This window comes from Cucumis melo, chromosome 6 (genome assembly GCF_025177605.1).
Source record: "Cucumis melo cultivar AY chromosome 6, USDA_Cmelo_AY_1.0, whole genome shotgun sequence".
Taxonomy (NCBI): Eukaryota; Viridiplantae; Streptophyta; class Magnoliopsida; order Cucurbitales; family Cucurbitaceae; genus Cucumis; species Cucumis melo.
The window spans coordinates 16344702-16416790 of NC_066862.1; the positions used below are offsets into that span (position 1 = coordinate 16344702).

The 72089-nt window shown below is 36.4% G+C and overlaps 3 protein-coding genes across 4 annotated transcripts; 1 reads left to right on the top strand and 2 right to left on the bottom strand.

Moving 5' to 3' along the window:
• Nucleotides 1-4360: 4360 nt before the first annotated feature.
• LOC103496803 (uncharacterized) lies at nt 4361-8978 on the top strand. Of its 2 annotated transcripts, none has more exons than XM_008458800.3 (5): nt 4361-5375; nt 6047-6105; nt 6229-6357; nt 7026-7161; nt 8344-8978. In XM_008458800.3, exons 1-5 carry the CDS (start codon nt 4677-4679, stop codon nt 8689-8691), a joined length of 1371 nt encoding a protein of 456 aa, XP_008457022.1. In that variant the 5' UTR covers nt 4361-4676; the 3' UTR covers nt 8692-8978. The 2 variants fall into 2 exon arrangements, with proteins under 2 accessions (XP_008457022.1, XP_050941492.1); XM_051085535.1 differs by having other exon boundaries at nt 8390-8978.
• A 367-nt stretch (nt 8979-9345) lies between these two features.
• On the bottom strand, nt 9346-20052 carry LOC103496802 (THO complex subunit 4D). Its single transcript, XM_008458798.3, has 7 exons — nt 19782-20052; nt 18112-18357; nt 17633-17776; nt 17472-17540; nt 16387-16574; nt 11097-11147; nt 9346-9920 (listed from the first exon to the last, which is right to left on the bottom strand). The coding sequence occupies exons 2-7, from the start codon at nt 18307-18309 to the stop codon at nt 9713-9715; spliced, it is 858 nt and encodes a 285-aa protein (XP_008457020.1). The 5' UTR covers nt 18310-18357; nt 19782-20052; the 3' UTR covers nt 9346-9712.
• Nucleotides 20053-63629: 43577 nt separating this feature from the next.
• LOC103496801 (mannose-6-phosphate isomerase 1-like) lies at nt 63630-66831 on the bottom strand. The gene is made up of 5 exons (XM_008458796.3): nt 66290-66831; nt 66026-66193; nt 65042-65254; nt 64244-64510; nt 63630-64108 (listed from the first exon to the last, which is right to left on the bottom strand). The coding sequence occupies exons 1-5, from the start codon at nt 66629-66631 to the stop codon at nt 63773-63775; spliced, it is 1326 nt and encodes a 441-aa protein (XP_008457018.1). The 5' UTR covers nt 66632-66831; the 3' UTR covers nt 63630-63772.
• Nucleotides 66832-72089: the final 5258 nt, after the last annotated feature.

Here is a 72089-nt window from a genome sequence, read left to right on the forward strand (position 1 = left end):
ATGGATGTTAAAACTGTTTTCCTAAATGGTGAGTTAGAAGAAGAGATTTATATAGAACAACCTGAATGTTTCATAGTTCATGGGCAAGAATCCAAAGTTTGTAAACTTGATAAATCTCTCTATGGCCTAAAACAAGCTCCTAAGCAATTGCATGAAAAGTTTGACAACTTACCCATGTCAAAAGGATTCAAAGTAAATGAAAGTGACAGATGTATCTACTATAAGACTGAAGGTAAGCTATGTATTATCATATGCCTATACGTAGATGAAATGTTAATCTTTGGATCAAACTTGCACGTCATAAATGATGTAAAATCTATGTTGAACGCAAATTTTAACATGAAAGACCTAGGTTGATGTAATCTTAGGCATCAAAATTACAAGAACTGAAAATGAAATTTTCTTAGATCAATCTCATTACATAGAAAAGATTCTAAAGAAGTACAGTTACTTCGAAAGTAAACCAGCTTGTACACCTTATGACTCTAGTGTAAAATTATTCAAGAACACTGGTGATAGTGTTAACCAATCCGAGTACGCTAGTATCATAGGTAGTTTGAGGTATGCTGCTAACTACACTAGACTAGACATACCTTACACCGTAGGATTACTATATAGGTTTACCAGCAGACCTAGTCTAGAACACTAGAATATAGTAAAGAGAGTAATGAAATACCTTAAGAAAACTCAAAACCTATGATTACATTATAATAATTTTCCCGTTATACTTGAAGGTTACAGCGATGTTGATTGGAACTCCCTCTCAGATGACTCAAAGGCTACAAGTGGCTATATTTTTAATATTGCAAGAGGAGTTGTTGCTTGGAAATCCAAGAAACAGACAATCTTAGCCCAGGCAACGATGAAGTCAGAGATGATAGCAATAGCTACTACTATTGAAGAAGCAAGCTGACTTTGAAGTTTGCTATCAGAGATTCCCACATGGAAAAAACTGATACCAGCCATACTAATCCATTGTGATAGTAGTGAAGCTATTGCAAAAGTTCAAAACCGTTATTATAACGGTAAGAGACGACAGATACGTCGTAAGCACAGTACCATTAGAGAATTGCTCACTACTGGTATAGTGATATTGGATTATGTACGGCCTAACGGTAACTTGGTTGATCCTTTGACGAAAAGACTTGCTAGAGAAAAGATTTTTAAAACCTCAGAAAGAATAGGACTCAAGCCTATTAAAGCTTGAATTACTGTGAAGTAAACCCAACTTGAAAAACTGGAGATCCCAAGAAACAAGTTCAATGGGTAATAACTGATCACAAGTAATATAACGAGAATCATGCTAAATAATTACAAGTTCCATTCTTATGATTTAGTGATTAGCATGACATCCTGAAGCTTATGATGAGGCTGAACTTTGTTCTTAATGAAATCAATACTTGATATCAAGTAGGGTACCTAGCTACAAGAGTACTCTTGATAGATTCACCTTTGTGAATGTGAAAGCGAGGGCCACTTCTTATAGAATTATAGGCAAATTCCTAGAGCATTCACTAAACTAGGATATACGTGCAAGGTCATAAAGCACGGGCTATATTAAAACTTCACTCAAATAATGTTGTGTGTGCGACCGCGTTAGAAGTAAAGTTCAAAACTTCGAGTTACTTTACAATACTCTAAACTATTTTCACTACATAAAGGTTCAAGTCATTAGACACCTTTACTTATGATGGAAACAAAACAAGTACAACGAATAAAAGGATCGAATTTTATTCTAATTGCATCTAAACACTAAGAGATTAACATGCATTAAACACAATCCTAATTACACTAGTTAGGGTTCAAAGAAAACAAACCTTTGAAGCTTTTTCTGACTTATCTAAATCTTCTCCCGAACTCGAACCAGACCTCCACTAGAGTTGACCCACTAATCTCTAGACTAAGAACGGGTTGTAGGACCCGTTAATTGAAGGAATTAGAGAGAGATGTGGAAAATTTTTGAAGGAATTAGGTTGAGATAAGTTTTATTTTGAAGAGAGGAAAAAAATTTTGAAAATCAAAATGGCCAAAAAGTCTTTTTCAATTTGAAGAGATGACTATTTATAAATTTCATGTAATTAGTTGGCTAAAATCTCAACACCTTACATTCCACTAACATTTAGTGGAATTAATCATCATTTCATTTTCTCTTAATGGGCTTGACGTCATTACCATAAGCTTTCACATAGCTTACTAAGAGTTAGTGGAATTATCCAAAAAAATGTTGGATTTTCTCAATAACTTTGGTCAAGGGGCAAGATTGGTCATTTGACCATTCTAATCAAAGTTAGACTGACTTTTTAAAAATCAAAAGTCAACATTTTGACTTTTTACCATTTTGTCCATTTTGACTAATTCCAAACTCCTGAGCATGAATCCGCATTCATTTTTTTCAAATTCAAATCAGATTTGAATAGAAAAGCCGGTCAAAGTTTGACTTTTCAAAAAGTCAAAAGTCAACATTTTGACTTTTTACAACTTTGACAATTTCCATTAATTTCGAGCTTTCGAATATGAATTCCTATTCATATTTTTAATATTTAAATCACATTTAAACATAAAGCTCTTGTTCAAAGCTATAACCGACGACTATATTACATGTAGTTGTCGGTTTCTTTCTCTTTACATAATTCGAACAATTCGAATAATTCCAACATGTTGTTCTAAGTTAATTCCGTATAAGCTAGCAGGGGAACCTAATGGATCTATAGATCATGGACTCCAACGATCCAAGATTAACTGGCTAAACCCTTTTAGACCAAACTAATCAACATTTGTTAACTAATGAGTCATTCCACTAAAGTCTCGTAGTTGCACTCCCCTCACTGTAGATATATTTTTGTCCATCTGATATGACCATGATCAGTAAGTTATTCCTTCATAGGTTGTTCGTAATTTCGGCTGAGTCAAAATATCGTTTTACTTCCGAGACTACATCTTGTTCCTTAAGTCCCACTGATCCACTATTGAACAATTGGTTTTAGGTCCAACCTATAAACTGAATCTCTCTCGGGCAAATGAAAGGGTGGGACCCCTTGTTCAAGACTTGGATTCAGTTCTTAAGGGAACAACCTATCTAGTAACCCTAAAACGGGTAAAAGTAAATTCCGTCTTACACCCTATGTCTCTAGCCATCCACTCGGTCTTACCCCTGAAATGAGAGGCTTATTAGGCCAGCACCATTGACCTGCCCTCACCTATGCAAATCTAAGAATAACACCGTTTGAATAGAAGTTCATAGTTAGCTCATGATTAAGATTAAGTTACCCAGGTCATCATAATCGAAATAGTTAGTTTATATACTCAACGGTGTTATAACTTAAAAGTGACTATTTCTTAATTCCATCTTATGTAAACTCTTTACATAGGATGCCCCACTTTCATGTCTCTACATGAACGATTTAGATCACTTCGTTTGTACTAACTACAAAGTGGGCCGCATTCATAGCGTTTCCAGAATAAGGCACCCAGCCTTATTCATACACTATAGATCATTTGGCTATAAATTTTAACATGATCCACATTTATGTCTCTACATAATGTTCAAGTCTACACTAGATAGCCTTGGGACCTTAGTTTATTGGATTCAAAATTATAGTATTCTATTTTCATTAATAAGTCCTCAATAACCATTTATTGAATAGAATATAATTTAACTACAAATTACGAGTTTCAGAACATCAATTCCAACAACTTAAGCACAACACTATAGAGATAGACACTACTCGATGAAAATATTCTTAAAAATTTTCAAGTGAGGGACTAATATCAGAAAAATTTCAAGTGAAAGATTATTGGATGAAAAATTTGTAAAAAGAGAAAATATATTATTTTTTTATTCTCCAAAGCTTTCCCACGTTGATAAATTTAGAATGTGGAATGAAGGAGGAGATAGGCAAATGCCCTTGAGCAAGAGGTCGGTTTGGACGCACAATTCACCTGCACTTTTTTCCTTTTTTTGAACTATTAAATTTGCTTGCAGCAAATGTTTGATTCAAAATCTAATTTTTAAGACTTATCTTTTCGACCTTGAACTTATATGTTCTTTTCATTTCTGAAACTTTAAAATATTGATTTTCGGTTAGTCAAGTTCTAAATCATACCTGCATTCTATTGCTAACTCCACCTTTTAAAACACTCTAAACTTATTATTAAACATTTTTGTTTTTCCTTTTTAAGTTTAACATGGGCAGGAGAATCAAATGTTTCATATATTTATTTATTTTTATTAGGGGATTGAAATTTGGCCTCATCCTCACTTTGTTAATTCAACAATAATAACAATGATACCCTAAGACAATGGGAGTTGACATAAAAAATGGAGTGTTTCACATGATATCATAATATGTGAACACCAAAAACAACACACAATTAAAATCCCATCTGTTTTCTTTCAACTTTTTCAGTATTAAAATGGAGAGATGCCATGAAGAAAGAGAGAAGAGAAGAAGACGGCTCTCTCTATAAACAAAAACCAAAACAACAAAGCAAAGCAAAGAAAAGAAGAAAAAGAAAAACACAAATCCAAAGTTTCCACTAAAGTTAACCCAAATCACTGTCTGTCTCTTTGTCTCTAAGCTCGGTTTCACCATTTCCTTCCTTCCTCTGATTCTTTGTGTTTCTTCAATACCCATTTTCGATTCAACCAAAACCCCACGTTCCATTTTTCTCTAAAAATGTCATTCTCCTGCGGAATCGAGTGTGTTGTGGTTTTGGGTTGCTTAAGATGGGCTTGGAAGCGATGTACCTACATCGGCTCTTACGACAGCGCCACTTGGCCGCCGGCCACTTGTGACGACTTTGAGCCAGTCCCTCGAGTCTGCCGTTTAATCCTGGCCGTTTACGAGTCCGATCTCAATAACCCTCAATTTCTTCCTTCTGGGGGTTACCGTCCCAACCCCGAATGGCTAATCAAACGCGTCACTTACGAGCAGACAAATGGTCGGGCTCCGCCGTACATAATCTACGTCGACCACGACCATCGAGAAATTGTTCTTGCCATTCGGGGTCTTAATTTAGTGAAAGAGAGTGATTACAAGCTGTTGTTGGATAATCGATTGGGGATGCAAATGTTTGATGGTGGGTTTGTTCATCATGGTCTTCTAAAATCCGCGACTTGGTTACTGAATCAGGAATCTGAGACGCTTAAACGTCTTTGGCTTGAGAATGGGTCGGATTACAATATGGTGTTTGCGGGTCATTCTTTGGGTTCTGGTGTGGCGGCCTTGTTGACTGTCATTGTGGTGAATCATCGGGACCTGTTGGGTGGTATTCCGAGGAGTAAAGTCCGGTGCTATGCGGTGGCGCCGGCCAGATGTATGTCGCTTAATTTGGCTGTGAAATATGCGGATGTGATTAATTCTGTCATTTTGCAGGTAATAGATTAGTTTTGGTCAAACCCCATTTAATGATTAACGAGTTTTGATTAAGTCTGTTGCAGCTCCTTTCTAAACCCTGTATTGAATTTCTTCATATTCTGTGGTATTTAGCTCAAAATGGCGTTGAAGGATTCTGAGTACTCTTTCATTTTTTCGATTTTCTCATTTTAGTTCTTACTCACCTTGGTTTCTCCCTTTCCCACCATTTGACTGGAGATTTGTTTGTTATTTCTTAAGGACTTGCTTGCTGTTCTCGAATCAATGCACAGCCATTTTTTGCATCATGAAGGGATAAATTCAGTTGTTATAGATAAAGTTATGTTAGTTTCTTTGTTCGTTTGTTTTTTAAATTGACGTGGTCTGGAGTATTTAGTTTGGTTTGAAAGAAATCAGATGTTTTTGAAGAATAAAAGGGTTTCTTGGGAGGAAAGCTAAGTTGCCTGTGGCCTTTTGAGTTCTTTCTAAAGCTTATTGCTATTCAGTTTTTTAGTTTGATTCCTGTTGTGTAATTGGCTTGTTTTGTATGTAATTCCTAGTTTTGGTTTTGGGGCTTCCTAGTTTCTGGTTACTGCTACCAATAGTTGTCCTTAGATTGTAAATTTAATTATCGAAAAGAACTTTTTTTTTTTTCTCTCTCTTTTCTACATTGTTTGGTTGTTCTTGTTCAGGATGATTTCTTGCCAAGAACTGCCACACCCTTGGAAGATATATTCAAGTCAATCTTTTGGTATGTCTCACTTTTGAGCTGACTTTTTTTGGATCTATGACAATGAAAACGTCTTCTTCCTAGAACTAGTGCAATAAAATTGCTATTAATATCTCTTAAACCAGGCATTGATGCTTTGGACAGTTTGCCTTGCCTGTTATTTCTGGTTTGCTTGAGGGACACCTTCATACCCGAGGGTCGAAAACTGCGGGATCAAAGAAGACTTTACGCACCCGGAAGAATGTATCATATTGTTGAAAGAAAATTTTGCAGGTATAGGCCACTTATTTTATTGTCCTTGATTCATGAAGATTTGTTTTTTAATTTCTTTGGTTGAATATTGAATGTTCGCTTGTACCGTCTGTCAGCACATTTTAGTTGTCTTCTAAAGTGAACATGTTTATGCCGCTTTCCAAACATCAATCATTTACCTGTCTTCAACTACAGCTGTCTTCATAAATTAAGTTCTTGTCCTTTGTATGTAACTTAATTCTTAATTCCAAATTTGCAACAGACAGTGTTTGGACGTCACACGACAAACCCAGCTAATTTTCACTGTGTAGCTCCCTCTTGTTCAACTAAGCAGTTTGGTGTATGGTTTCCACAAACTTTTTTCTGTTTTCTTTTGGTGAAACATTGGTCATGATTTGTAAATAGAAGAGGGTTTAGGAGCCCATTGGTATATTTTACCAGATTAAATTTTAGTAAGTACTCCTATAATACGAGTTCCCATTGATTTACTCTTATCTGTTTTTCAACTTCAATTTGCTTGCATCGAAAAAAGAATTATAAAGAGACTTCATAAATTTGCAGAGATTTGCAAATGATCCCCGTCATTCAAATGTTTTGTTGGAATCAATTGTGATCCGTTATCATCTATCTGATTGTAACTAATAACAAATCATTTAGTTGTACTTATGCTTTCACTTCTTGCTTTCCAGATGTGGGAGGTTTCCTCCTGAAATTAGAACTGCTATTCCTGTTGATGGAAGATTTGAACATATTGTCTTGTCATGTCATGCCACATCTGATCATGGTATAATATGGATAGAAAAGGAAGCAAGGAAGGCCTTGGAAGTAAGTATAATCTCAATAATAATTCAGTGTACCTCATTTATCTGCTCCAATATCTCAAAGTGTTATCCTCCCTGTGATGGGATAAGGAGAAGAATGTTTTTTTACTACAAAAATTCTTTAGTATTATCATACTTGTGCAAAAATTTATTAGGGGTGCTGCATGAGAAATCTTTACTCAAAAAATATCTCTCAAATGAATATCACTCCCGAAGCTTTAACTCCCCATGTGCGGTAGCTATATCTACATCATACCCCAAGATTACCAAAAGATCCTTGATCCTTGTTTTGGCTCAAAAGGGGTAACTACAAAATTTTGTGGAAGCATTCCTTGATCATCTTGATTCTTCATTGTATACCAAAACGCTCCATGATTTTATGACAACAATTTGGAGCAAATGGGGAAGGGAAAAAGGACGAAGTTTTCTTCCAAGTTTCCTGAAAATATATTTAGCACCAACCCAGAGAAAGCTAGATTAAGATTTCTTCACTCGTTCATTCAACAGTATTCTTAGCTCCACGGAGAAATGGGCAAAGATAATGACCATCCTTTTGGGTATCTAATTCTTTCATATATATCTCACATTGCTTAACTACTTCTTTCCACATAGTGGATTAGTCTGTAGTTATATGTTCAAGAATAGGGAGTGGCTTTCAGGATCGAATCTTTTATCTCCTCTTCAAGTCTTATATTAGCTCTGCCTCTGACCATGTTTCTGTTTCTCTATGAAACATACCCTGCAGAAATCTGAAGCCTCTCATTTCTATCATGATTCCAAGTTTCCACCAGCCATGGACACATTTCCAGAGCTACTTACATAGCTAATTACTAATATCCCCCAATAATACTCTTAACTCTACGTCCAAAGTATAAATGTTTTCTCGATGTGTGGTGTTGGTTGCTATCACTTAAATTATTCCAATACAGTGCCTAAGACCCTACCATTGGATGGACATGAGTTTTGGGTAAGGCACAATCAACGTAGCGAGACCCTTATCCGTTTTACTTTTTCCCTTGGGAGAAAGTTTCAACAGATGCTATTGCCACAAAATAGATGTAAAGTCACCTAATTATAATTTTACTGAACCATACTTAGGCCAACATCATCTGTTTAGGATTTGTAGTAGCCTATGATACTTAGGCAAATAATTTCATAAATTAACAAAGTACTTCACACTTCTCAGTTAATGAAAGAAACTGCTGACAGTACAATTACAACTGCGCCAACAGTACAGAAATTTGAGAGGAAGCGGACCCTTGATAAAGAACACAAAGATGCTTTGGATAGAGCTGTTAGTCTGAATGTACCTCACGCTGTTTCAGTGGACGATGAGGCTTCTCGTGAAGACGACGAAACACAAGAGCCTCCTACCGAAAATGAAGAATTCTCAACGAAGACGAAACCTGTTTCTGGCAGGACAAACTGGGACGAAGTAGTTGAAAAGCTATTTCATCGAAATGAATCAGGAGGCCTTCTTCTTAGAAAAGATGTAGCAACAGCAACAAGTGAAGCTCCCCATCAGTCTCAATAGCATCATTTACTACATTCTTCCTTTTAGTCATTTTGAGGTCAGATTTCCTTGTGCATTTTTGAGTCGGTTGTGAGTACAAAGGTCAGGATACATCTTAATTCTTTGTATTTGTGAATTTTTTTTACTGTAAAGTAGCATGATTTTTACAATTGGGCAGTTTGCCTTCAAGAGTAACAACAATTATACAGATGAGAAGGGAAGAATGTTCTTCCGTGTCAAAGAACATTCATTAAACTGTGATTGATGATGTTGTGTATTTACTTTGCTTGTGGATTTTGGTGATTAAATGATGGAGTGAGTTTTCCCCCCTTTTTTCCCTCTCTTTTGTATGCATCTCTGACCAACGTAGGACAGCTTGGTGGCAAGTTCGTTGAAAAATAGACTCCAACCAACCACAGCACAACCCTAGCATCTACTCAACGCACTTAACGACCGCTGAGTTTGAATTTTGCCATCCAAATGCATTGGATGCATCGAATTAGTGTTACTATTTATATCAACCAAAAGACGAAAATCCTGAATATTTCGGTAAAATTTTGATAAATTGTCAATAGTTCATATGAGAAAATGAAACAATCAATCCAACTGATCAAATTGCAGTCGAGCATTAAAGCAAAATATAAAGTTCAATCAGCCAAAAATATATGAACTTGATTAAGTACAAGTTTGCAACATCTTTGATTCGAGATAAGGAAATAAAAGAGAACGGGAAGTTCACAGAAATAACTTAACCCTTTATACATAAAGAAATTTACCTATTTGAGAGGTCGATGATCCCAAGCTCGATTCATTCAGGATCAACCATAAAGATAGTTTTGATAATAGAGGGTCAAACAGTATCATCTCCTTTAACAGGAAAAATACATATCTAGTCTACCGATGTAAAAAAAAAAAAAAAAAAAAAACATGTAAACTAATAATAACAAAATAATCACAACCGAGAATGCGATATATATTCTTACTAACACAAGTTAATCGGATCATGCTTCAACTTTTGCACATTCGACAAAGGTTCCTCTCCTCAGGTTTGCATGGCTTCTGCATGGTAGTTTTCAAGCTCCTTGTCAAGTTCATCTGAGGACTTCTCCACAGGTTTTTTCCTTCCCTGCCCACGGCCACGACCACGCCCTCGGCCACGACCTCCTCCACTTCCTCCTAGACCTACACCACGGGTCCAAGCACCTCGCCCGCGGCCACGAGCATTCCTCAGACCTCCCCGATGACTTGGACTATACAAAACCCAAAAGTTTCAATAAACCCAGACAGCAATAAGAACAAGTTTTACCAATTTAACCAAAGTTGATTCATCTCACTCCATTTCCCACTCATGACATACACTTTTATAAACCTTTCAAAGGATACTTTCAGTGACTACTATCAAGAATGGCCTCAAACTCATCCAGTTTCCAAGAGATCGAATATCCTACACTGATTGGTTTCTTTGAAATTTCAACAATTTTATGTGCTTAGAATAATCAATTTTTTAAAGAAAGTTTATGTTCTATTAGATATAGTTAATTTCAATTTAATAGAATCCAAAACTTTCAATTTTGTATTCTAGTAGATCCATGAATTTTAAAGAAAATATTGAATAAGTCAACAACTTGTTATACATAATAGTTGAAAGACGAGGACTTGACGACAATAGATGAAAACGTACAACTTACGGTGGCCCCCACGTGGTGCACTTTCCACAATTCTTCTTAAAATAAACATTAGAGGACAATTAAGGCTTAGGGACCTCTCATCCCATGGGCCTATAGGTTACGTTCTCTTTTCATTAACATGTTTTATTTCACCTTGTTTCTCATTAATAAATAAAAATAATAATAAAAGACTTATTCTGACACTTTTTAAAGTTTAGTAATAGAAACCAAAAAGTTAAGACTGAATGTAAATTTGACCTTATAAAGAACTAGAAGAAAAGTTCTGTTTTTTAATTTTCATATTTTTATTCATATTAATTTTCAAAATTAATTGGGGCATATATTTAAATAGTTGATTTATAAAAATTTAGGAAACACACACAAAAGTATTACACTACTATCACGAACCTCTGTTATCAGTTCTTTCTTTTTCATTCTAAAAATGTATTAAACATTATCGTACCAAATCATTTTCTAACATAAAGAAAAAATTAGAAAAGGAAAGCAAAAAGGTGGCAATAGTTCATTAGCTTGTCTCCCACACTCCCAAACAGGTAGAAAAAATATAACTCTCAATTCTAACACCCCTAAGAAAATCAAAGATACGAGTAACCAAGAATCAAAGACTTCAAAACCAATCCTACTATCAGGCAGTAAAAGAATCCCAGAACAAAATAATAATAGTAATAATAAAACCCAGCTACTCCGAAATTGAATATAAAAATCTCATGCCAAAAGCAATGTCCAGTTAAAACTTACCCAGGAAAAGGGTTGACCACGTTGAAAGTAGCATTGCGACCAGATTCAGGCCTGCATATACCCAACAAATCTTAATATTACTAATCAAGGCAGATTATGTTTCTTTTCATCAAACATGTTAGAAGTACAATTTTCAAAGGACAGCACGAAAACTATATCAAACTACTACAAAATTTATCATAGACCAATCTAAACAATACGTAACTTTTTACCTTGTTCCTTTTCTCTTCCTTTCATTTTTTCCTTTTTGTTTAAGACCAATTTCCATTGAAAAAAATGAAAGAGTATAAGGGCAAACAAAAATACGGCCCAAAAAAAAAAAAAGAGCTCAACATGAAGTATAGAAGGGACTCCATTCCAAAAGAAATAGTTTGATATCATAATTACAAAATGGTCTTGCGACCGACACACTAACAGATTTCTCCATGCCCCCAAGAATTCTGTTCATTCATTGACGAAATAGGTTACAAGAGAATTACTATATGTGACTGTAATTACAATAAGTTCCTCCAACGTAACATGAGGATTGAAATGCTGTAGTTGCATCTAATAGCTACAAAGAGGTAGAGAAAGTTCACTCCAAGTTAAAAGCAAGAAAAGCTATCCGATGCATTTCGAAAACTAAAGTAAATCTAGAGGAAGTGTATTTTAAGAAGGAACTTAACAGCAATCAGCAAAAGCTAGTTTAGGGCAGTAGCAAGAATTTGTGCGTCTAGTATAGTTACATTATATTGGAAGTGGGTATTAGAAAGCATACGCACAATGAAACTTTTTTGTAGTGATTTTACATACGATGGAACTAAAAATACAATCTAGAAGAAAAAAGGTGTTTATTACATATCTTTAAAGTGCTAAAGATTAAACTAAAAGTACATTTTTTTTGTTATATCCATGAGTGTCTAGGTCAACATACAAGCACCACGACTAATCTCACAAAACACATTACAAAACTTGGGTATCAAGTAAACTCATAGGATATCGATGCCTAGGTAGGGATTGAACCCATGACCTCTTAGCCATATATAGAGACTGTCTCCATTTTAGCCACTAGGTCAACCCATAATGATCGGTAGGAATACTACACTATTTTGTCTTTAATTAACACTATTTCGAATACTCCGAAATACTGTTTTCTGTCTAGGGTTAGTATTATCTCCAAGGTGATCTCAATGAGGCCTTTCCCCATTATCTAAAGACAAAGAAAACCACTCATACTGTTTTCTGTCTAGGGTTAGTATTATCTCCAAGGTGATCTCAATGAGGCCTTTCCCCATTATCTAAAGACAGAGAAAACCACTCAAAGTTGGATGTTCTTCCCCCAAGAGCGGTTGATTTAAGTTCTTCTATTGGTACTTCAAAACATGTAGTTTTCATTTCAATGGTAACAGTAACATCGACTAGATGAAGTATTTAAAAGATGTTAAATAAGATGGGAGGTCTTGTTCCCTATCTATGAAGGTACTAGAATTGCATTCCAACCAGACCACAAGAGATCCCAAACGACGTTTAGACAAAGGATCTTCTTCTCCTTGAAGAAGTCTCCACTGAAACAAGAGGGAGAATGTCCCAACATCAAAAGAAAAGGAAATCTGCCACCTAAACTTTTGACAAATGAAGTTCGAAGATTTTGGCTTGTTTGCACCAGAATAAGAGATGACTAAACAAATCCCTTGTGACTTTGCACAAAATGCAGCAGTTAGGAGAGATGGATATCCAAGGAGATTGCATTAGAAGGTTGTTGTAAGTATTAAAACATGAGTGACTTGACTTTCCTATAAAGAACTTCACCCTTTCCAGTATAATTCTTTCTAAATGCTTAACAAATCTTTACCGCCCAATTGTCCAATCAAAGCTAACAACTTGGAAAGAGATTTTGACAAGGAAAAAAAGAAACCAATCCATCTCTAAATTCCAGCACCAAATGTCAGACGATTCATTGAGATTCACATCAACTGACAACAGCTTATGAAGGCTGGCCCAATCCTAGTTTCTCCATACGTCCAATCTCTCCTAGGGAAGAAATCCGAAGAAGCCAAAGATTTGTTCCACATTTTAGCTACAAGATGCCCTTTGTAATAGCAACCAAGGAAAGATATATTTCAGAGCCTCAATAAGAATCCATAAATTAGGAGCGTCTTAACATTACCAACTTTGAGGGTCAGGTAAACTGTCCCATAAAATTAGTCGAGGTGCACATAAGCTGAATTGGACACTTACAAATATAAAAAAAAATCCATAAATAAACATCGTCGCCAACTTTGCAAGTGATGAGTGAAACTGCCTCAACAGGGTGGATTTCTCTTTATAAAATCTTCAAATCCATTTAGCCAGCAAGGATAAATCATTCGATTTTAGGTTAACAATCCGTAAAACTCCTTCCAAAGTTAACTTACTCCATCCCATCTAAGATTAAGAAACACCCCTTTAGTTGTTGCCCATCCACCAAGTTAATGGGAAGGTTGGAACAATGTACCTTGAATGAGAATTCTGGCTAAATTATTCCCGTTTTAGGTTAACAATTCGTAAAAACTCCTTCCGAAGTTAACTTACTTCATCCATCGAAGATTGCAACCAACCCCTTTACTTGTTGCTCATCCACAAAGTTGAAGGGAAGGTTGGAACAATGTAGCTTGAATGAGAATCTATCAACCTCCTTTAGAGATGCATGAGAAGAGCCTTTCCTAAATTTTCTAAATGATGGAAACCAAAAAATGACAAGGTTTTACGCTCACCATTAAGAGGCCAATCACCAACCTTGCAATCCAAATTCACCACTAATGAAGCGAACATATGGATCAAGGTCGATCCCAAAAATTCCAACTTTTGACAATTCATGTTCAAGCTCGATACATCCTCAAAACACGTTCAGTTGTTATGGGGGTTAGTTACCAAAAGAGGTCCAACCTTTTTCTCATGGTACTACTAATAAAACCAAGTAGTTTATATAAGTGCATTTGAGAAGTTTTAAAATTTTAGACCATGAATAAAATCAAGTAGTTTATATAAGTAATTTGAGAATTTTTTAAATTTTAGAGGCCCATTGATAGTGTGAGCGCCTTCAATGCAAAACTTTCAACTTCTATTCATTTATAAAAAAATTCTTCTAGTGACCTTCCTATCCAAGCAGATCCAAGCAAAGGAAAACTTCTACTTTCTAAAGCTTATCATATTTCCAGATAAGCCTAATCAAAGCTGAGTTTATACTACTGCGCTTGTAAGCAAGGGTCATAAAGGCAGACTTAAAAGAGTAAGAACAGACTTTTTAAGAGACCAAACAATGCTATTGAAGAGTCTTCCCTCTGTATTAACCAAAACATCGCAACAAGAGCCACCTTGCAGGTTAATTCTCTATCAAAAAGGCCTTTTCTCAAGCCCAAGGTCCAAGTTTGATTTTCCATCCCAGCAATCAGCAACAGAAGCTTACATTTTGCTAGACTCAAGAAAAATATTTGGTAAATGGATATCTAAATGGGTGTTTTCAAAGTGCAAGGTGCAACTCAAGGTGACAAGTCCTTCGATCGCCTCAGGGCAACAAAACAGCAACGCGTGAGCGAAGCAAGCACAATAAATAAATAATATATGTAAAACATAAGATCATATTCATATGTAAAAGCCTCAAAGATAAATAATAATAAATTGTAAAGAATCCCAATGTTATATAATAACATATAAATTATAAGATCAACTTATTGAAAAGAAAATTAAGATAATATTTCAAACCTCACTCCACTGAATATAAAAGAATGTAACATGCAAATATTAAGATTATTATTACTTATTAGAAAACAATGCAAGGCGCCAAAAGAAATATTTCAACCCACCCACTAAAAATGAATATAAAAATATATAATAATAAATACAGATATTATGGCTCAAGAATTCATAATCCAACCTCACTAGGACTGGTATTTTACTAAAAATTTTGCTCAAGGTTAGAGAAATCAACAGAAAAAAATTGTAATATTATACAACACAGTGTTTTAAAAGGCTCGAGGTGCACTACGGCGCAATGACCCTCAGGAGCCTAGATGCAAGGTGCACAAAAAGGCGCGGGCTTTTTTTCATGAGGCACACTATATATTGAGTATATATATATATATATATATGAATGTATTGTACGTATGTATGTATCTACAAAATTGAAAAGAGCAACAATGTATAAAAATATAAAAATATAACCAAGATGGAAATGAGACTTGACCAAGGTGGATTGTTGAAGTTGCTCAGTTTAAAACGTAGAGTTGGGATGTTTCTTAGCTTAAAAAACACTTAATTAGGTTTAAAAAATCTATTATAATATATATATTTTAAAAGCCCAGCCCACAGCTGAGTGAAAAGCCTGCACCTAATGCACAGCGCCTCGCCTGTTCAATGAGAAGCCCAAGCCGTGTGACTTGGGCCTAGGCTCACACCTTGCCGCGCCTTTCAAAACACTGATACGACATATAATATTTTTTTTCTTTTGATATCCGTACAATGAAGGAGTACAATGAACAAGGGTGAAATTCCTCTTTATTCAGTTCCATAAGACTTTATTCGCAAATTCTTTGCTCCTAGCCTCATCAGAGATTTTCCCTATTTATCAAGCTTTAGTGTCCGGGTCAGGTTACATGCACCTCGAATTAATTCCTAGATAGGTGGCCACTATAAATCGAACTTATGACTCTTAAGTTAGTTATTAAGACTATGTCTCTTTTTTTACCACTAGGCCAACCCATGATGGTTTAATATTAATATACCTTAACATAAAACTCAGAACTTCAATCAATCAAAACCCACAATTGAAACCCAAAATCAAAACCCATAAGGAGCAATCATAAAAAGCAAGATGACAGGATTGATGAGGAACTTCGAGCCTCAAGGAAACAATGAAGTTTCTTTGCAAATGGTGTTTTTCAAAGAGAATAAGCAAAATCGTGAAGGAGTAAAGAGAGTTGGATTGTCGTTCAAGGAAGAATGTGATATCAAAGAGTTTAAAAGGAAGAAACCAAAGCAAAGTTGAAGGAAGTGGCTGAATTCAAAAGATTGAGTAATCGATTTCATGGGTTGTTAATCAATTAAAAAAAGAAAGAAAACACGAATATTCGAAGAGGCACTCGCCTTCTTCATCAGCAAAGGTGCAACAAGGTGTTGCGGGGCGATCACCTATTTGAAGAGGCGCCCCTAGACAACACAAGAGGCGCGCCAACCCCACTAGCAGTACCACTCACCTTTGGAAAGGTACACAGTAAACATTGTAGTAAAAAGGGATTTGAAATAGTAATATTGACAATTATAGAATACTACATACGTTAGAACAACGGTCCTCCTGTTTCTTCCATTCGTTCCAGTAACATTTATACGTGCAGAAACCGGCATTTCAGCATTATCACCAAGCATTTCAATCTTCATTGGCTTCCCATCCAATAACACATTGTTATAGCGCTTCAGAGCAGCAAATGCATCACTTCGCCGAGTATATACCACCTCTGCTGAGCCCTTCAATAAATAATAGGAAGTTTATCAGCCAACTAAGCCTTGATAAGGAAGCTAACCTTTATATACATATCTAGAACAGAAATACGATAACTATCATATTTTCTTACAAATCTCATGCTAACTTAAAGAAGCCAAATATGAATAACAATGATAAGCAAAGACAATAAGACGAGCGAGAACTAAAGAATACATGGTCAAGGAACCATTGGCACTAAAGAATGAAACTATGCCACCACATACAAAAGTGAAATCACAAGCTCATATATTGGTTTGCAAATAGGTCGAGTCCTTAAGAAAGGAGAAAAAAAACTCAACCTTGAAAACCTTAATAGGTTGGATTAGAGTAACAAGTTTTGACATATCTAGACTAAAATGAACTGAATGTATTAAATTAGTTACGTTCAAACTTCTTAAAAATGAAGCATGTTGAGCCTAGCTGGCAAAGTTAGTTAACTAAAAATACAACATATCTTTTTCACTCGAAATAAGATTGCATCTATTCTAATCCATCCATACTTTATAGGAGTCTTTTGCACCACATGTTACTAACAATCAATTAATTACATTGGAGACTTGGTGTAATTTTCTTTATGAAATAGAATAGTAAACCATTAGAAAGATAATATAAAAACATGCAATAGATATAATTTATCATTAACTCAAAGTTGTTACATGTACTCTGGTCAAAAGTTCCTTATACTAGCTTTTTCTAGCACTGTCCAACTTCTAAAGTAAAGATTCTGTACTGCATACGGATAAAGTAGAATCCACCAAAAGGAAATATTGATTCAATTAACACAGTTGTGACTACCAAAACAATATTGATACTTGATTCTAAAGAAATTCAAATAGCAACACATTACTGCATAATTTTATAAAGACAGTGGCTGAACTTACACTTGGACGACCATTTTTGTCATAATGAATTGCAAATCTTTTCAGGTCTCCAATTTCAGAGAACAACTCCTGAGTTCACCATCAGGTTCCAAGTGAATAATAATAAATAAATAAATGAAGAGAAAGCATCTTTAGTCAAATATATATGGCTTGAGTTGTACCCTTATATCTTCTTTGGTCACCCCATAATCCAAGTTGGAAACGTACAACTTTGTGCCAATTTGAATTCCAGAAATCCCTGAAGCTCTAAGACTATCTTCGAATAAATCATGCTGCCATTGAACATTCTTCATTCTGTGTGGGGGCTGATGAAAGCATGCAGATAAGAATCCAGATGGGGAAAACACATATCAGCTTATAAATCGACAAGAATATAATGCTCCACCCTTGAAAGTCCTTTGAAAATAACCCAGATAACCCACACGCATTCAATATTTGCAAAGATAATGGTACAAATACACCAGAAGACAATTCGGATCAGAGGGTGACCCACAATGAGATTCTCCACAGAACAACATTACTGATCCACTTCTGTTAAGAGTTACTATAGTGTTGTTATTTGAGACCCCCATGAGCATGTATTTTCAAGGAATATCAGGTTCTCAAGCATATGCATTAAACATCACAGTTTGAAGCTTGCCTTGCGAATTGAGTAAGCAGATGCCCGTGCATTTATGCCGAGAGGACCTCTACGAACTGATCCTATCACTACTCCTCTTCCACCATTAAAAGACCCACCTGCTCCACGCCCACGACGGGCCCTACCTCGTGCTCTAAGCTTTTCACGATTATTCTTCTTTATCACATCCTCTAGTGACATATCCAAAGGAGTAGTCATCGATGTGGTAGGAGGAAACAGATTTCAAGGAATTATAGAAAAGAAGTCCTGCAGAATGGTAAGAAAAACATTAATCGTGATACTTGCAGGAATAGCAAGTAATAGCAAGCCATGCATAAACATCGAGACATTATGAGGTATAAGCCTGAATTTAATGTTTAAAAAATTATCACATAACATAATGATTGTCAAAGACAATAAAGAAAGCTTCATCTTAATTTACATATCACAACTATGGGTACACTAATGGAGTAAAACATAGAAAAAGTCCTATTTAGTTATTGCTTGGTTGGACCTCTAAAGTGTAATTATGAAGATTGTTTTTATGATATCTTGGGCTCCTTGTAGTTAAAAGAATTAAATTATTCAATCACTGTTTGTCTTTTGTACATTATCCATTATTTTCTTCGTCTAATCGTATGATTATTCATTAATAATATCAAATACATGTGTATTAATCAATGATTTACATTTTATGTCACTTGATTTTGTAAAAATTGAATAAACAACTGTTTTTTCTTGCACCTCATACTTTATGCTCCCCAAGTTTGTTACATTTCGTTTCACCTACCATAAATAAATAAAACTATTCCGTAAAACAACCCCATCCTAAGCTTATAGGTCTGTTTCTTTTCCAAATAAACTCCACCGTGACCTTTAAGGTTCTTTTACGTGGACCATAATGATGATTTTATAATTAAAAGAAAACAATATAGTTTTGATGATAAAAGAGTACAAGCATAAAACAAACGTAATTATAGTTTCTTATGTTGTTTAAGATTATCCCCCACCCTGCAAAACCTTAGGCTTTGGAAGTCATGCGATAAAAAAGTATAGTCGTAAGCAGATTTTTCAAATAAAATTTGTTTTAAAAAAGAAAACGTAAGTCCGTGGCTGCAGCATCCATACCCAAATACAATATATTTGGTTCCAAACCTCCAAAGTCAATGAGATTACAATACAGGCACTCAAGACAGTCAGTTTCCAGATCAAAAACCAGAAGCAGGAAATATACGCATGAGAAAAAGAAAATAAGCATCCAAGGGTTGAAAATGATATCTACACTCACCACCAGTTGTTATAAGGAAAAAATATTTATACAAGAATGTAACTGATACTAGAAATAAAGTTTAAAAAGAAAAAAAACAAACAAACAAATAGAACGATAGATATTAATGAACATTTTATGCAAAGAAAAAACAACAATAATTCATTATCCAAAAGAGCCAAACGTCCTCGCTCGATTTAAACTTCGAAAACACTTTAAAGATCTATAATCACAGAATAACAACCATATTCTTACAAATATAACAAAAGAGATAATACTGATCGCATCTTCTCAAAAAACAAAACAAAAATATCTCCATACAAAACTCCGATTGATAAAAACAACCTAACAGAATTACGACAAAATATATTCACGTAATAACCAGAGTTTATAAAAAGAAAAGAAAGAGATGAGAAGAAGTTACCTGAAGATTATCCCTTGAAAAAGTCGAAGGACTTCCGAGAGAGAGATAGAGAGGGAAGATAAAAAGTTTAACAAGATGAAAGAGAGGATTCCGAAGGGACAGCGATGGAAAATGATCGTGTGGGTTGGAATTTTAGGGCGTCGAAGAGAGATGCTGAGATTCTTCCGGCGGGAGGCGGCGGCGGCGACCTGAGAGAGACTTTTCCTTCGGGACTAAGAAGATGAGTTCTTCCCTTTTGTCCTTACAACCTTTTGTTCTTACAATTGCGTTCTCGTAAACAAAAATAGTCCATTTTGTTCATAAACTATTGAATTTTAACCTTGTTTTCCTGATTTTATAAATATAATCTTTTTTAATATTTTACCTGTAAATAATACCTTATAATTTACCCTTTAACTACACTATAAATTTATAACACGCGTGGCACGTGAGAACCTTGAAACTTAATTAATCTTTTTTAAAAAAAAAAAAATCCATTGAGTATGTGGGTGGAAAAGATAAGATTGTGTTTTTTCTTTAAAGGGAATGGGTAAATATAATCCTCTAGAACAAACTAATATAAATTTACAAAATTCAAGACTTCAGTGGACTTGACTTCATTATTGATAATATATTCTACTCTCTTCCATACAAAAATCAATGATTCTAATCATTTACTACAAATAAAAAAAGAGAAAACTAAAAGTATTATCGGACTTGATTTCATAAAATTGACATTGCATCTTTTTTTTTCTTTTTTTTGTTCCACTACATGCATATCTTTGAGTCTTTCCTAACATTGCAAAGTATTAATAATACTATAACATAAAATTAAGGCAACGAGTGAGTAATAAGAAAAAAATTAAATAAAGCCTAAGTAGATCAAGTGAAAATTTAAATATTTGCAAGAAAAATGGTCGAAGAGAGGTATTTATATTGTTGACAAAAATAGAAGTTACTAACCTTATATGAATTGTTCTAAAAATTTAATCATTGAAATAAAGAGATAGTTTTTTTCATGTTTTAACCTCTTTTATCTCTTAAAATCTTACAACTAAGTTAAGAAAGTTTGTGAGAATGTAACTAAAAGATAATAAATAATTTATTTATTTATTTATTTATTTATTTATTTATTTTATTTTTAATAATAATAATACTTAAATTATTTTAACTTTAATGTGTTATAAGTAATGTTTTTTATTTTATTTTTAATAATTAATAACAATTATATCATTTTGATCTTAATACGTGGATAAGTAATGTTTTCTTATTTGTTTTAAAAAAAGACTCATTGCATTGTGTACATGAGTGATTTTATTTAAATTACCAACCTACCCTAAAATATTCAATAACAACATGTTTAAAAACAAATGCTACTATTGTAAATTTAAGATTAAATGTTTTAAGAAACACATAATTAATTAATTCTAAAACTTTTTAATCAATAAGAATATAAAATGTTAACATAAGCAAGAATGATTTGGCAAAATTGTTCAAAAATGATTCTCCATGTTAGGTAGTAATAAGATGTGATAAGATAGATAAGATAAATTGGTACAAAAGTAATCCTAAAAATGCATGTGTTTTTGTAATAATTTTCTTTACGAATAAAAACCTTTTTATACAACAAATTCATATCATAAAACTGAAAAAAAAAAAAAAAAAAAAAAAAAAAAAAAAAAAGACATTTTCTTAAGCTGACTTTCAACTTGATACATAAATATATTAAAAAAAAAGAAATTGAATATAAGATTGAGATATGCGTTGGATCAATGCCATTTGATCCAATTCTTCTTTACTTAGCAATAAAACTCTTAGAAATATGTGAAATTATTTATAGGAATGGAAGAGAAAAATGTGACCTTTTCAATTTGTTGTAGAATTTGAAAGTTAAGAGAATTTAAGAGGGTTTATAATGTGAAAAGATTTCATTCATTACATATAGACATAATTATCATATAATAATAGTAAGTCTTTTCAATTGGCTTCAATGGTTAGTGGAGAATGCATCAATTAAAGTGTAACCTTTTCAATTGCTTATTATTAAGTCATAGAGTGGATCAACATTAATTGAAACCCCCCACTTTCAAAATGTAACCTACACAGACATGTTTGATCATGGGTGTGATTAAAATTTTCAATATATAAAAGGGACAATGAAAAGGCAAAAAATGATTCTCGCTCTGGATCCCTCCTTTTAATATAGTAAAAATTCTTAAAAACTCAAGAATTAAAATGACATAAAATATGAGGGACCAAACACTTGTTAGTTAAAATTCAAAGACTAATGAGGTGTTGAAATTTCTGTTTTAAAACTTGTAGTTTGTAGTTTAAAATTATATTCTATCCAATAAAGTGGTTATTGAGAACTTATTAGTGAAAATAGAATACTATAATCTTGAATCAAATTAACTAAGGTCCCGAGGCTATCTAGTGTAGACTTGAACTTAATTAAGTTTGAGTTTATAACCCAAACGATCTATAGTGTATGAATAAGGTTGGGCACCTTATTCCGAGAACACTATGGATGCGACCTACTCTGTAGTTAGTACAAACGAAGTGATCCTAAATTTTTCATGTAAAGACATGGAAGTGGGGGCGTCATATATAAAAAGTTTGCATAAGACTGGAACCATCAAATAGTCACTTTTAAGTTATAACACCATTGACTACATAAACTGACTATTTCATTTATGATGACCTAGGTAACTTAATCTTAATCCTAAGCTAATTATGAAAATTTGTTCAAACAATATTATCCTTAGATCTGCATAGGTGAGGGCAGCTCAACGATGCTGGCTCAATAAGCCTCCCATTTCAAGGGTAAGACCGAATGGATGGCTAGAAACATAGGGTGCAAAACAGAATTCACTTCTACCCATTTTAGGGTTAGTAGATAGGTTGTTTCCTTAAGGATTGAATCCAAGTCTTGAACAAGAGATCTCGCCCTCTCATTGGTCCAAGAGGGATTCAGTTTATAGGTTGGACCTTAAACTAAATGTTCAATAGTGGATCAGTGGGACTTAAGGAACAAGATGTAGTCTCAGAGGTAAAACGGTATTTTGACACAGCCGAGGTTACGAACAACTTGTGAAGGATTAACTTACTGATCATGGTTATATCAAATGGACACAAATATATCTATAGTGAGAGGTGTGCAACTATGGGACTTTAGTGAAATGACCCGTTAGTTAACGAATGTTGATTAGCTCGGTCTAAAAGCGTTTAGCCAATTAATCTCAAATCGTTGGAGCCCATGATCTATAGGTTCATTAGGTTCCCCTACTAGCTTATATGAAATTAACTTAGATCAATATGTTGGAATAATTCAAATTGTTCGAATTACGTAGAGAGAGAGAAACTGACGAATATATGTGATATAGGCATTGGTTATAGAGCTTTATAGTTTAAATGTGATCTAAATATTAAAAATAAAAATATGGATTCATATTTGGAAGCTCGGAGTTGATGGAAAAGGTCAAAGTTGTAAAAAGTCAAAGTGTTGATTTTTAGTTTGAAAAATCAAACTTTGACCGGCTTTATATTCAAATGTGATTTGAATTTCAGAAAAATGAATGCGAATTCATGCTCGAGAAGTTGAAATTAGTCAAGACAAACAAAATGATAGAAAGTCAAAATGTTGACTTTTGACTTGAAAAAGTCAAAGTTTGACTTTGACTTTAATGATTAAATGACCAAAATGCCCTTGGACTAAGTTAGTGGGAAAATCCAACATTTTGTTGGATAATCCCACTAGCACTTAGTGGGATAGGTGGCTACATGAGATGTAAACACCTAGCCCATTATGTTCCACTAATTGTTAGTGGATTATTAGGTGTTAAGATTTAACAAACTAATTACATGCAATTTTGCGTGTAATTAGTCTATAAATAGGGTATTTTTCATATTAAAGAATTTTTTTTACCAATTTTGTAATTTTGAATTACAAAATAAACCATTTTCTCTAAAACTCAACCTAATCTCCTCCTCAATTTTCATCACTTTCTCAAATTTCTTCACTTAACAGGTCCCGCAACCCGATTCTAAGTCCGAAGAATAGCGGATCAACACTAATGGTTGTCCCGGTTCGTGATCGTGAGAACTTTTGGAGAAGTCGAGAAAAGTTTTAAAGGTAAGAATTTATTTTAACCCTAATTAGTGTAATTAGGGCAGTCTTAAGCATGTTAATCACTGAAGTGTTTAGTTGCATATAGAATAATTTCTTCGATCTTGTTTTTTGCTGCATTCGTATGCTATCCATCACGAGGTACTCTTTCCTTATATCTTTATATTTACTATATTAAAAGGAGGGATCCGAGATAATCATTTTTTGCCTTCTTTGTCTCTTCTACATATTGAAAATTCTAATCATACCCATAATCAAACATGTCTATGTAGGTTACATTTTGAAAGTGGAGGTTTCGATTAATATCGGTCCACTTTATGACTTAATAGTAACCAATTGAAAAGGTTAATTTATGCTTTCTCCAGTAACCATTAAAGCCAATTGAAAAGACTTGTTATTATTATATTATAATTATGTCTATAAGTAATGAATGAAATCTCTCCACATTTTAAACCCTTAAAAATTTTCTCTTAATTTTTCAAATTCTACAACAAATTGAATAGGGCACATTTTTCTCTTCCATCCCTGTAAATAGTTTCACATATTTCAAAGAGTTTTATTGCTAAGAAAAGAAAAATTGTATCAAATGGTATGATTCAAGGTTTATCTTAATCTTATATTCAATTTCTTTTTTTTAAAAAAATATTTATGTATTAACTTGAAAATCAGCTTAAGAAAATGTCATATTTTTTTTTGTTAGGTTTATGATATGAATTTGTTGTATAAAAAGGTTTTTATTTGTAAAGGAAATTATTACAAAACACACCCATTATTACTTTTGTACCAATTTATCTTATCTATCTTATCTCATCTTATTACCCAACATAGAGAATCATTTTTGAACTACTTTGTCCAAATGATAATTCTCTAGTTTCAATTATGTTCTTTACTTCATTCTTGCTTATGTTAACATTTTATATTCTTATTGATTAAAAAGTTTTAGAATTAATTAATTATGTGTTTCTTAAAACATTTAGTCTTAACTTTACAATAGTAGCATTTGTTTTTATGGTAGGTTGGTAATTTAAAACAAAAAAAATCATTCACACGTACACAATGCAATGAGTCTTCTTGTAAACAAATAAAAAAACATTACTTATGACATATTAAAGTTAAAATGATTTAATTATTTTTAATTCTTACAAATAAAATAAAAAGCATTATTTACAACAGATTAAAGTTAAAAGGAAAACTTACATAAATGTAACAAAAATGTAAACTATTTACGATCCGTGTAACAAGCCCATTAAGGTAAAATATTTTTTCAGAATTCCTTATTTGCCCTTAATCTTTCAAATCTGATTTTCTTCTTCTTCTCGATTTTTTCACGATCGTCGTTCCCGAGTTATTCATCTCTGTCTTTTATATATCTTTCATCTTTATCTTAATTTTGATCATTTGAGCTATTCTGAGTTATTTTTCGTAATTTTTTACAACATTCGCTCTAATATCCATTATCTTCGATTACATCGTTTCTCTTCTTGTCATCTTGGACAATCAAGATCGTGTATACTGCTCTGTTGATATCGTCTCAAATTTTCTGATTTCGGTGAATTTTCTAAATATCGTTTTTCTTTGAACTATTTAGTTGATTATAAAATTTATGAATTATATATTTCGGCATGAAGATAGAATGTTTAGTATATGTTTGTATTACTGTAAGACATCCTATATTTGGTTATGAAGATCGTTGAAGGTTTTGATTACTTTTTACGATGATTTAAGAATTTATATTTCAGTATGAATGTCGTTTGAGTCTTTAAGAATCACTGTAAGATGTGTAAATCATTACAAGATCGATAGTTTGGAGTTTTTTCAGGATAATTTTCATTGAAATACTTGATCGTTTACCTCTATCAACATGATCGTTTAACAATATACAGGCAATCGTTTTGTTATATGAACACATCGTTCATCTTTATAAACACGAAAATTTTCAATATTTTGTATGATCAACATCTTTAAATGTATCAAATTCAATACGATTGTTTAAACGATGAGCGTCTAAAAACAATTGTGTATCAATTTCGATTTTAAATGAATAGTATCTTTAAATGATCGTGTATCAAAATAGATATGATGGTTTACACATAAACGATCATTTAATTTATTATATATGATCGTGTATTTGTGTTAAACGATCGTTTAATTTATTATATATGATCGTGTATTTGTGTTAAACAATCGTTTAATTTATTATATACGATCGTGTATTTGTGTTAAACTATCGTTTAGTATTTATTAACTTATTTGCACGATGGTTTAAATGATCAGCGTCTTTAAACGATCGTTTGTTGGTGTTAAACGATCAAGTATTAATTAACTTCTTTGCACGATGGTTTAAACGATTAGTGTCTTTAAACGATTGTTTAGTATTTATTAACTTCTTTGCACGATCGTTTAGTATTATCTTATTACATCTAAATACTTAATTATATTTTTTTTTCAGATTAGAATGTCAATTCCTATTGTTGTTTATTATGGAGGTCAATGGAATGGCTGCAATGTTTATGAGAACTACTCAGTGTCTGGAATTTTGGTAGATATGCGAGTGAGCTTTAATTCTTTGGTTTCTTTGATACGTGAACAACTTGAATTGGATGAATCAGTAGAATCATCTGTTTTACTTGATTTTGGTAAAAGTAATGTTCAAACTGCGGTGCTGACAAAGAAGAACAATGATGTTGCTTGGTATTTAGTGTAACGCCCCAAATTTCGAGGTAAATTTTATCATTTTTATGTTAATTTTCGGGAATTTAAAATTTTTGGTGTTAATTTTGGTTGGATTTGAAGAGGAAAGAAAAAAGAAATTTAAGGGTATGATTTTTTTTTATATAATATAGTATAAATTAATATAATAATAATATAATATAAATTATATTATTATTATTATTAATTATATTATTATTACTATTATTTTATTATTTTTATTATATATATACAAAATATTTTTTTTTAAAAATCAAAATCCTAATCCCTCCCGCGCACCGCCCCCCTCCCCCACTGTGTTTTTTTTACTTCTCCTTCTCCTTCCTTCTTCCGCAGCCGACGACGCCTCCCCTTCATCCATTTCTCTTCACGCCTCTGTCCCATCTTCGTCTCCGTCTCCGTCCCCGTCTCCGACTCCGACTCCGTCTCTACCTCGTACGCCGTCAGCCGCACATCACCGACGTGAAAACATCCAACGGCAGATCTTCTCCGACCGTCCTCCTTCTTGGTTCCACCCGCACGGCTAACCAGCGCCCGTCTCTACCTCGGTTGAGCAGCGTCGGCCGCCGTGCATCTCACATCGACGTAGGTAACAGGGCAAATCTTCCCTGTCGCTGTCGCAGTGTGCTCATTGCCGTGTGGAAACCAAATCGGGTCCAAGTCGGCTGAGTTGAGCTGAGCTAGCCGAGCCGCCATCTGTACCTGAGTCGAGCTGTGAGCCGAGCCGAGCCGAGGACTGAGCCGAACCTCAAGCTGTGAGCTGCGAGCCGAGAGTCAAGCTGAGCTGAGCCGCGAGTCGCGAGCCGAGCGTCGAGCCGAGCTGAGCCAAGCCACCTAAGCCATTTTCTTTCCACATCGTGTCCCGGTGAATCTTCGGTAAGGATTATTTTAATGAGTTTCCTAATGTTACTATAGTCGATTCGAGTTTAGGTATTGGAATAAGACATGGTACTACCTTTCGTTCTTTGAAGGTATTAGAGAGTTGACACTCAAGTTCTCGGGTTTCACGGTAGGCTTAATTGGAGATAGCTCTCTTTTACTCGGGTAAGTCGATGGATGATGTTTAAAAAGACTTAAAAGTGACTTCTTCTAGTGTCATCGATTAAATCCTTGTGATTTCGTAGGTGGATTCGTTGGACGCGGACTCGATCAAGGAGTATAGCCAAATTTCAGGTAAGGGATTTCTTACTACTAGACCTCGGATCGAGGCTGAAAACGTAGTAACCCACGTGGGAATTATACGTCAGTAAAGGTATTTAATGGATTGACACACGTTTGACTAATACATATCACTTATATGCTCTTGACTGATTAAAGGTAACGTGACCGTTAGTTGTAGCTTATGTGCTATCATACGTAATGAGTTGTTTACGGATAGACACCGATGCTCGGATGTTCTGTGTATTGTAGTTATGTTGGTAGGCTACGTTGTGAACTGGAATAGTATGTTGATGGACTATAAAGTCTTAATTTTATGTAAGTTGAAGTCTGTTGTCGGGATATTGGTTATGGAGTTATGACGTGGAAGGATTAAGAGTCCGAGAACCTCTCTGTACCTTGAGTATACGTCGTTGAACTGTGCTATAAACTGAATATGATTGTCAGGTATAATGTGGGCGTTACGCATAACATAGATTACCTGGGGATACACTAGGGTTTGAACTAAGTCGAAGCATCGTTAGGTAACTTTACAAAGTGAGGATTTGACTAGTTGACTGGATTTAAAGAAATGTCACAATGATGTGTGAATTGGATATGCATATAGCAACTGAGGAGATAGTTGTTTAAACCTATATTGCCTGACTGGATAAGCCTATGACGAACTGTTAGTTTGAACGTTATCGGGGTGTGACTGTTGTAGATGGTTTAGTATAGGCTGTGAGGTAACGGTTAGCTTCTTCTATGGGGTAGTGTACCTTACTGATATGTGTATCCTTCGGGATCACTAGACTGATATGTGCATCCTTCGGGATCACTAGACTAATATATGCATTCTTCGGGATCACTAGACTGATATGTGTATCCTTCGGGATCAATAGACTGATGCGTGCATCCTTCGGGATCACGAGACTGATGTGTGCGTTCTACGGAACCACTAGACTGTTTATGTAGGGTACCCCTGAATAGGAAGTTAACTGTTATTACCCTGACGGGCCCAGTAGTGGGTCCCTTACTGGGTATATTTTATACTCACCATTTTTCTCTTTAACTTTTCAGGTAAGGGCATGGCGAGGGGCAGACCGGCGAGGGACAAGAAGGATGCGTGAAGGCCATATGGATGCGTCTGGTTTTCTTTATGCTTCCGTTGATGTATTTTGTTACTTGTTATTTTCCATTTGTCAGATCGAGTCATGGTTAGAACATTTGATTTGTGGTTTTGTGTTTTGATGATTTGAGAACTATATTTTGGAACTCTTGGGAAAGTGATTTCAAATAGGGCCCGAAATTATTTTTTTGTGATATTTTAAACGTTTTTAATGAATTGTAATCGGTCTTTTATGAGCTTGTGCCTTTGACTGTCAAATCTTAGTACTACGTAGTGACCTCAGCTTAGTCCGGAAAGTTGGGTCGTTACAGTTGGTATCAGAGCCTAAGTTTTAGGGTTTGTAGACTAACTTATGATGTGAGTCTGTGTTTTTGTGTCCTTATGGCTAAAACGATCCTTGCCACTCGTCAGGTACGCTTTCATGAAATTATATGTATTCTATATGCATTTCCTTACCTAAGTTAAACTGCGAAGTTAATTGTCATATGAGACTAAAGGAATCATTGGTGGTTGTTAGGGAAATGTCGCCAAGGAGATGTGCACGTAGGGGTGGTCGAGGAGGCCGAAGAAGGGGAGCAGGACGTGTCCAGTCTGAAGTACAGCCTATAGCTCAAGCCACCGACCCTGCTGCACCAGTTACTCACACGGACCTAGCTGCTATGGAGTAGAGGTTCAGGGATTTGATTATGCAGATGCGAGAGCAGCAGCAGCCTGCCTCGCCAGCTCCTGCTCCAGCTCCAGTTGTACCCTAGGTCGTACCGGATCAGTTGTTGGCAGAGGCCAAGCACTTGAGGGATTTTAGGAAGTATAACCCCACGACATTTGATGGGTCTTTGGAGGACCCCACCAAGGCTCAGATGTGGTTATCTTCTTTGGAAACTATATTTCGGTATATGAAGTGCCCTAAGGATCAAGAAGGATGCGTGAAGGCCATATGGATGCGTATGGTTTTCTTTATGCTTCCGCTGATGTATTTTGTTACTTGTTATTTTCCATTTGTCAGATCGAGTCATGGTTAGAACATTTGATTTGTGGTTTTGTGCTTTGATGATTTGAGAACTATATTTTGGAACTCTTGGGAACGTGATTTAAAATAGGGCCCGAAATTGTTTTTTTGTGATATTTTAAATGTTTTTAATGAATTGTAACCGGTCTTTTATGAGCTTGTGCCTTTGACTGTCAAATCTTAGTACTACGTAGTGACCTCAGCTTAGTCGGGAAAGTTGGGTCGTTACATTTAGCTTTTGTTAGAGATGCAACTAGTAGACATCCATTAGTTGCGCATGTATGTGTTGATTGTGTGGGAACGTCTTCTTCATCTAGTAGTGTACGGGAGAATGGTGATATGTCATTGAATATAGGTTTTTCTTCTTCTGTTTCAAATGATGAAGTTATAAGAGACATCTTTTATTATTCTGATTTGAAGGAAAAAAGTTTATTTGAAAGTAAAGAAGTGCTTTCAAAGTGTTTTTCCATAATAGCAAAGAAGAACAACTTTCAATTCAGGACTACAGTATCAAATTTGAGGTCTCTTGAATTTAGATGTCTGCAAGAAGGCTGCAAATGGTATGTAAGTGCATCTCGTTATAAGAAGAGTGATTTGTGGATGCTACAAAAATACACTTCTGACCATGATTGTTCATTAAGTACTGCGCAAAGTTCTCACATGCAAGCTTCTTCAACAATAATCGAAAATTGTTTGATAGATGATTTTAGGTTCATGTCTAGTGATTCGTTCCATTCCTAAAGAGATTGTGCATAAGGCTAGTACAGATCTTGAAGTTAATATAAGTTACCAGAAAGCTTGGAGGGCAAAAGAACATATGGTAAAGATATTACACAATGATACAGTTGAATCGTATGTTTTGATTCCAAGATTCTTTGATAAATTGGTTGAATCTAACCCAGGTATGATCAGTTTTTTATATATAAACGATCACTTAATATTGTTTAAATATTAAACAATATTAAACGATAGCTTAAAGATATATAAACGATCGCTTGTTTGTGCTGATAGAAATGTGTTTTTAATTATTATAGGTACATGCACTGCTTTAGAAATGGATGATAATGGTCATTTCAAGTTTTGTTTTATGGCTTTTGGTGCTTCAATTGAGGGGTGGAAATATTGTAGACCTATTATTTCTGTTGATGAGACATTTTTGAAGTGTAAGTTTGGTGGCATCCTATTAACAACTTCATCACAAGATGGTAACAATCAAATCTTCCCTCTTGCTTTTGCCATTGTAGATTCTGCAAATGATGCATCATGGACATGATTCTTTTAGAAGATGCGAAGTAGTTTTTCAGAGTAGGCTAATTTAGTCATTATTTTTTATAGGCATCTTAGCATCCCCAAAGGAGTTTTAAGAGTTTTTCCTGATGTTGAGTATTGTGTGTGCACAAAACATCTTTTAAGTAACTTGAAACTCCATTTTAAGGATCCACTACTTGATAAGTATTTCTTTAGCTATGCTTATGCCTACACTGTTGAAGAATTTGCGTACCACATGAGATGCATGGAGTTTGTTTGTTCAAATTAGAGATTATCTGTAACGACCCAACTTTCCGGACTAAGCTGAGGTCACTACTAAATACCAAAACTCGACCATTCAACATAGAATTTAAAACGGACCAGTTACGATTCATTAAAAAGCATTAGAAACATTACAAAAAGACAGTTTCGGGCCCTATTTTAAATCAATCAAAAAGTCACAAATAAAAACTCAAGTCACCAGTTCAAAATCACAAGTTCTGACAAAATACATAGCGGAAGCGATAAGAAAACCAGACGCGTCCATATGGCCTTCACGCATCCTTCCTGCCTCTCGTCGGTCTGCCCCTCGCTGTGCCCTTACCTGAAAAGTTAAAGAAGAGAAAAGGGTGAGTATAAACATACCCAGTAAGGGACCCACTACTGGGCCCGTTAGGGGACAACAGTTTACTTCCTATTCGGGGGTGCCCTACATATCAGTCTAGTGGTTCCGTAGAACGCACATATCAGTCTAGTGCTCCCGAAGGATGCACAGATCAGTCTAGTGCTTCCGAAGGATGCACATATCAGTCTAGTGCTCCCGTAGGATACACACATCAGTCTAGTGCTTCCGAAGGATGCACATATCAGTCTAGTGCTCCCGTAGGATACACACATCAGTCTAGTGCTTCCGAAGGATGCACATATCAGTCTAGTGCTCCCGTAGGATACACACATCAGTCTAGTGCTTCCGAAGGATGCACATATCAGTCTAGTGCTCCCGTAGGATGCACACATCAGTCTAGTGCTCCCGAAGGATGCACATATCCGTAAGGCACACTACCCCATAGATGAAGCTAACCGTTACCCCTCAGTCCGTACTAAACCGTCTACAACAGTCACACCCCAACGGCATTCATATTATAATTCCGCCATAGGCTTCGTCAGTCGGATAGTATAGGTTTAAACAACTACACCCTCAGTTGCTATACGCATCACCAATTCGCACACCATTAGGGAAACCCTAGACCCAATCAACTAACCAACCAAAACCGGACTCACTGTCCTTCCCCGTCCAAACTCCATGATCATCATCCAGACCAATGCTTTACTACATACTGAACCGTAACTTCAAGGTCCATCAACATAAAATCTCAATCTACAATTAGCAGTCACAGTATCTTTACATCAGACAAAATATAATAACAGTGCTTAACAGTCAACACGCATACGGTTATTCAGTACAGTCACTAACGTGTAATCCCCTGTGGATTACTACGTTTTCAGCCTGGATTCGGGGTCCAGTAGTAGGAAAACCCTTACCTGATACTCGGTTATGCCCCTCGATCGAATCCACGCTCAACGGATCAACCTAAACGAAAACACAAAGGTTTTAGTTGATGACTCTAGTAGAAGTCGTTTTGAAAGGTCCGAAACGACACCCGTTGACTTACCCAAGGAAAAGAAAGCTATCTCCAAACAAGCCTGCCGCAGAGCCCGAGGGCTTAAACGTCAATTCCTTACTACCTTTAAGGGGTGAAAGATAGGATCAAAACTTATTCCAATAATCAACTCGAATCGGATATGGCAACATTAGAGAATTCATCAAAACAAATCCTTACCGACGACTCACCGTGAACCGAAGTGGAGGAAGGAAGGCTTAGGTGGCTCGGCTCGGCTCGGCTCGGCTCTCGGCTCGGCTTGGTTCTCAGCTCGGCTCAGCTCGACTCGGCTTGGTTCGGCTCGGCTTGGTTCTCGACTCGGCTTGGTTCTCGGCTCGGCTCGGCTTGGCTCGCGGCTCGGCTCGTGGCGCAGCTCAGCTCTGCCTCCGGTTCGGGTCGGCTGGGATTCGCGATTCGGGTCGGGTCCGATTGAAACCGGAGCAACCTCGCGTGACGGATTTCGGCGTTCGACGACCGGGATGATTCGCAGCTTGTCCGACGACTGGCACTACTTCCACGCGGCGGAGGGCGACGGCGGATACGGTCTGACGGAAGATGCACGGCGGCGTTTGGGTGTTTGAACCCGAGAGGAGACCCAAAATGGTAGGAAGCCGCGGCGGTGAGATTCCGACGACGGAGACGAAGGCAGACGACTACCTCACGGACGGAGACGGAGGAGAAAGAGATATGGTGGCGGAAACGTCTGGCGGAGAAGAGAATGCAGAGGAAGGGATGGCGGCGGCGCGGTGGAGAAGAAAACGGAAACGAAAAAGGGGGGGTCTGTGTCGCGCGCGTTAGGGTTCTTAAAATTTTTTTTTTATTTTATATATATATATATATACATAAATATTAAATTAAGTTATAATTATAATAATAATATTTAATAATAATAATAATATTAATAATAATATTAATTAATAATAATGAATTAATAATATTTAATAATAATAATAATATTAGTAATAATATTAATTAATAATAATGAATTAATAATATTAAATATTAATAATAATAATATTAAGTAATAGTAATAATAACAATAATGAATTCTAATCATAATAGATAATATTAATAATATAGTTAATATCACATTATTATTATAGCAATTTACAAAACATTAAGTTTAGAACAAACAAATTTTCGTATCCCCACGAAAGATAAAATTTACCTCGAAAAGATTCGGGACGTTACATTCTTCCCTCCTTAGGGAACTTTCGTCCTCGAAAGTCTAATCCCTCGAACAGCTCGGGATAACGGGACCTCATGTCATCTTCACGCTCCCATGTAGCCTCTTCTACCCGGTGATTCCGCCATAAGACTTTAACCAAAGGGATTTCTTTATTCCTCAACGTTTTCACCTCTCTAGCAAGCACCTCAACGGGTTGTTCAGCATAGCTCAAGTTTTCATCAATCTCCAGTGGCTCGTAATCAACTACATGGGATGGATCTGGCACGTACTTCCTCAACATAGAAACATGAAACACATCATGAACTGTCGAGAGTGATGGTGGCAACGCCAAGCGATAAGCCACAGGGCCAATCCGCTCCAGAATCTCAAACGGCCCAACAAAACGGGGACTCAGCTTTCCCCTCCTTTCAAATCGTAAAACACCTCTCATAGGTGCTACTTTTAAGAACACCTTGTCCCCCACCTCAAATTCAAGATCCTTCCGCCTCCCATCTGCGTAACTCTTCTGTCTACTCTGAGCGGTATGCATACGTGATCTAATCTTCTGTATCGCTTCATTGGTAGACTGAACTAACTCAGGGCCCATCAATCTTTGTTCACCTACCTCACCCCAGCAAACCGGGGATCTACAACATTTGCCGTACAAGGCCTCAAATGGTGCCATGCCAATAGTAGCCTGATAACTGTTATTATAAGTAAATTCCATCAAATGTAAGTGGGAGTCCCAGCTACCTGGAAATTCCATTGCACACGCTCGCAACATATCCTCTAAAACTTGGTTCAGACGCTCAGTCTGACCGTCAATCTGTGGATGGAAAGCTGTACTAAAGTCTAACCTCGTGCCCATAGCAGTCTGCAAACCCTTCCAGAATTTGGAAGTGAAACGGGCATCTCTATCAGAAACAATCGACACTGGCACTCCGTGCAATCTCACTATCTCAGACATGTACAACTGTGCCCACTTACTAGCAATATAGGTGGATTTACCCGGAACGAAGTGCGCTGATTTAGTAAGTTTGTCCACCACAACCCAAATCACTGTAAAACCCCTCAGAGTTCTCGGCAGCCCTGTAATGAAATCCATGGACACGTTTTCCCACTTCCATTCCGGTATGCTCAAGGGTTGTAATAAACCCGCTGGCTTCTGCCTCGGTGCCTTAACCTGCTGACACACCAAGCATCTACTAACAAATTCTGCTACTTCCCTCTTCAGGTTACGCCACCAATAAACCCGCTTCAGGTCCTGATACATCTTTGTACTACCTGGGTGCATGGAAAATGGGGAACTGTGAGCCTCAGATAATAATTCTGTCTTAACCGCACTGTCTGACGAAACACAGAGGCGTCTCTCAAACAACAGTCCACCATCAGAGGATAACGAGAACTCGACCGCTTGCCCTGCCTCTGCTAGGCCACGTTTCTCAACCAGATAAGGATCGTTACTCTGAGCATCAATGATCCTTTGCCTCAAAGTCGGCTGTACCGTCAACTGGGCTAACTGCATAGTGACTGCCCCCACTGACACTGCAATCTCAGCCCGCTCGAGATCCCGATGCAATGGGGCCTGTCGGGTAATAAGTGCTGCCGAATGTGATACCTTTCTACTAAGAGCATCAGCTACCACATTTGCCTTGCCCGGATGATACAGTATCTCACAATCGTAATCCTTCACTAACTCAAGCCACCTTCGCTGTCTCATATTCAATTCTTTCTGAGTAAAGAAGTATTCCAAGCTCTTATGATCCGTGAATATCTGTATCTTTTCACCATATAAATAATGCCTCCATTTTTTCAAAGCAAAAACCACTGCTGCCAACTCTAGATCATGTGTAGGGTAGTTCTGCTCATGACTCTTCAACTGACGAGACGCATAAGCGACCACCTTACCCTGCTGCATCAAAACACAACCCAAACCCTTCTTGGAAGCATCACTATAAATCACAAAACTGCCAGAACCATCAGGCACAGTAAGAACCGGTGCGGTAACTAGCTTCTGTTTAAGGTTCTGGAAACTGTCCTCACATGCCTTGCTCCAAACAAAAGGAGCTCCTTTTCTGGTCAACTGAGTAAGAGGAGTAGCTATACGAGAAAAGTTCTCCACAAACCGTCGATAATAGCCTGCTAAACCCAGAAAGCTACGAACCTCACTGACTGTGGAAGGTCGGGTCCAACCGGTGACTGCCTCTATCTTAGCTGGATCCACAGAGACTCCAGCCTTAGAAACCACGTGACCTAGAAAAGACACCCGCTTCAGCCAAAACTCGCATTTCGAGAACTTTGCATACAACTTATTATCCCGAAGTGTTTGTAGAACTATACGTAAATGCTCCTCATGTTCGGCCTCCGTCTTGGAGTATATCAAGATATCGTCGATAAACACGATCACAAAAGTATCTAGGAACTCCCTAAACACTCTATTCATCAAGTCCATAAACACTGCCGGAGCATTCGTCAAACCAAAAGACATCACAATAAACTCGTAGTGTCCATACCTGGAACGAAACGCTGTCTTCGGTACATCCTTATCCTTAATCCTCAGCTGATGGTATCCCGACCGAAGATCAATCTTAGAGAACACTGTGGCTCCCTGTAACTGGTCAAATAGATCGTCAATCCTGGGCAAGGGATATCTGTTCTTTACGGTTACCTTGTTCAACTCCCTATAGTCAATGCATAGACGCATCGATCCATCCTTCTTCTTAACAAATAAAACTGGCGCACCCCAAGGTGACACGCTCGGTCGAATGAATCCCTTATCAAGCAATTCCTGTAACTGTACCTTCAGTTCTTTCAGTTCTGCGGGGTCCATTCTGTAAGGGGCTCTGGATATAGGAACCGTGCCCGGCTCCAACTCTATGGCAAACTCAACCTCTCTGTGCGGAGGTAACCCCGGAAGTTCTTCAGGAAAGACATCCGGATAGTCCCTCACCACCGGTTCTGACGACAGGGATACATCGACCTCTCTAGTATCCACCACGCTCGCTAAGATACCCCAAGTACCCTGACTGAGCAGTTTACTGGCCTTGATGGCTGAGATTACCTGAGGCAACGACTTTGACCCTCCTCCCTTAAATTTAAAACTGGCCATCGAGGGAGGGTTAAACGTTACCTCCATACGTGAACAATCTATGCTGGCGTGGTTAGCGGCCAACCAATCCATACCCAGGATTACATCAAAGTCAAGCATATTCAGGACTATCAGCGTTACTTCCATCACATGGCCTGTTATCTCAATCTGGCATGCTTTCACCTTTTCCTTCGACAACATACACTCCCCGGAAGGAGTAGATACTGATAGAACATGGTGTAAGGGCTCTACCTCTAAGCGGGCATGCAACACAAATGCGGAAGAGATAAAAGAATGTGACGAACCCGAATCAAACAAAACTAAGGCGTAATGCCCCAACACTGGAAGCGTACCTGTCACTACCGTGCCTGCCTTCTCAGCCTCAGTCTTGTTGGTAGCAAAGACCCTACCCTGATGTGGAGCACCTACTCCCTGATTCTGCGCGTTTCCCGTAAGTCTCAACGGGCATCTATCAGCTGTATGACCCTCTTGCCTACACTTAAAGCAAGTCCTGGTCCCGAATAAGCAACGGCCCAGATGGTGCTTCCCACAAGTGGTACACAACGGCTTCCCTCTGGCAGCCTCCCCTGCCTCAAAAGGTTTCTGCTGGAAGCGGCGAAATTCACCACCTGATCTGAAATTCCGCTGTGGCACTGGAACAGGCTGCTGCTCAGCCTTCCTCTTCTGTCCCGATGTCGAACCTCTACCAGCGGTCTTAGACGAGTTAGCCCTCTCCTGTAAACTGAGATCCACTACCAGGCGTAGTGCATCGGCATGAATAGCGGGTCGGAAAGCTCGGACCAAACCCTGAATGTCCAGTCAGAGGCCTCTAACAAACTTATCAGCTCTGGCCGTCTCGGTCGCTATCATCTCGGGAGCGAAGCGGGATAACATGTCAAACTCCGCATCATACTGCTCCACTGTCATGTCACCCTGCTCTAAGTTCAGGAACTCCTGCCGCTTGGCGTCTCTCAAACTAGCAGAGAAGAATTTCGCATAGAAATTCTCCTTAAACTGCTGCCACGTGATCTGACTCACATCACCACCTAGCATTCTCTCTGTAGTCTCCCACCATGCAGTACCTCTGTCAGTCAACATAAAAACAGCACACTGAACTTTCTGGTCCTCAGGGCATTTCATGTAACGGAATATGGTCTCCAAGGACGATAACCACATCTGAGCCCTGGTGGGGTCCTCCAAAGACCCATCGAACGTCGTGGGATTATACTTCCTGAAATCCCTCAGGTGCTTAGCCTCTGCTGACAACTGATCTGGCACAAACTGGGGCGCAACTGGTACTGGAGCCGGAGCTGGAGCAGGAGCTGGTGCTGGAACTGGCGCCGGAGTTGGCGAGGCAGGCTTCTGCTGCTCCCGCATCTGCATAATCAAATCTCTAAACCTCTGCTCCATGGCGGCTAGGTCCGCATGAGTAACTAGCGCAGCCGGGTCAGGGGCTTGGGCTACAGGCTGCACCTCAGGCTGAACGCGTCCTGCTCCCCTTCCTCGGCCTCCTCGGCCACCCCTACGTGCACCTCTCCTTAGCGGCATTTCCCTAACAACCACCAACGATCTTTTTAGTCATAAATGGTAATTGAATTTGCAGTTTAACTTAGGTAAGGTAATGCATGTAGAGTTATACATATACTTTCATGAGAGCGTACCTGACGAGCGGGAAGGATTGTTTCAGCCATAAGGACACAAAACACAGACTTACATTATAAGCCAGTCTACAGAACCTAAAACTTAGGCTCTGATACCAACTGTAACGACCCAACTTTCCGGACTAAGCTGAGGTCACTACTAAATACCAAAACTCGACCATTCAACATAGAATTTAAAACGGACCAGTTACGATTCATTAAAAAGCATTAGAAACATTACAAAAAGACAGTTTCGGGCCCTATTTTAAATCAATCAAAAAGTCAAACAAAAACTCAAGTCACCAGTTCAAAATCACAAGTCAAAATATTCTGACAAAATACATAGCGGAAGCGATAAGAAAACCAGACGCGTCCATATGGCCTTCACGCATCCTTCCTGCCTCTCGTCTGTCTGCCCCTCGCTGTGCCCTTACCTAAAAAGTTAAAGAAGAGAAAAGGGTGAGTATAAACATACCCAGTAAGGGACCCACTACTGGGCCCGTTAGGGGACAACAGTTTACTTCCTATTCGGGGGTGCCCTACATATCAGTCTAGTGGTTCCGTAGAACGCACATATCAGTCTAGTGCTCCCGAAGGATGCACATATCAGTCTAGTGCTTCCGAAGGATGCACATATCAGTCTAGTGCTCCCGTAGGATACACACATGGTTGGATGATTTCATTTTTGTGGAACCAAATATGTTGCCCATATTTCACCTGCTGGTGGTGGTGGTTCAACCCAATGCCCTAGTATACGACTGCACAAAATTTCACAGGAACATTCAATTAGCATAACTCTCCCACCTCTTTAGGCTATCAATGCATTCAAATATTTAAATATATACAATTACGAAGGGAAAATGAACATGGAAAGCAGGAAGAAACTGTTAAGGATTATATAATTAGCACACTCGAGAAGCTATTGTAGATATTTGTGAGTAGGAATCGTATCTTACCTTCCTCCTGGTCTTATAAATGCATCTCATGATCATCTTACCTGCACACAAAACGGTAATAGTTGTGGTTCAAAAATCAAGAGTGTTTTTGGTTTCTTTTAGTAAACTGACGCAAGGGAATGTTTAAGAATCACAAAAACACTCGACTAATACGACACCATAATAAGGATATGTGTATGCCATGAACCAAGGGGGTATTGTTTTTCTAGAGAAGGAAGAGTTTCAAACTTTTGGGTTAGCTTCAAGCTAGTGTGTATACCGTTTAGCATGCAGTTGGTTAAATTTTAAATTTGCTTAACTCATACTAAAAATTTCTTAATTACATAAATTGAAATTACAAAGCTACACTAGGCTTTCACCATCTCTCACAAGTCACAAATCTCTTAGGCCTCAAGCTATTCTTTAGAAATACAAAACCCAAACTACCTGCTATAATAATTCATACTTCTAAGACTCACTACTTTGTACAATAAAAATAATCTAGGTTTTCCAAATTCGTGAATCAATATTATATTGTAATTTTTTCAGAAAAACTAATAAAAATATGCTTTTCTACAAATGCTAGAGAAGATACAATGAGATATACGAACTTCCAAACTCAACTCAACGGTGGACATAGAAAATCAGACAAATAAAGCAAGTTTTCAATATCCCAATTAAATTACCAGATAAGGAATCTTTTATTCACAAAGTAATGTCAAAAGTAATATTAGAAATATTCCATAGATGCAATCATATACAATCATTTTCCCAAATAAAAAACAGAAAAGATGTGGCAACCTATGAATTCATGTAATTGATCAACTCATAGTATTGCCAACCAAATGAATAATCAACATTTTTTGCATAACATTATGAAAACAAATATCAATCTATAAAGAAATAAGCAACATCCACACAATAAGCTGAAAAGTAGTGCAATTATATTTGTATACCTTGGATGTGGAGAACCCTTGATTTGTTTTTGACCATATTTCTTCAATGAATAATCATCATGAGGGATATCTACTAGCTTGTTACTAATCATGGGCACCTTGATCGACTGCTTCACTCTATGTTTCCTGCAAGAACATTCTCAAAATCAAATCAGAAAAACACATAAAAACATTATCAAACACATAAAAAAAACCTGACGAAGCTTATATGGATGCCAAGGATCCGATGAATAGCAGAATAATCAATGCAAAGGCCTAAGTAGGGTTCTTCGCATTACAATCGAAATAGATCTAAAAAAACAAAAAACAAACAAAATTAATCTAGTGCAATTTTCGATCCAAATCCGAAGATGAATTAGTCACACTTACCTTGTTCTCCGACTTGGCCTTTAGCCTCTTGAAAACTGTGTTCTTGTCGATGAAGCTATTAGACGCCATTGAAAAGATTAATGTGAAAGAACATAAAAGAATTGCTACCATAGATTGATCAGCTGTTGCAAGTTTGGAAACATGTATAGATTTCAATTGACCTATTCTGTGACACCTATCCATGGCTTGTAAATCCATTTGTGGGTTATGGTGTATAATTGAGTGTACATGGTGAATCAATTGCAATGCAGAAACTGGCAAAGAAAAAAAAATACATGTAGTGTATGTCGAGAAAAGTACCCAATTGCTACCATAGAGTTAATAAGTATCTTTTATAGTAAGGTTGATACCTAGACCACCAGCCTGTGTACTTAGAATAAATATTTTGTAGTTGCTGTTAACATCATTGAACTCCTGGATCTACATGTAAAAAACTTAAATTGGTTAATTACGTAATCCTTAATGCACCATCAGATCACCAACACTATCATGATGGAAATATTTGTAAAATTTCTAGTCTACCTGCAGTATGTAAAGGAAAATCCAATCAATTATTACATAAAAATGAATAGAACACATTTTCTAGCATGCAAGTTAACAAACTGGTTTTGTAAGTGCTTTTTTGTAGCATGAAATTGGCCAGTCAGATTCGCAGTTTCCTGATCTATTTGAATACAAAAAATTTTCTGTAAGTGCTTTTTTTCTGCCATATCTATCTTTGTTTCTCATTCTTCTTCTCCTCGCCTTCCGGCCAGTAAGTCTTACATTACGGAAGGGTAAAATAGAAAGAAGAAAAATAAGTGTTTTGATTTCTTTATACTCTTCTTTAAGAGTCACTATATTCTCAAAGGATGGAGCAGTGTCAATGTATTCTTGAGTTAACATTCTTCTTCCGTTTCTCTTGCTGCTTTCTCGTTGTGTTGAGACTTTTGTCTTTTTTTGCTGACAAACATTACTTTCCTTTTGCATTTCTTTAATTTCTCTATTGATTCCTTTTGTTTGAACTTGATCTTCTGGTTCTTCACTGCTATCAGTGTCACCTTCTTCTTGTGGTTCTTGACTGTTATCAGTGTCAATTTCTTCTTCAGTTTCAGTTTCATTATTATCAAATTCATCTTCATCAATCAACTTTTGTTTTCCTTTTGTTGTATCTTTTGTATTTTCTTTCCTTTTTTTTTTCTATATTTTTTCTTCAACGATTACAATATTTTTCAATTGAGTTTGGATTCGTTTTGTTCTGCCTTCTTGGCTCCTTCTATTTTCAACTTCTTCTTTTTCTGCATCTTTAAATTCAATTATCTGAATGTAAGAAGAGAATGTGCTGTCAAAATGATTGTGCAACAAAACAAAGACAGACATGCAATATAAAAATCGTTTAAATATGTATATACGAACCAAACGAACGAACAATCGTGTGAAATATATAAACGATTATTTAATATAATTAAACGATCGTGTAGTTATGTTAAACGATCATGTAGTTATGTTAAACGATCATTTAACGATCATTTAGTTATGTTAAATGATCGTTTAATTATATTAAACAATCGTTTAAGTACATTTAAACGATCGTTTAAGTACATTTAAACGATCGTTTAAGTATATTTAAACGATCGTGAAACTAGTTGTATATTAAACATATTAAGACCTGTGTCAATATGTGTGTTTTTGGTGTTGCTAAATGAATAAGCCAGTTGTTGTTTTCGTTTTCTTCATCTATCTGCAGGCACATAAAGTAAGAATGTTCAGATACATCATAAAGTAAGATTGTTCTAAACATCCAGACAGATTAATTATAACTGTCTATACAAGTTATTTTTATTGTTTGGAAAAGAGTTAAACCTGCGACAATATTTGTGTTTTGGGTGTTTCTAAATCTGTAGTTGCTATTGTTTCCAAGATACTTTGTGTTTTCAAAACTGCAGTTTCCTGTAAAAAAAAATAAATAACATAATCATGTTTTATTTTATTTGGAAAGTGAGGAACATTAAACAAAACAAAGGAGTGGAAAATAAATGAATAAGGCACTAACCATAGGGCAATTTGTTGATGCATACTTCACCATTGTATTAACTTGGTCATCATCATCAAGAAGATCAAGGTTACAAGTAGGCGATCTATTTTTCTCGACGACTTTTGTATATGCAACTTCTTTCTCATTCTGTTGTTGTTGAAGTTTGGCTGATGGTGGTGCTACATTCAAGCTTGTCATAACCATTGTCAACATGCATTTGATTTTTTTTATTCCTTGTCTTAATAATATTTGTTCTGTTTCTATTTTTTTTTATTTTTTCTGATTTCACTTATTTCATTTAAGATTTTATTTGTTTCATTGCTTTTTTTTTCATTTTTTCTCCTTTTTTTTGCTGTTGATCTGCCTTTTTCTTTTCTTTCCTGCTTGTCAATATTTTTGAAATATCTTAAAATTGTTTGAGACTCTTCTTTTGATGAGTCTAGAGGTGTCATGGAGAACTACAAATAAAATGATATTACATTATTAATGAAAAAGTAGTAGCAAAAGTATTGATAAACAATGATAGATTTATATGATCATCTATTCAAGATAGAGATGGATAGAAAATCTTTCATTGTCTATCTGGATAGACATATATATATAAATACTCTAAGTTTACTTACATTTTCAGATTAAAAATGTCGATGTTTAGAGTCTTCCAGTCACTTGTTTCTAAACATTCCCATGTTACAGTCCTCCAGTCACTTTTATTCCTTTCCAAGCTTTCTTCCAGACCCAACATCTAAATTGGAAAGTCTTGGTATTTTCTCGAAAACCCAATAGACTTTGCTAGGGGAAATCCTTGAAGGTATACAACATCTTTGTCACTGTAGGATGCTTTTTTCAAGAACTTATATGTTAGGATGTGTGATAACCTACCCCATGGATAGCCTTTGAAGATTTCTTCATTATCCAATATGTCTAGATGTAGGAGATTTATGTGGTTGTGTTGTTGTTTGGGAATTCTACTATATGTCTATTAAAGTTGAAAGTAAGGACATTATTTTTTTTGTATGGCATTGTTTTCTTAATAAAAAATTCAGGAATTGTGTTGGTATTTTGGCCATTTTAATGTTAAGGAATTGGCCAAAAGGGTTGTTTGTCAAAACTCGAGAAATAATCCTTTTGTCTATTTTTGACTTGATTTGATTCATTGTTTCTAAGTTGTAGTATACGGTAATTCTAAGGTTTTTTTGTTCATCTTCCATAATAATGTCATTTGGATAGTGTTTCACCTGTTGAATGACATAATAAATAGTATGTTTCAAACAAGGGCAAGTTTAAACAAATTTACAAATCTAAAACACTATAAAGAAAAGATACAGAAATATACAACGCTATACATACAGATATTCACATTCTAGTTTGTTACCTTTTTTTCTTTTTCTTTCTTTATTTTACTTTCTTCTGTCGTTTCTTTACATCTTTTTGTTTTGCTACACGATGCTTTGATTCTTGTTCACCATCTATTTATAAAAAAAAGAAGACTAATATAAATTATACGAACAGTATAGAAATAGACATAGATCACGATAGATATAGATTGAACGAAATGAATATAGATTAAGGCGTGTTTGTATGCGATATAAATCGTGGTACATATATGTGAATGGTGGAGATAGATTGAAATGAATATAGACTCAGACCTTTTTGTATGCAAATCAGAAATGAAAGACTAGTATAAATTATATTAAATGAAATATGTGCAATCAGTACAGAAATAGACATGTTTGTATGTGTGATAGATCGCGATAGATATAGATCGATCGAAATGAATATAGATTTTGACCTTTTTGTGTGCGATATAGATGGTGCTAGATATATGTAGATGATGGAAATAGATCGAAATGAATATAGATTCAAACCTTTTTGTATGCAAGGCAGATCGTCGATTGGGACTATTCTATTGAAGTAGTTACCAGGATGTAAACGATTAACGGTGAAGACGATGAAAGAAAAAGTCAGAGCAAATTCTTTCCCCTTTTTATAGCCTCTTTATTTGGATGACATTTTTGTAATTACGATTTATTGGAGTTTCATTAAATTTTCGTTTATAAACGATCGTTGAAATTTCTCTAAATGATTGTGTATACTTAAATTTTTTCGTTATCTTTTACTGTTTATTACCTTATCGTTTATATATATGATTATCATTTATATAATGTACACAATCGTGTATGCTTATCGTTTATATTAACAAAACGTGATCGGATGCACAATCGTTAAAGTATATTCTTATCATTTAGCGTTTATTGTTGATCGTTTATGTATTTGGTAATCTATGAGATCGTGTATCAATTATATATTATTCTACATGATGGCGTATAATAATCGTTTATTAACATTAGTCGCGCATATATCATTTATATAATGTACAGAATCGTGTATGCTTATCGTTTATATTAACAAATGTGATCGAATGTACAATCGTTAAACTATATTGTTATCGTTTAGCGTTTATTGTTGATCGTTTATGTATTTGGTAATTTATGAGATCGTGTATCAATTGTATATTATTCTACACGATGGCGTATATAATAATCGTTTATTAACATTAGTCGTGCACGCGCACGTGGATGATTAATCGCGCGTTTGTTGGGGTATTTTTGGTATTTTGCATTGTGGGCCTATGAGCTTTTTCCGTTTCTGAAATTGTTCTATAGAGTGTAAATAACTTGCCGCTTTGTTATATTATTAAAAAGACCCCAAGTTAAAATGATTTAATTACTATTATTATTAAAAATAAAATAAAAAATATCAATTATTTATTATCTTTTAATTACATTCTCACAATCCTTCTTAACCTATAGAGATTTTAAGAGATAAAAGAGGTCAAAACATGAAAATCTATCTCTTTCTTTCAATGATTCGATTTCTAGAATAATTCATATAAGCTTAAAAGGTTTTGTAACTTCTATTTTTGTTAACAATATAAAGAACTTTCTAAGGGGGATTTTTAAAAAAGTTAATTTCTCGAGTGCGTGAGGTGCACGCGCGTCTCTCTACTCAAACGATTTTGCGCTCTCGGCTTGGTGTGGGTTTTGATCGCCAGCGAATTATTTTTGGCATTTTGAGTCAAAGGCTTATTGCGGGTTATCACAGAATCAATTTACTTGGTAAGATTCAATAATTTTGTTATATGCTCTTGGTTGTAATAAGGTTTTAGATCTGAAATTTCGGCCAAAATCCAAGCTTGGTATTCTTAGCTGAGAGTGTAAGTTTGAACGACGGAGCATTATTCCGATATTTTCTTCATTGTTTTGATTTGGGTTATATTTATTTATTATCCATCGTTTCAGCTGCTAGTGGTTTGGATCCAACGACGTGGTTTTCTGGTGAATTTTAGGTGTGCTGGATCTGGGTTTTATAAAGGAAGATTGTTGGGATCTTAGGTGATGAAATCAAATTAATTCTATTGACTGGATTTAATGTTGACGTTAAAGAGTCAGTTGGTGGCCGAAGATGCAGCCTTGGTGAGGAAGCGAATGTTGACCGAAATGCAACTAATCCACGAGGAGGCAGTGTAAAGGAGAAACGAAGCTGATGGAGGGGATGACCTAAACCCGATCCGATCCACTCAACACTGGTCGGCCCATCAAACAAGCCGTGGACCACTTGAAGTTGGAGCGTTGCGGGTTGGGCCATCCAAAGGAGTTGTCGGTCATGCAGCTTATAAGATTGGGCCTATTTTAAATAGGATGCCTTTAAAGGATGGGCCGTTTTTAATTAATGGGTCAAGGGAGTCTGGTATGTTGAATGGACATTATCAAATTGGGTCAAAATTGAAGCATTTAGATGGGTAGAAGTCTGAGGAAAATTCTGATGAAATATCCTTTGGTTTGGTGAAAATTTTCAAGGGCTAGAATGCAAATGACAATGTAGGGATTGAGCCTGATGAAGGTCAAATAAAGCAAAATAAAGGGGAACCATTAACCACTAATGATATTAAATCGTCATGGGATCTTTTTTTGGGTCGTCCAGTCAAGGTTCTCTTCCATATACCCCTCAAACTGTTGGGAATAAAATTGTTGTCGTTCCTTTTGAAGAGGTTATTAATTAAGGAGTTCGAGTGTGGGAAAACTCCTTAGTAGGCCAACTAATCAACGCAAAATTGCCTTATGCTGTTATCTATAGGTTTAATGAGAAAATATGGGGTAAAATTGAAATGTCCACGATTATTATCTCAGAAAATAATCTCATTTGCTTTCAGTTCAAGCGTTCAAATTCTGTGGATTGGATACTTTCGCATGGACCATGGCATCTTGGTGGGAAACCTATGCTACTCAGAAAATGGACTCCATGTATTGCCCCTGAATCCTTTGTTTTTAATTCAGTTCCTGTATAGATTAGATTGGGTAAAATCCCTATGGAGTTCTGGATAGAAGCGGGGTTGGCTGTTGTTGCAAGTGTTGTGGATAAACTCATAACATTAGATTTGGCCACTAAAGAAAGACGTAGACTATCTTATGCCCGTGTATGTGTAGAATTAGATGTGGCTTCTCATATGCCTGTTGAAATTAATGTAAACATCAGAGGAGTCGATTTTATTATTACAGTTCATTATAAGTGGAAGCCACGCAAGTGTAGTTTATGTAGTGTTTTTGGCCACTCTAGTGGGAAATGTCTTACAAATGTAGAAGGGAGGAGGATGTAAAAAAAGATATTCCTAAAAAAAGGGATGAATTGGCAAATGTGGCATGTGGGGAAGTGGTTCTTAAGTCGTTCAAACAGCTAAAGGAAGGTGAAATTAGGAGTTCTCCAAATAGGCCTAGTCGTCAGATGGAGAAGGAGGTGGGTAAATGAGATGAGTTTACTCTTATCACTCAGAAGAATAGGAAGTTGGTCTCTGTTAGAGATTGTGGTAAAAGTGAGGAGGTGATCATGCCTAATTCTTTTGATAGTCTCTTAGAGGTGGATGAGGATGACAAGTGGGCATTAACGGTAGTGGATGGATCACATCTAGCCTTATAGGTAGATGATAATGTCATTGCTTTGAGTGGTTTGAACTCAGAAGATGGTCATGAGGGAGTTCATGTCCTTGAAAATTTTCATGATTAGTTAGTGTACGTGGAACGTGCGGGGTTTAAATAACTCGGTGAAATGTAAGGTAGTGTTTGATTTTCTAGGGTCGTCCTCTGTGGGGTTTTATTGGCTCTTGGAGACAGAGTTCGCGAAGGTAACTTTAGGTCTGTATCTAGCAGGTTCGGTAATTCTTGGGATTACTCTTGTAGTTACAGTAACAATGACGTAGGTCGTATCCGGGTGATGTGGAAGAAGAGTCAGCTTTCTTTTTCTACTCTTGTGGTGGATGGGTAGTGTGTTACTAGTACTTTAATAGATTTGTTTTCAGGTGTTACTATGAAGGTGTTTTGCGTTTATGTCTCTAATAGTAATATTGAGAGAAGATTGTTGTGGTGTCGGCTAGTTGACATTACTTCTAGATGGTCGAGACCAGGGGTCGTTATAGGAGATTTTAATGCTATTAGATTGCATTTTGAAGCTTTTGGGTGGTCTCCTATACAGGGCGATATGAAGGATTTCGATATGGCTATTTGTAATGCTGATTTAGTGAAGCCTTTGAGGCGGAGTAACTGGTTTACTTGGACTAGTAAGGTTCATGGATCTGGTGTGTTCTGTCGTCTTGATCGTATTCTTGTGAATGATGATCGGTTATCTGCATGGTCTAATTTGTTGGTTAATGTGTTACTGTGGGGTACTTTAGATCATTCCCCTATTTTATTTTATCCTTGCTTTCAGCAGAATATAAGAGTGGTGTCATTTCGTTTCTTCAACCATTGGGTGGACGAATATTCCTTTATTGATGTGGTTTTTACGGTTTGGGTTCGTCATGAGAGTGTCTTGCCGTTAATGAGTCTCATGAGGAATCTTCATTGACTCAAACTAGCCCTACATAGACAGTTTAGTAGGCATATCCGATGCCTCAGTGAGGAGGTGCACAATGCAAAGGAGGCCATGAGGCTTAGAGAGAGGTAGAGCGTAACCCTATGTCAGATGTTTTGAGTCGTCAAGCAGGCCTTACTATTGAGGCCTCACTACAAGAAATAGGGCTTTCAATAGCCCTTGAAGATAGCCCATTTTAAATTGAGCTATTGAAAAGAAAAAAAAGTGGAAAAAGAAAAGAACCATTATCCTTTCCAAATATTTTCCCTTTTGAGCTCTTTCACAATTTCTCATCTTCTTTTGCTCAAGCGGACTGCACGCGACACCTACCGTCAAAATGACGATTTCTTATCACTTTTGCTGCGATACCCTCCCTCTCACTGTTGGGTTATATGTCCTAAAACTCGTAGATAGTAAATATAATCAATTGACCGTCATTAATAAAGTATTTTATTATTTAATTTCAATAAGTGTTATTGATTATTTTATTAGTTTTGTCTTAATAACCCAAATCCAATAAACTAACATCCTAAGCTGTTTGATGAGTCTTGAACAGTATGTAGAGACATACAGGGATTAATGTTCAAGATCAGCTTAAAGAGTCTATAGTATAGGGTTAAGGTTGGGTACCTTATCCTGTTAACACTATGGATACGGCTCACTTTGTATTTGATACAGACACATTGATCAAATGCGTTCATGTATGTGACATGCGAGTGAGGGTATCCTATGCAATGAGTTTGCATAAGACTGGACCACGAAATAGTAATCACTAGATGTAACTCCGTTAACTAGTTGGATTGCTATTTCATTAGGTTGACCTAGGTAACTTAGTCTTAATCCTGAGTGTATTATGAACTCCTGTTTGCGAGGGATTGTCCTTTGATTTATACGAGTGAGAGTGGCCAGATTGCCGACTCAATATTCTTATCATTTTGGGGACAATACCGAGTGAAGAGTTGGGAACATAATCACACAAGATGGAATTCACTCCTTCCCACCTTTAGGGTAAGTAGATAAGTGTTCCCTTAAATGGTGTCTCCGAGACTTGAACAAAGGGCCCTACCCTCTCAATGGCACGAGAGGGGTTTCTGTTTAGTGGTTGGACCATAAACAGGTTGTTCATTAGAGGAGCACTGGTATTTAAGGACTAGAGGTAACCCAGGGGTAAAACGGTAATTTGATCCAGCTGGAGTTACGAATACTTGTGAAGGACTAACTTACTGGTATTGGTCTATATCCGTGGACACAGAAATATATCTACAGTGAGAAGAGTTCAGCTGTGAGTCTTTAGTGGAGTGTACACACAGTTAACGAATATTGATTAATGTGGTTAATGAGTTTAGCCAATTAATCTCATATCGTTGTAGCTTCTGATCTGTAGGTCCATTAGGTCCCCTTCCTAGCTCATAAAGAGTAATGAGATTTATTTATATTGGTTGTAATTTGAAATGTTCAAATTTACTTTGGGAATTAATATAATGTATATTGATACATTATAATATAAAGTTTATATTTTAATTAGACTTTATTATATAAATTTAACTTTGGATATGATTCAAAATTAAATTATGAGAGAATAAAATATTTGAATAAGTTCAAATATTAGTTTAATGTGAATTAGATTCATATTAAAACTATAAGTTAAAATTTAATGTGTATATGATACATATTAAAACTATAAGTTATGAGAGAAATTTATATTTGAATATGATTCAAATTATGGATTAAATTAAATATAAGATATTTAATTTAGAAATTAATTAATTGGAGAATTAATTAATAGTTTTGTTTAATTTGATTTAATTAAATTTTATTTAATTAAATTAATTAAATTAAAACTATAGGTTATGTGAGAGATATTCATTTAAATATGATTTAAATGAAATATTAATTAAATATGATTTAATTATTTAATTATTTATTTAATTAATATAATTAATTAATTAATTAATTTAATTTATATTAATTTAATATTAATTTATTAAATTAATAAGGAACGTGGGTGGTTTTCCCACGTTCCCAATTATTCTCTCTAACTTCCCTCTTCTTCCGACTGAAGAAGAGGGAATTTTATGCGTAACAATTTTTTTTTTGAACGGAAGAGAGTTCTGCGAAGAAGTCTATCCATTCTCTCTAAAAAAAAAAATTTTCTCCATTCCCTTATTCCAATTTTGGTTCCCACAAACCATCTCAATCAGAGAATAGGAAGGTTTTCAAGTGGTGGTGCCCCAAAATTTGGTGATTGGCAGAGTCGTCATCGAGCGTAAGTTTTCTTCTCTGTAATTTTTTTTTAAAGCATGTTTAACCAATATATTTTTTTTTCCAATGTATTGGTATTTTTAAGGTTCTAATTAAAATTGAGTTTCTGTATATTTTCCGCTGTAAAGGGTTTTCATCCCTTCACTCACGACGACGATGAGACTTTCATCTCTGTCCATCGTCTCTCTGTTCGTTGTCTCTCTGTTCGTTGTCTCTGTTCGTCGTCGTCTCTACAAGGCAACTCATCATCGTCCACATGGTTTCATTTCATCAAATCCTCTAAACACTTAATGTCCTACATTCCATTGCTGTGAATGAGAAGATAAGAATTGTTGATGCTCCTTGATTTCTATTGTTAGAAAATGGTAAATTTCTCCTTTTGATGGGTTAGCATTACACAATGTGTTGCATGTGCCATGAATTCCATATAAGCTTCTGTTAATAAGTAAGATTACTCGTGAATTAAACTATAAAGAAACATTCTTATTTGATTCTGTTTTTTTGGGACTTGCGCTCAAGAAGGATGATTGGCACTGCCCGACACAGTAGGGGACTTTATTTGCTTGATGATGATGTCTCCTTTAGTAGCATTTCTAGAACAAGTCATTTATCTTCCTACTTACTACTTTTGAAAAAAGATTGTATGTTGTGACATTTTCATTTAGGCCACCCCAACTTTAAATATATGAAATACCTATTTCCTCATCTTTTTTGTAAAGTTGATGTTTCTTCTTTATCTTGTGAGTGTGCAACACCAAGTCTCTTTTCCCTCATAACCCTATAAGCCAACTTGACCTTTTACTCTCGTCTATAATGATGTTTGGGGACCATCCAAGGTCACTACCTCCTCTGAGAGACAATGGTTTGTGGCCTTTATTGATAACATACTCGTCTTACTTGATAACATACTCGTCTTACTTGGGTTTTCCTGATCTCGATAAATCCAAAGTTACCTCCACATTCTGGGACTTTTATCACACCATAGAAACACAATTCAATACAAAGATTATAATCCTGTGGAGTGATAATGGTCGTGAGTTTTAAAATCACCCTCTGAACGAGTTCTTATTCTCCAAAGGAATTGTTCACCAAAGTTCTTATGCTTACACCCCCAATAAAATGGGGTTTTGAACGAAAGAACGGACACCTTTTGGAAGTTGCACATTCTCTTATGTTATCCACTTCTCTTCTTCCTATCTCTACGATGATGTTATTCTCACTACAACTCATCTCATCAACCACATGTCTTCTCGTGTCTTTCATGTCCAGACATCGCTAGATTGCCTAAAAAAATCCTATCCTTCCACTCGTCTCATCCTTGATGTTTCCCTGTGGGTGTTCGGATGCACAACCTATGTTCATAGCCGTAGCCCTAACTAAACTAAATTCACTCTTTGGGCTCATGCTTCCATATTTGTTAGGTATCCTTTGCACCAACAAGGCCATAAATGCTTCCATCCATCTTCACATAAGTTCTTTACTAACAGGGATGTCACCTTTATTGAAGATTGTCCTTTCTTTACCATTAGCCTATTTTAGAAAGAGAGTAGAGTAAAGAGTTTAACTATATGCTTTCTTTAGAATCTACTTGTCCCACTATGGTTACCTTACCCGACCCTAGCCCTCATAGTACAGTCCTACCTACAAATCAAGTTCCCTGGAACACTTACTGTACTAGAAGGAATCTTAGAAAGGGAGTTGAGTCTCCTATTGTTCAGACGACTCCAGTCCAGGATTCAGAACCAATAAGAGATTAAGATATGACTGATTCCATTAATTCACATAGTAATAACATAATGAGTAAGAATGACAGGTCCGAGACGAATTCAACTGACTCACATACTGACAGTAAGGCATGTGAGAATGACGAGTTCGAGACAACTATTCCTAAAGATATGGGTAAGCAACCAGTATTAATGGGGTCGTTTTAGACAGAGAGGACAAGATTGATGAGAATGAGGTATGTTACCCAACATACTACAAATGAAACTAAGTCAGACCATTTAGGAAATACTAGTAAGTATGGTCCATCTCTTGATCTTCCTATTATATTAAGGAAATGTACTAGTGAAGGGATAAAAGCCCTACACAGTGGAATAATTTAACAGAACTCTAAACTTAACTTAATTGAGAAATTAAAAATACCATTGCATTGGAAAAAAATAAATAAATTAAATTATTGTAAGGCTAAGCATGCTTTCTAAAAAAATAGAGAGAAGAAAAAAGGGACACTTACATTGTTGACGACTTTGTATTTGTTAATACATAAAATTAGGGAACCACCATTTGAAAACCTCCCTATTCTCTAAGAGTGAGATTTTTGGTTTTGTAGGAATCAAAATTGAAATGAGAACTTTTTTAGAGAGAAATTATTTTGAGAGAATATGTAGAGTACACAGAGTTCCCAAAAGCATCTCTCTGTATATTCTGCCGTACCTTTGCCTCCCCCTTCTTTAGACTAAAGAAGAGGGAGTTAGAAAAATATGGGATACGTGGTAAAACCACTCACGTTCTCAAAATAACTCCCTTACTTAAGGGAGTTATTAATTAAATTTAAATTAAATAATTAAATAAATTAATAATTAATTAATAATTCATTTAAATCATATTTAAATGAATATCTCTCACATAATCTATAGTTTTAATTTAACTAACTTAATTAAATCAAATTTAATAAAATAAAATAAAATAATTAATTAATTGCTAAATTAAATATCTCATATTTAATTTAATTCAAATTTGAATCATATTCAAATATAAATTTCTATCATAGCCTATAGTTTTAATATGAATCTAATTCACATTAAATTAATATTTGAACTCATTCACATATTTTATTCTCTCATAAACTAATTTTGGACCTTATCCAAAATTAAATTTATATAATAAAGTTTAATTAAAATATAAACTTTATATTATTTATATCACCATACATTATATTAATTTCCAAAGTAAATTTGAATATTTCAAATTACAACCAATATATATAAACTACACCCTTTATGAGCTTGAAAAGAGACCTAATAGATCTACAAATCAGAAGCTACAACGACATGAGATTAATTGGTTAAACTCATTAACCACATTAATCAATATTCGTTAACTGTGTGTACATTCCATTAAAGACTCACATATGAACTCTTCTCATTGTAGATACATTTTTGTGTCCACAGATATAGACCAATAATAGTAAGTTAGTCCTTCACAAATGTTCATAACACCAACTAGATTACATTACCATTTTACCTCTAGGTTACTTCTAGCTCTTAAATACAATGCTCCTCTAATAAACAACTTGTTTATGGTTTAAACAATATAAACAGAAAACCCCCCACGAGCTATAGAGAGGGTACAACCTTTTGCTCAAGTCTCTAAGACACCATTTAAGGAAAATCTCATCTATTTTCCCTAAAGTCGGGAAGGATTGAATTCCATCTTCTGTTATTATGTTCCCAACTCCTCGCTCAGTTTTTCCTTAAAATGATAAGCATATTGAGTCAAAAATTTGGTCACTCTCATCCGTATAAATCAATGGACAATCCCTCGCGAATAGGAATTCATACTACACTCAAGATTAAGACTAAGTTACTTATGTCTTCCTAATGAAATAGAAACCTAACTAGTTAATGATGTTAATTACATCTAGTGGTTACTATTTCGTGATCTGGTCTTATGCAAACTCATTGCATAAGATACTCTCACTTGCATGTCACCTACATGAATACATTAGATCATTGCATTTGTATCAAATACAAATTGAGCCATATCCATAGTGTTACCAAGATAAGGTACCCAACCTTATCTCTATACTATAGACCTTTAAGTTGTATCTCAAACATTGATCCTGTATGTCTTTACATACTGTTCAAGACTCATCAAACAACTTTGGATGTTAGTTTATTGGATTTAGGTTATTAAGAAAAAAACTAATAATATAGTCAATAATGCTTTATTGAAATTATAATAATAACACTCTATTAGTAACAGTTAACAAATTACATTTACTATCGACGAGTTTTAGGACATAAAACCAACAAACTCTCACTTGGACTAAAAATCAAGTCTAGTGGTAGTTTATGGGATGTACATAATAAAGTAATCCTCAAACATTAGAAATGGTAAAATATACAAGTATATTACATAAAATGTACATATACAAATATAGTAAACTAGGACATTCTCATAACCATTACACATCTCCTACTTGCCCTAGATTACCTAATGTACATATCTCGCAGACCTAGACTTTCTAAATGACCCTTGAACACTTTAGCTGTGAGAGTCTTTATAAATTGATCAACAATATTGTGCTATGAAGCGATCTTGGTTACAATCACATCTCCTTGTTGCACAATCTCCTATATCAGGTGATACTTTCTCTCTATGTGTTTTCCTTGTTTGTGGCTGTGAGGTTCTTCAGAATTTGCTACTATCTCACTATTTCCATAATATAAAATTATAGATGAGTTCATGTTTGTAATAATTTCCAAATCATACAAGAACTTCCTAAGCCAAACTGCTTTTTTTGATGCTTCAAAAGCAATGACGTATTCAACCTCCATGGTGGAGTATGTAATGCATCCTTGCTTGATGCTACGCCATATTACAACTCCCTCATTCAAGGTGAACCTGATCCCGACTAGGATTTCCTAGAATCCTTATTAGTTTGGAAATTAAAGTTTGTATATCTTGTAAGGATCAACTCCTTAGCTCCATACACAAGCATGTAATCTCTATTTTTTCTAAGATACATGAGAATAATCCATATAACCTTGGGTTGGACTGATACCTACTGACTATTCCCATTACATAACAAATGTTTCGCCATTAAGCTACCCATAGCTAAGGTATAGAGAATACATCTCATATCTTCAACTTCTTGAGGTGTCTTAGGACATTGTTCCTTAGACAAATGAACCTCGTGCTTGAAAGGTAATAAACCTTTCTTATAGTTCTGCATCAAATATCGAACCAACATTTATTGATATAGGTTACCTGAGATAGTGTTAGCATTTTGTTCTTACTATCTCTTATGATTTGGATCTCAAGAACATATTGTGCCTCTCCCAAATATTTCATTTGGAATTAAGCTACTAGCCATGTTTGAACGTCAGTTAAGTATCCTACATCATTTCCAATGAGAAGGATATCATCCACATAAAGTACTAAGAAAGCCTACTTTACCTATGTTGATTTTCTTGTATACATAAGGCTCATCAACGTTTTAGTCAAAACCATAAGATTTGACCGTTGTATCAAATCTAATGTTCTAAGATCTAGATGCTTGTTTCAACCCATAAATGGATCGATTTAGTTTGCAAAATCTTTGCTCCTAACCTTGGGTTATGAACCCCTTGGGTTGAGACATAAAGATACTCTCTACAAGATTGCCATTTAAAAAACAGTATTGACATCCATTTGCAATATTTCATAATCATAAAATGTGACTATGCATGAATAAGAGAATCCTTATAGACTTTAACATAGCAACAGAGGAAAAAGTTTTCTCATAGTCAACCCCTTCTCTTTGGGTCCTTTTTATTACAAGCCTAGCTTTGAAGGTCTGTATCTTCCTAGGGGCAAAAAGCGATCCCCGACGGTTTCTTCCCTTTGCTTCGTATTGGTCATAAGGCTTTCGATTTTTGGGGCTCATACTCCGAGGACTTCAACCCACACTCCCGGCATGCTCCCGGACATGTTTTTCGGAGGTATAGGTCGGGAGCGAGCTCGTTGGAAAGAGAATTGTGGTGCGACCCAAAACGATCCAAAAGATGGCCAATGCTTTCAACGAGTGGCGAACGCTCGTTCGGTGTCAGAAATCACTGGAAATGCATTTGCAGCGAAGGAAACGGGCTGAGCTCAAGGATTTTCGATGCTCCTCCCAAGAAAACGCAAGCGAGAATGCCCCAGACTCAGTTTTCTCGACCTGGGGCAAAAAGCGGTCTCCCAATAGTTTCTTCCCTTTGCTCCGTATTGGTCATAAGCCTTTCGATCTTCGGCGCTCGTACTCCGAGGAATTCAACCCACACTCCTGGCATGCTCCCTGACACGTTTTCCGGAGGTATAGGTTGGGAAGCGAGCTTGTTGATGAGAGAACTGTGGTGCGATAAAAAACGATCCAAAAGATGGCCAATGCTTCCAACGAGTGGCGAACGCTCGTCCAGTGTCAAAAACCACAGAAAATGCACTTGTAGCGAAGGAAATAGGCTGAGCTCGAGGACTTCTAGTGCTCATCCCAAGAAAACGCGAGTGAGAATGCCCCGGACTCAGTTTTCTCATCCTGGGACAAAAAGCGATCTCCCGACGGTTTCTTCCCTTTGCTCCGTATTTGTCATAAGTCTTTCGATCTTTGGTGCTCGTACTTTGAGGACTTCAACCCACACTTCTGGCATGCTCCCTGACACGTTTTCTGAAGGTATAGGTCGTGAAGCGAGCTCGTTGAGGGGAGAACTGTGGTGCGATCCAAAACGGTCCAAAACATGGCCAATGCTTCTAACGAGTGGCGAACGCTCGTTCGGTGTCAGAAACCACTGGAAATGCACTTACAGCGAAGGAAACGGGCTGAGCTCGAGGACTTCCAGTGCTCGTCCCAAGAAAACGCGAGCGAGAATTTCCCGAACTCAGTTTTCTCGTTATGGGACAAAAAGTGTCCCACGACGGTTTCTTCCCTTTGCTCCATATTGGTCATAAGTCTTTCGATCATCGGGGCTCGTACTCCAAGGACTTCAACCAACACTCTTGGCATAACCCTTGACACGTTTTCTGAAGGTATAGGTTGGGAAGCGAACTCGTGGGAGGGAGAATTGTAGTGCGACCCAAAATGGTCCAAAAGATGGTCAATGCTTCTAACGAGTGGCGAACGCTCGTCTGGTGTCAGAAACCACTGAAAATGCACTTGCAGCGAAGGAAACGGGCTGAGCTCTAGGACTCTCAGTGCTCATCCCAAGAAAACACGAGCGAGAATGCCCCGTACTCAGGTTTCTCGTCCTGGGGCAAAAAGCGGTCCCCCGACGTTTTCATCCCTTTGCTCTGTATTGATCATAAGTCTTTTGATCTTCGAGGCTCGTACTCCGAGGACTTCAACCCACACTCCTGGCATGCTCCCTGACATGTTTTCCGAAGGTATAGGACGGGAAGCGAGCTCGTTAAAGGGAAAATTGTGGTGTGACCCAAAATGGTCCAAAAGATGGCGAATTCTTCCAACGAGTGGTGAACGTTCGTCCGGTATTAGAAACCACTGGAAATGCACTTGCAACGAAGGAAACGGGCTGAGCTCGTGGACTTCCAATGCTCGTCCCCAGAAAACACGAGCGAGAATGTCCCGGACTCAGTTTTCTCGTCCTGGGACAAAAAGCGGTCCCCCGACGTTTTCATCCCTTTGCTCCGTCTTGGTCATAAGTCTTTCGATCTTCGGGGCTCGTACTCTAAGGACTTCAACCCATACTTCTGACATGCTCTCTGACACGTTTTTTTGAGGTATAGGTCGGGAAGCGAGCTCATTTGAGGGAGAACTGTGGTGCGACCCAAAACGCTCCAAAAGATGGCCAATGCTTTCACTAGTGGGGAATGCTCGTCCGGTGTCAGAAACCACTGGAAATACACTTGCAGTGAAGGAAATGGATTGAGCTCGTGGGCTTCCGGTGCTCGTCCCAAAAAATGCGAGCCAGAATGTCCCAGACTCAGTTTTTTCGTCCTGGGGCAAAAAGCGGTCCCTCGACATTTTCTTCCCTTTGCTCCGTCTTGGTCATAAGTCTTTCGATCTTCGAGGCTCATACTCCGAGGACTTCAACCCACACTCCTAGCATACTCTTTGACACGTTTTCTAGAGGTATAGATCGGGAAGCGAGCTCGTTGGAGGGAGAACTATGGTGCAACCCAAAACGGTCCAAAAGATGGCCAATGCTTCCAACGAGTGGCGAACGCTCGTCGGTGTCAGAAACCACTGGAAATTCACTTGCAGCGAAGGAAACGGGCTGAGCTCAAGGACTTCCAGTGCTCGTCCCAAGAAAACCCGAGCGACAATGCCTCGGACTGAGTTTTCTCGTCTTGGGGCAAAAAGTAGTCTCCCGATGGTTTCTTCCCTTTGCGCCGTATTGGTCATAAGTCTTTCAATCTTCGGAGTTCGTACTCCGAGGAATTTAACCCACACTCCTGGCATGCTCCCTGACACGTTTTTCGGAGGTATGGGTTGGGAAGCGAGCTCGTTGGAGTGAGAATTATGGTGCGATCGAAAACGGTCTAAAAGATGGTCAATGCTTCTCACAAGTGGAGAATGCTCGTCCGTGTCAGAAACCACTGGAAATGCACTTGCAACGAAGGAAACGAGCTGAGCTTAAGGACTCCCGGTACTCCTCCCAAGAATACGCAAGCGAGAATGCCCCGGACTCAGTTTTCTCGTCCTGGGGCAAAAAGTGATCCCTGATGTTTTCTTCCCTTTGCTCCGTATTCATCATAAGTCTTTCGATCTTCTAGGCTCGTACTTCGAGAACTTCAACCCACACTCCTGGCATGCTCTCTGACACGTTTTCTGGAGGTATAAGTCGGGAAGCGAGCTCGTTGGAGGGAGAACTGTGGTGCGATCCGAAATGGTCTAAAAGATGGACAATGCTTCCAATGAGTGGCGAACGCTCGTCCGGTGTCAGAAACCACTGGAAATGCACTTGCAGCGAAGGAAACGGGCTGAGCTCGAGGACATTCGGTGCTCATCCCCAGAAAATGGGAGCGAGAATGCCCCGGACTCAGTTTTCTCGTATTGGTGCAAAAAGTGGTCCCCGACGTTTTCTTCCCATTGCTCCGTCTTGGCCATAAGTCTTATGATCTTCGGGGCTCATCCTCCGAGGACTTAAACCCACACTCCTGACATGCTTCCTGACACGTTTTCTGGAGGTATAGGTCGGGAAGCGAGCTCGTTGGAGGGAGAATTGTGGTGCGAACGAAAACGGTCCAAAAGATGGTTAATGCTTCCACGAGTGGCGAACGCTCGTCCGGTGTCAGAAACCACTGGAAATGCACTTGCAACGAAGGAAACGGGCTGAGCTCGTGGGCTTTCGGTGCTCGTCCCAAAAAAATGAGAGCGAGAATGCCCCGGACTCAATTTTCTCGTCCTGCGGAAAAAAGCAGTCCCCCGACGGTTTCTTCCCTTTGCTCCGTATTGGTCATGAGTCTTTCGACTGAATCTCTCTTTCTCTTATAGATCCATTTGTACCCTATAGGTTTCACCTCTTTAGGTAGATCTACAAGCTTCTACACTGAATTGAAGTACATAGACTCCATTTTCAAGGTCCATGACTTTATCCATTGGTCTTTGTCTACATCATTCATTGCCTGTTTATAGGACAATAAATTCCTAACACTATCATCTGGCATGACAACTTGAGTTTTAGTTAAACTCAAGTAACAGTTAGGTTGTGATATAATCCTCCCACTGCACCAAGGCATTCTCCATGATTAAGGACAAGACTGGCTTGATGTTTTGGTTTTATCAACTCTTGATGAGGGACAAACTTCATTAGCAACTCTTATTGATTTATCATTAGTTTAATACTATTTTGCTTTGTGATTTATGACCTCTCATGTGGTCTTCTTCCAAGAAAGTATCATTTGTCAACACAAACACTCTATTTTTCTTGTGGATAAAAGAATAGACTTACTCTCGTTTCTTTAAGATAACCAACAACTTGACATAACCTTGAATGGGGTTCCAACTTTTTGGGATTTTTCACTAACACGTGTCTGGACAACCTCAGATTCTGAAGTAACGTAAACTAGGTTTATGTCCTCTTCATAACTTGAAAGGTGCTTCGAAAACACTCTTCGAGGGAACATTGTTTAAGATATGTACTAGTCTTTACTACATACCTGTAATATGAGCTAGGCAATTGACCATAGCTCATTGTAGAAAAAATCATTTCCAATAGAGTTCTATTTCTCCTTTCTGATACACCATTTTGTGGAGGTGTACCAAATTTTGAGAGTTGGGATTGAATTCCATGTTCTATCATATAATCCTGGAATATCAAGTTCATGTACTTTCTAACCTCCATTAGATCAAAGTATTTTAATCTTTTTACTCAATAGATTTTCAACTTCAGCCTTATACTCCTTGAACTTTTCAAGAGCTTCAGACTTATACTCCATTAAGTATAAATAATCATACCTTGAATAATCATCTATAAAAGAGATGAAGTATTCAAAACCTCCTCAAGTTTTCACATTCATTGAACCACATAGGTCTGAATGTACAAGTTCTAAAGGCTCTTTGGCTCTATAACCTTTTTCAGTAAAAGGTCTTTTAGTTATCTTTTCTTTAAGACAAGATTCTTTTAGGTTAATCTTTCAACTTAGGTTAATCTCTTACTTTTCTGTTCCCTAAGAACTAACCATTACTCTAAACTTTAACTCTTGAGTTTTCTCCAAGACTTAACTTGCCCTAGACTCATTTCTCTTTCCTTGCCCAAGGAAACAAACTTTTGCTCTGATACCAAGTTGCTCTGATACCTTTAGACTTAATTTAGGTTTCTTGATAGGAAGAATAAACTACTTAATGAGGCAGTGAGAGGACCAATCCCTAAGGTTCTATTTATAAACACCACCAACATGGTGTTGAATTAGGATATTATCTTTTAACCCAATGGGTCTAATAAAATAATAAGTCCAAAAGGGATAAATAATATATAATGCAATTGGGCCACATTAATTATAATATTATATTTAAGAATAAATCTAACATATGGTTCCAAAAATTTCAGAACAGAGTAAACTAAGGCACATTAAGAAAAATAACAATGTCTATTTCAAAGTACCAAGGAAAGAGTAAGCATAGATAATGAGATTAGGTATTCATACCTTTAAAGCTTCTGTGGCACAGTAGTTTGTAACCCTGGTTGGAGGTTGTTCGCTCGAAGGTTGCCCTGGGTTTCGTCGTCGGTGTGGGTATGCACGTCGCTTTGGTTTGTCGTGGGGTGAGTGGGATGGGATCGTTCGTGGAGAGAAGGAAAATATAGTTTTGTTACTTTTCATTTTTAATGAAATTATGTGGAGTCTTTTAGAAAATATAAGAAAGAGTATTTACATTGTATACCACAATTTCGAAAATTTAAAAAGTCCAGAGGCACACGTGTAAAAAATACCAAAAATGCCCGTCAACAATGGGTACACGATCGTTTAATTAATTGGGTACACGATCGTCCCAAATCTAAACTTTTTTTTTTCAAATTATGGTCGTTTAAATTTGGGGTTTCAAATCTAAAAAAAATTCAAAATTTGGTATACGATCGTTTAGATTTGGCTACACGATCATTTAGATTTGAGGTTCCAAATCTATTTTTTTTTTCAAAATTTGTATACGATCGTATAGATTTGTTTAGTTCTAAACGATTTTTTTTTTCAAAATTTGGTATAAACTATTTTTTTTCAATGTTCTTTTATGCACGATATTTTAATTTAAATCTCTAACCAATTTTTTCAAGATTTTTTATATACCATCTGCGGAAAAAAGAAAAGAAGAAAGAGAATTTTTTTCAATATTCTTTATACACAATCTTTTAGTTTTTGGTTACTCTAGTTTAAATGTTTAACCAAATTTTCAAGATTCTTTATATACCATCTTGTTTAAAAATGAAAAGAAGAAAGATGATACAATAAAAAAAAGAAGAAGAAATAGAAGAAGAAATACAAATAAAAAGAAATAGATTTAGTTACCCAAATCTGAAAAAAGAAAGATGGAAGAAATTGCACCGAGTACAAAGCAACAAGACGATAAAAATATAAAAAATAAGAGAAAACGATAGAAGGAAAAATCTGTAATATTTAAAAAATGGCTAAATTGATAAATTTGTCGTAAATATTTTAGTAATTTATTATATTTATGAAAGTTTCCCAAATTATATCAAATCAAAATCTGTTTACATTAGAAAATTTTCGTGTATTAACGATATTTAACAAATCTTAAGAAAAAACAACCATACGAAAGTTTCACCTTTTTTGCGTCAAATTTCTTTTTAACACTAATTGACACAGTTCCCTTCCTACAAACCCAATTTTCTTATTCGGTTAATCCTAGGTGTAATTGAAGCCCTTAATTGTGAAAGTGATATGTTTTAGCACCTTAATCTTTCCAATTAAGAAAAAGTGTCATAAAAATTGTTTCCATATGTTTTTGTTTAGAATCAGATAGAGGCATATATACAACCTAATATTGATACATATCAACTTAAATAAATAAATAGAAAAATTATACGAATCATATATGGAAAAATATACAAATCATATATGCATGGAAATATATTTCCTAATAAAAGGTTTGATCTAATCTCCAACATATTTACAACAATTTGCTTTTACATTTTTTATTTGTAGACGTTAATTCATTGACCTATGATAAGCTTTTACGTCAAAATTATTAACACTATTGAAATTAAATAGATTACTATTGTTGATATATTTGGTGTTTTGAAAAGAAATCGAAGATGATTATCTTTGAATTGTTATTATCCAATAAATCTAGATTAGTACAGTATCATAGAGAACAAATAAACAAATATTAAACATATAGTTTCTCATATACAAGTTAATGAACAAAGGAAAGGAAAATATACATCATTATTAGCTACTGCTACTATCTTAGAAAAGGGTATACAAGAAAAAAGAATGAAGGCCAATCTATTATTTACCATTCATGAATGTGTCAAAGAACTTGTTGTTTACTCCTGTTCTAAAAATGAGCAACTCAACTTCACTTGTTAGATTAATCTCAGTTTCAGCAGGTACGAAGAGGACGTCTCCTTCACTAATTACATCACTTTCAACTGATTCTTCATTCAGCATCATCATCCCCTTTCCTCCAGCAACCAGAAATATCGAGGGTCCAGGGCTCGATGGAAATAAGACAGATGTCCCCTTGGGAAGAGCACAACGATCTACCTCAAATTCATCGAATGGTGGAACATACTTCGTTATGTATGGATTCATGGGAACTCCTTGGAGGATTTCAGGAAAGCCCTGCAGATTAGCTAAACATGTCAAAACTTTTGAGCTCTGGCCTTCTTTGACTTTTTTTCGAGCAACATAGAAGAACTTCATACTGAAACTTTTGAACAAGGGAAATTGTTGGAATGGTTCGATAGGAAAGTTTACCTGTTTGTAAGTGAGCATGGCACAGAGAGTTTGGACATCACGAAACTTGGGAGTTAGACCAGCCCGAACAACATTATCGGACGTTGCCATGCACTCAATACACTCGCCCTTTATATATGCATGAGGCTCGTTTGCCCCAAGGTATAGGGCTTCTCCAGCACTAAGCTTCACATAATTTAAGAAAAAGGCTGCTATAATGCCCACGTCATCTGGATATTGCTTCTCAAGATTTAAAACCAAAGCTTCCTTAGCAGTTAATTGCCTCACCTGAAGAAAGATAAAGTATACAAAACAAGGAGCAACTAGATGAGCACAGATCATAAACATGTATTCGTTACTCCGGAAGTCTAGAAGCAAGTCTACTTAAACATGAAGTTCAAGGCAGATAAAGAAAAAAAATGCACTCAATACACTCACCCTTTATATATGCATGATGCAAGTGTTTACAAAGTTCCATAAAAAAGTATACTTCATAACATACAGTTCAATTTAAAATCAAGTAAAAATCAAATTGCCTTCGTAGTGTTATGGTCATGCTTTACGCAGAGCAGAAATAGAGCAGAAAAATAAAGGTTAAAGAAGAGGCTCTTTTATCTTTCTTTCCTTAGAAAACAAAACTACAAAGCATATGGAAAGGAAGCACAAACCCTTCATTGGTGAATGCTGCCTATAACAAAAAGAATGAAGAGTGGTCTTAGATAAAGTTTGCTTCCTACATTCTCTAAGGAAAAAGAATAAATAGATCACTTGAAGAAGAAAGTTTCCAGACAAAAACCAAGTAAAGCTTTGCATAGTCACCTCACTTTCAGAGTGCAGTCGCCTCGTCAATTCTGATATCACTTTCGATATCAACAATTTGGGAGCCGACATCAACTGGGTGAAAGCCAACCTTAGAGCAGACTTCAGATCTTCTTCCTCGTCTTCGTCATCTAACAACAACAGTCTGTTTGTGGCTGCAGTGCCAATCATTTCTACACTTTCAGGAACAGTATGAAGAACATACTTCAACTCCTGGAAAGAAAAGAAAATTAAACAACAGATGGTGTCATCTAAACAAGACAAAAGAAGGAAAAGAAAAATTCTTTTCAACATGAGAAGAAAAGTAATGGACTTCTCTTGGGGGGGAAGCAACTGAGAAGCAAAAAGTTATCTCAAAACCAGAGAGAAAAGAAGTATTTGTTTTCCTTTGTTGAATCTTGTGAGACATTTGAGAAAGTTTGCTTATCATTTTATTCACCACAAATTTTCCTTCATCACCCACATATTGAAAAGTCATACTCAAAAAGTGAAAAGCAATCTTTCTGCTTAAAAGAACAAATAAAATCAAGCCACAAAAATTAAGGACATACAAGACATTTCACTACATCAAAACAGAACAATGAATTCAACTGTTCTAACCATCATACACATAAAATATTTGATTACTGGTCACATCAAGATTAACAAGTCTAAAAGAAGGTTGTGTCAAAGAAGAAAAAGAGAAGTATAAAGAAGATTGAGCATAAGCCTGACGAAAGAGACCTTTATAATATAAATAGTTTAGTAGAATCCAAGCGAATTGAAATCAGATAACATTAAGAAATCAGATAAACATTCCATTTAAAACTGAAAAACGTTCAAACAAAACGAAAGTAGACAACATCAAGAGAGAAGCATTAAAATAATGATTCAATGCCAACAAAAACTTATCATAAATTAAATTAAACTAAACAAAAAAACAGATCCATGGAACTTCAATAACTCACAGATAAACTGGAAGATTTGGGGTTCCCAATAATTTACCTCGAGACTGATGAATCCACACAAAGCCTCAAAATCAGTAATGGCGAGAGCCATTTCAGGTTTGTGATTTGCATCTCTATAAACTTTAGGTTGCAAGATATGAAGTTCTTTGGCCAATTCCTTATCAGGATGAGCCTGAATCGACAATGGTTTCGCCACAGAAAGAACCTAAAAACAAAAAATCGAAATGAGAAAGAAAAGGAATTCATTCATTTGATTAACCAAACACCAACACCAACACCGAGACCAACACGATGTTCATACCTTGAACAGAAAGGGGATATCGGAACCCCATTTCTGGACGACCTTATCACCGAGAACATTGGGATTTTCCAACACCCATGACTTCAAAGAAGTTGAATAGGAGTCAATCCGGCCGCCATTCTCAACAGCGGCGGGAATTAAAAAGGAAGGTCCGGAATCATGGGTTCCCATCCAGAATTCAGCGTAGGGTTTATCAGGATCGATAACGGATCCAGAGTTCAGAGCGAAGAGTCTAGCGACAAGAGAATCTTGCCCTCTGATTCCCCAATCGTAAGTCTGAACAGAGCACTTCAATCGGAATACATTGCTCTGTTTCTTGGTGGGAAAAGCGTCAGACTCCATGAAAATTGGAGAGAGAAAAAGAGAAGATGGGAAGTGAAGAAGAAGATATGGGAAATTCAGAGAAGGTTAAAGGGGTATAAATGGAAGTTGAAAGCCATGGGAGAGGGCAAAGAAAAAGGAATTTTGCTGGTTTTTGAAGAAGTTTGGAAGAGAGGGAAACAAAGTACCGGAACGCGACTATGAGAGAGAAAGAGTAAAGATGACGGTTCTCAAAATAAGTCAAATTGTTGACTTTTTCCAGAGTTCAAAAAAAAAATTACTTTCATATTTTGACGAGAAATTTTGCCGATATATTGTCTTCATTTCGTCATAATATCAATTGGTGAGAACTTTAAAATTTAATTCTCAATCTCGTGATGCTTCAAGTGTCATTAAATTTTCCAACACTATTTATTTTTAAAATATACATTTTAGTATTAAATTCTAAGTCCTTGTATTTTAAAATATTAAAGTTTTATGTTACGAGAGATTTGGGTTTTATTCCGCTTTATCGTTAAGTTTCAAAATTTCATGTCAACTATATGCATCTCAATCTTTATTATTAACGTCTGTTTGTTGATTTAAAAATAATTATATAGTAAAATTTAGTAGTGATGAGTAAAACTTAATTTTATATTTCTTTTTAAATTAAATCATAAACATATCGTTAAAATCTAAAAATTGAGTAGTGTATGAAAAATTGAGTTTATAAGGGGTAAATCATGAAATCTATAAAAACAAATTGAAAAAGAACTTTAATCAATTAAAGACAAAATTATAATATTTAAAATTTATGTACTAAATCTAAATAATAAAATTAAAAATATACCTTTTTTAAATTTTAAGATCAAACCAAAAAGAAGGAAAAAAAAAAGATCAAATGGAAACAATTAGGACGAAAAAGTATTTTGTATTGAATTGATTTAATTATTGTTAATTATGGTAAATTTTGTTTGACAAAGTAGCTATTTTGTTTCTAACCATAGTTAGTTAGTTCATAACTAGAGCTAGTTAAGTTATCTATAATTAACTCTAACTCCCATTTAGGTGATATTAGTTCTTCTTTGATCTCGTTTTGTCTCTCAATAACTAATGTTTGTTTGGGTAGTGAAGAAAAGTCTTTAATCCACTAGTTCTTATATTTGTTGAGTCGATTAACTCACTGCTATAATATAGCATCCTTGGAAATCATTACAAGCTAGTTTTTGTCATCCTATTACATTACACCAACATTTAAGTAAAGTTGTTAAGTTGAAAGTTGAATACTAAATGTCAACTCCATTTCACCTTCCCTAAAAAACATTAAAATGAACTTCATTTTATCTAAGCTGAACCACTGGCTTGAGGTACTAATTGCGGTGCGGTGCAGACTAGATCATAAGATAAGTGCTCAAAACAATAAAGAAGAAAAACAGAGGGAAGACTATGTAGAAAAATTGAGATTGAAGATCTATGGTAAGAAGAGAAAGATCATAGATAAGGTTACAACAACAAAGACACACTTGTCGAGACATGGTTATACTATCATCACCGAAAAAGTTTGAACTTATTAGTAGCATGCCTTAGTATTTATACCCTCTAGACATTTCAAAATTCTCCAACGTGGGACAAAAGCTATTTCATTCCCTTAACCTTTGCCATGAGCCTAAGCCCAATAGTCATTTTTAACAATCCCCACAAATGACTCTTACGACAAAGTTAACAAGTAAATAAAAAATAATAATAAATACACAAATGAAACAAAAGTTTGAAGAAACTATTTTGAACAAAGATAGGAGATTAACTTAAGCATCAATATCTAATGATTTGAATTGATACATACTGAAACAGGGCAACAACCTTGTTAAAAATAGTGAGTAACCCCTCTTGAACTTTCAATAACACTGGTTGAAATCCCCACAACACTCTTTACCCCTTCATTTTTTTTTTTAAATTCTGTGATATAGAGTTGCTTATTATGACCATGCACATAAACCTCAGGTAATTGTGAAAGCTCTTGAAAAATACCTTTAAACTCTTTCATGGAAAGCAACCACACCTTTACCATCACGTTACATGCTTCATCATTATCCATTAAGTCCATATAAGAACAACCCAAAGAAAAGGCTATAGATCATTCAAAAGGTTTTAGTACTATCATCATGTTCATACTAGGATCACCCATATATTGGGCTATGGACCATCAAGTCTATCGCAATAAACCACCCATACAACGGGCTATGTTAATTGAGGAGTCTAGAATTTTTTTTTCCCGTTAATCCCTTGGTCAAAAAGAATTAACAAAATTCTTCTTAGACCTCACATATTCTTAGGAAATAACTCCTCCCTTTAACATTTGTTTCACATCTCCATGTCTAAGACATATATGTCTTCTTTTGTCATTATATACACTATTTTTGACAATACCTATGGTAGCTTGCGAATTGCAGTGTATAAAGATTGGTATTGATGTGCCCCATAATGGTACGTTTCCCAGTAGGCTTCTAAGTCACTGTGTCTCTTGTCTTGCTAATCCCAAAGCAATAAGTTCATATTTCATAATAGATCTGGCTATACAAGTCTGTTTAGCAAACTTTCACGGTATTGCTCTATCTCCAAGTAAAAATAGATATCCACTAGTAGAACTGATCTCATCATTATCAGTAATCCAAATTACATTGCAATAACCTTCTAGTGTACAATAAAGAATTTATTGAAATGTAAACAATAGTCTATTGTGCCCTTAAGATATCTCAACAGACGACGGAGCACCCCAACAATCCTTATCAAATCAGCAAGGATTTCTTTGACTTCTCTATCTTTTTTTTATTTCAGGTCAATAAATAGTCGAACAACATTGTTGCGCCGCTGATTGAAAACTTGATCCTCTGCTCGAAACTCAAGGGGTCATTGCTTCTGATTCACCCTCTTCTCCATCCACCTCGAAGCTTTTTCTAGGCATGCTTGGGCAATGTCGGTCATCTGTTTCCATTCTCTTGCAAATTTGTGAACCTAAGGGTTGTTCCCTACATAAGGGCGATCAACAAGTGGTGGTAGTACAAAATGCATACTACCATCAATCTCAAATTGACTTCTCTCGGTCGGTGAATCTATCTAATCATTAAAACCGAATTGGACTAGATTTAGTAGCTGAACCCAAATCCTTTGTCTATTGTCAACAAAACAATGCAGATATTCTTCGAGCATATAGTTGAATCGCTCAGTCTCAACTTTGAAAGGCTTGACGCATCAGCGACCCCAAGAATTGGCCCCTCAATCATGGCTTGCTTTAGACCATCAAAGGCGGCCTAACACTCGAGGTTCCCACCCCACTGAATGTTTTTTCAACGACTTAGTTAGCAAGCTTGCTCTTTTTAAGAATCCTTTCACGAATTTTCTGTTGTGATTAGCCAAACGATTTTCCTTCAGTTCCTAAAATATCTTTTGAAGGTGGTCTTCGGGTTCTTCCTTCGTTGAGTTATAACTTATAAGTCACCATATTATCTATGTAGACCACGACAAAGTTGTCAAGGTATTCTTGGAAAACCTGGTTCATAAGTATACGAAGGGTTGTGAGAGCATTGGTGAGACCAAATGGCACTACGAGGAACTCAAACGCTCCATGTCTTTTGACACAAGTCCTCTCGGGTTCCTTTACCTCTGTCATTCTTACTTGAAAATCTTCCAATCTGACGTCTAACTTCAGGAGATATTTTACCCCATGTGAGCGGTCAAACAGGTTAGTGAGTATGAGAAGTGGATGTTCATGGCGAGTTGTGAGCTTGTTCAGGGTACGACGGTCAATACACAACCACAAACTTCTATCCTTCTTCTTCAGAGAAAGGACTAAGGCTCCATACGGAGCTTTTACAGGTCTACTAAATCTTGTACTCAATAATTTCTTCAACTATTTTCGAAGTTCGGCTAACTCTGATGGCACCATACGACAAGCATTCTTTGCATGCGATTTTGCATCTGGCAGCGATTCTACCTCATGGTTAATCATTCTTCACGGGGACAAGGATTTGGGCAAACTATTTGGCATCACATCGTGACACTTCTCTAGAACACATAGAGTATCTTTAGAGACTTTCTCCCCCATATTTCCCAACGCCTCAAGCTGGATGACCACAGATGTTGGTTCATCTCGAGTGGGGCTCTTATCCAATTGCATGACCAATATCATTTTCAACTCGTTAGGATGACGAATATTGTCTGCTCGCAAGATGATGAGGGAAGATCCAGTGATCATTAGACATTTAGTTGAAGGTATTGGTATGACCTGATGTTCAAGTAAGAATTCCATTCTCAATACCACTTCAAAGTCATCCATCTTTACAACCACAAAGTCGACAGGACCTTTCTATCCTCCCAACTTCATCACCGTCTATTTCACTAGTCCGATGATGGATAGGGCAACAAAATTCACGACCTTCATTCTTTCTAAATCCTTCTCTCAATGGAGTCTTAAACGTCTAGTTTCTGCCTCTATTATAAAATTGTGAGTTGTACCAGAATCAACCATAGTGCTCCTGGTTGATTCAGGTGTCAACATACATTAAATCCCTTTCCACTGGCACACTTGTCTCCCCTGCCCTTTTTTGGAGAGACGATTGGAAGCCCCAATTCTAGGGTTCTTGCCTTCTTCTATCTGGTCCACTTTGCCTTCTGCTTGACTCAATTTATCATTTGAATCTAGTGTTAAAAAGATCTGAAAAGCATAGAAGGCAGTTTTATTTGGACATTCTCCTACTAAATGTGGCCCCTTACAGATGAAACAATTGAGGGGACGATTGAGTGAGTCCTGATTATTGGGTCTTCACCATGTGTTCCCTGTGTTTGATTAGTAAGGTTGCGGTCTCCACTAGGACGTTTGTTTCCCCGATAGCTTTGGGAGAACTCAGGCGACTATTCCTGTTCCTTCTAGGTGAGGAACTTTGGTGACGTCTCACATCTTGAGAGTCGCTGGCCAGATCAAACAACCGTTCGTATAAACCCTTTGTTCGTATAATTTGGTATTTGCCCATGATTTCACCCTTCTACAAAATAGAAAACTTTGTCTTTCTCTGACAAATCGCGTATGTCTAACATCAGCCTCACGGTCTGTTTTACGCACTTTCGAATGTTGCTAGTGTGTTTCAGTTCATGCAGTTTTCGTTGAGCCAGGATTTTCACATTCTCGGGGAAGAACTGCGAGCGGAGTTTTTTCTTCAAAGCATCCTAGGTGTCTATTGTGCAATGCCCTTCTTGTATGTCAATGTATTGGGATCTCCACCACAATTTAGCATCTTCAGACAAATGCATCATCGCCAATGTCACTTTGGCTTCCTCAGTGACTGTGTTTGTGACCTTGAAGTACTGCTCGAAATCAAATATGAAGTCTCTAAAGCCTTTACATCCCTTGCCCTACGGAAGAGCTTGGGTTCCAAAATCTTTACTTTACTAACAAGATTGCCCCTTCAGCTGGAGCTTAGTTTTTCATTGCTCGCATTATGAGATT

What these genes read in the sequence shown, in the direction of transcription:
- LOC103496803 (XM_008458800.3), top strand. Translation starts at nt 4,677, where the DNA reads ATGTCATTCTCCTGCGGAATCGAGTGTGTTGTGGTTTTGGGTTGCTTA. An exon ending in TTAATTCTGTCATTTTGCAG is followed by an intron (nt 5,376 to 6,046) that starts GTAATAGATTAG and finishes GTTCTTGTTCAG; the next exon opens with GATGATTTCTTGCCAAGAAC. An exon ending in ATATTCAAGTCAATCTTTTG is followed by an intron (nt 6,106 to 6,228) that starts GTATGTCTCACT and finishes TGCTTTGGACAG; the next exon opens with TTTGCCTTGCCTGTTATTTC.
- LOC103496802 (XM_008458798.3), bottom strand. Translation starts at nt 18,309, where the DNA reads ATGACTACTCCTTTGGATATGTCACTAGAGGATGTGATAAAGAAGAAT. An exon ending in ACAAAAATGGTCGTCCAAGT is followed by an intron (nt 16,575 to 17,471) that starts GTAAGTTCAGCC and finishes TATTTATTGAAG; the next exon opens with GGCTCAGCAGAGGTGGTATA. An exon ending in GTGGTCAACCCTTTTCCTGG is followed by an intron (nt 9,921 to 11,096) that starts GTAAGTTTTAAC and finishes GGTTTTGTATAG; the next exon opens with TCCAAGTCATCGGGGAGGTC.
- LOC103496801 (XM_008458796.3), bottom strand. Translation starts at nt 66,631, where the DNA reads ATGGAGTCTGACGCTTTTCCCACCAAGAAACAGAGCAATGTATTCCGA. An exon ending in GTGGATTCATCAGTCTCGAG is followed by an intron (nt 65,255 to 66,025) that starts GTAAATTATTGG and finishes TTTTCTTTCCAG; the next exon opens with GAGTTGAAGTATGTTCTTCA. An exon ending in CCATGCTCACTTACAAACAG is followed by an intron (nt 64,109 to 64,243) that starts GTAAACTTTCCT and finishes GCTAATCTGCAG; the next exon opens with GGCTTTCCTGAAATCCTCCA.